At 33.3% G+C, this 72089-nt stretch overlaps 1 protein-coding gene across 2 annotated transcripts; it reads left to right on the top strand.

Annotated features, from left to right (window-relative positions):
* The first annotated feature begins 24402 nt into the window (after positions 1-24402).
* Positions 24403-71645, top strand: LOC114343410 (E3 ubiquitin-protein ligase SHPRH). Of its 2 annotated transcripts, none has more exons than XM_028294229.2 (14): positions 24403-24660; positions 39342-39512; positions 39571-39786; positions 40966-41834; positions 45995-46190; positions 46967-47745; positions 50272-50462; positions 55185-55534; positions 56416-56516; positions 57889-58077; positions 58135-58362; positions 62433-62741; positions 67917-68077; positions 71043-71645. In XM_028294229.2, exons 2-14 carry the CDS (start codon positions 39347-39349, stop codon positions 71209-71211), a joined length of 3924 nt encoding a protein of 1307 aa, XP_028150030.1. In that variant the 5' UTR covers positions 24403-24660; positions 39342-39346; the 3' UTR covers positions 71212-71645. The 2 variants fall into 2 exon arrangements, with proteins under 2 accessions (XP_028150030.1, XP_028150029.1); XM_028294228.2 differs by lacking the exon at positions 24403-24660 and adding an exon at positions 27389-28055.
* The last annotated feature ends 444 nt before the right edge of the window (positions 71646-72089 follow it).

Genomic DNA, 72089 nt, shown 5'->3' with positions numbered 1-72089 from the left:
CCTACGCAGGAAATAGTTACAATTTGTTCTTATAGGTATTACCTGTCGAAAAAACGCTTCAGCACCCTGGCTGTTGAAGTGTCATGAAAAAAACCTTATTACCCTAGACTAATATACGGGAGACGCATACAGTCCGTCCAATATACTTACCGTTGCACGTCATCCGTGTCATAACCCGTGACATCACATGATACCAACACGAAATATTTAGGCGGTAGGTATGTTCCTTTTTAGAATCATTTAGCCGAGTACACGGGAATTACAGTCACTAGACATATTTTATTATATACGCGTAGAAATAACATTGGAAGATTTCTATTAATGTACATTTAAAGAAACTTACCCATAACTTGTTTTATTTAATTTTTAAAGTGGAATATAAAGCGTTTTTGTAAAGCACACTTGTTCGGATTACACTCTAACCTTGTGCCAAAAATTGCTAACATTTATTTGAAAGTTGCGGTGATGACACTTCATATTTGTTTTTAGTCTTTACTATTAGTATTTGTTTTATTATATTTATTGTTTTTATTATTTACTTTAAAGTAAGATAACTTAATTCTTGTTTTCTATTTTTAAAATTTTTATTTATTTACAGTGAATATTAATTTGTTTTGTTATACAGTGAGCACGTAAAGGTTGGAATAAATTCATTTTCTCAAGAATAGCCGATTTTGGAAAAAAATCCCGAAACAGGTCAATTTTTATTTCTAAATTGTGACTTTTTGGCATATATACCATACTAGTGTGGTCACCCATCTGGCCGTGATGACGTCATCGATAATTTTTTAAATGAGAATAGGAGTCGTGTGATAGCTCATTTGAAACGTAATTGAATTCTCTATTCAGTGATATAAACATTAATATAATTATTTATGTAGGGTGTCCAAAAAAATTTTTTTGAATTAGGTTTTTCACCTAAATTGATTAACATAAAAAGAAGAATGTGTATAATTTATTTAATTCAAAATACATTTTACTGCTATCAGAAAACATGAAAACATTTTTATTTGACAAATAAATATTGTTTTTTGCTTAAATTCAATATTAAAGCAGCCACCCAACTTCCTCTTGACAGTTTGAACATTTAATTTAAGAGAAAAGGAATGATTATTTTTCAAATAAACATTTTTTTTCTGTTTTCTGAGAGCAGTAAAATGTATTTTGAATTAAATAAATTACATACATTCTTCTTTTTACGTCAATAAATTTAATTCAAAAAAAATTTTTTGACACCGTGTATAAATAATTATGTTAATGTTTATATTACTGAAGAGAGAATTGAATTATCTTTCAAATGAGCTATCACACGACCCCTATTCTCATTTAAAAAAATCATCGATGACGTCTCACGCCCAGATGGGTGACGTCACTAGTATGATATATATGCCAAAAAGTAGTAATTTAAAAATAAAAATCGACCTGTATCGGGATTTTTCCCAAAATTGTCCATTTACGAGAAAATGAATTTATTCCAACCTTTACGTGCTCACTGTATAATCCACCTCCGCAAAAATTATGTGATATATTTGATTTAAAATTAATTCAAAATTTTTTTGTAATTGGGCAATACTGTCAACTTAGATCTCTGACGTAGATAATGACGTGCAACGGTAAGTATATTGAACGGACTGTATATTCACTTACATCAAAATGTACTTCAGAGCAGGAAACGTTATATTCATTTTTATAAATAATTAATAAAACGAATATTGTAGAGATCGAAACCTCTCGTCGAAGTAAATTAAATGATTGTGAGTACGTCTGTGTTTCTTTACTTCATTTAAAATGAACTCACATACGCAACCTATTTAACATTTAATTAATAAAACGTTTATCTTGTGTGCTTGTTTACTCAATTTTACACTAACAAACTTGTTTACCTCAGAAGTCGGGAAATGCATACAGGGTGATTGATTAGTAGGGTAAAGCTCAATAGATCCGCTATAGTAATAGATAGCAATAAAAGTTAATATCAAAAATTTTAGCCACCTTTGAGCTTCACAGTACAAAATTAGTTAGAATATTACAGGGTGTTCGATAACACAGTGGCAGACCAAACTTATGTTTTTTTAAATGGAACACCCTATATTTTATTTTAAATTCGAAATCCTGTTAACTTCTCTATCACAAAAATAAAAAGGTTTGTTATGTTATACAGGGTATTTACAAAGTTATAACCAATTTTATATGAAAATCGTAACAAGTTCAACTACCTGTATAAATAAAAATAAACAAAACAGCAATGGTTTATTAATGCCATATTTTTTACGTATTGTCAAAATTTTCAAGAATAATTGATATTGCAAATTTTCTTTATATCAAATACAGTAATTTTAAATGGAACACCCTGTATTTTATATCACTATTGAAAAGTACCATTACCGTGCTTTAATTTTTAGATAACATTCCCTATGTCTAAATTTATTAGTTTTCGAGATATTTTAATTTTTCAATTGACAAGTAGCGTGGCCACCCAAATCACCAGAATTTAATAAACTGGACTGATTTTTTTGGAGTTACGTTAATAATGAAGTTTATAAAATACCTCCAACAACAAGGGATGAGATGAAAAATAGAATAAAAAGTGTATTTCGATGTGTTAATTTTCAAATGCTTCGTAGAGTAAGTTTCATTCAATGATCGTTTTTAGGCGTGCATAAATGCGTTAGGAGATAATTTTGAACACCTTTTATTATTTTATTAAATATTTTATTAAAAGTAGCTTCTAATTTTTTTAAACATGTTTTTTTGCAAAATGTATTACTGATAAATTATTTTTCGTTCTTTATTTGTTACATTGTTACATTTACATACAAAAGTAGTGTTTAATTGTCTTCACAAAATGTTGTATTTTGTGTTTGTGTGTTTTTTTGTAAAATTTATTACTAATTTTCTTTCTTTATTTGTTGCATTTACATAAAAAGATAGTTTTTAATTGTTTCAAAAATGTTGCATGTTGTTGTTGTGTTTTTTTTTGTAAAATGTATTAATAATAAATTATTTTTATTTCTTTATTTGCTACATTGTTACATTGATACAGTCGTCAATTGTCAATTCAATCATGGCTTACTTAAAATTTAGATAAATTTAGACACCTAAAATAATTTGCTCTGAAAAATGAAAATATCTCGAAAACTAATAAATTTAGACATAGGGAATGTTATCTAAAAATTAAAGTACGGTAATGATACTTTTCAATAGTGATATAAAATACAGGGTCATTTAAAATTACTGAGAAAATAATGTACTTACGTTTTGACTCACCCTGTATTTGATATAAAGAAAATTAGCAATATCAATCATTCTTGAAAATTTTGACAATACGTAAAAAAATATGGCATTAATAAACTATTGCTGTTTTGTTTATTTTTATTTATACAGGGAGTTAACCTTGTTACGATTTTCATATAAAATTGGTTATAACTTTGTAAATACCCTGTATAACATAACAAACCTTTATATTTTTGTGATGGAGAAGTTAACAGGATTTCGAATGTAAAATAAAATATAGGGTGTTCCATTTAAAAAAAAACATAAGTTTGGTCTGCCACTGTGTTATCGAACACCCTGTAACATTCTAACTAATTTTGTAATGTGAATCTCAAAGTTGGCTACAAGTTTTGTTATTAACTTTTATTGCTATCTATTACTATAGCGGATCTATTGAGCTTTACCGCACTAATCAATCACCCTGTAGATGCGCGTAAGTGTCAAACGGAAGCGCAATGCCCAAAAACCCCCGTATATGAGCCAATAAAACTTTTGCGCGTATATGGCGGATCCCGACGTTAAAGGATTAGGAACACATACTGGAGAACAACCTTAAAACTGAAATTTGTTTGAAACAATTTACTGATGCAAGTAGTTTCACATTTGAGAACCCATATTGGAGAAAAACCTTAGAAGTGTGATGTTTGTTTTAAGCAATTTACTGGGCAACTCATTTGAAAAGACATTTGAGAAAACATATTGGAAAAAAGCCTTACAAGTGTGATATTTGTTTTAAGCAATTTACTCAAGAAAGTAATTTGAAATCACATTATTTAAGAACGTACACTGGAGAAAAACCTCACAACTGTGAAATTTGTTTGAAAAAATTTACTGATGCAAGTACAGTGGAACTCCGATGAGTCGGCCCAGCGGTGTAACCAGGATAATCCTAAGGGGGGTGGAGTTACAACTACTGGATGGTCTCTAGGGGGTATGGAACAGTAATGGTGTTAAGCGTATACCCCCAAAAACCCCGCCCCTGGTTACGCCACTGAGTCGGTCTGCGATAACCCGAAAGTCCGGCTATCCCGGACCGATTTTCATACGGCAAAACAAACATTTTTTCAGTTTGACAGAGTTTTTTACCAAGAAATGAACAATACTGATAGTGCAGTCACTGTAGGTGGATATGAGTTATTACTTCCGATTTCGTTGAACCTCCATCGATTTGCATGAAAATTGGTGAGTGGTTAGAGGATATAACAAGGAACAAAGGTGACATGGTGCCAACTTGCGCTTTTACCCTAGGGGTGGATCCCACCCCTTCTCGGGGGTGAAAATTTTATTAAAATAACCCCATAATTCGATAGAGGGACAAATTCTAAGCAAAATTTGTCATAGTTATTAAAATAAATCAAAACTTTTTGAGTTATTAAAGATCAAAAATTTTAAGTTTTCGTGAGAAAAATGCATGTTTTTAACTGATTTTTCATAAATAACTCAAAAACTATAAGTTTTTACAAAAAAGGTATTACCAAAATTGAAACTAATAAAAAATTAAATAAACTCCTTACTAGAAAAACCTTTTAATGTTAAAAAGTGAGTTATAGGTAATTGAATGTATATTTTTTTCGACGTTTACCCAAATCTAACTATTCAAGCTTAAATAACGGGAAAATGATGTATTTTATAATATAAACTTATTAAACATTTGTTAAAGTACTTAGAAATATCTATCAAATTAGCCTCCGAACAAGTTGATAGCATTAAAATTTATGCTCCAAAAATTTTTCAAAATTTATCTTTTCAAAATTTTTCCAAAAAATGTTTTGTTTTTTTTTAACTCCGTTAACTTTTACGATATCAGGTTCACCTAAAAACCAATTAAAAGTTAATTATAAGGGCTATTAAACCACGTTAAATTTACGCCCGGTTTCATAATCGTTAAAGTGGACTTTAAATTTTAAGTTGGTACCTTTATCAATGGAATTGTTATGGGTAAATGTCAACCTTAAAGTGAACTTTAGTTAATGTTCACTTTAAGTTGATTATGAAACCGGGCGTTAATCTTTTAGACCCGTTACTTTTTTAAAAATAGATGGTTAAATGGCTCCGGTTAAATGGTTCTCGCAGCAAAATTTAAGCTTGAAACGTTTCCGTCTCGGTTATTTTTTACCCTACAGAAATAGTAAAACACGTAAAATATTTGATACAGAAAAAACTAAAATTTGGTTATATACCATTTTTTACGTATATTGAGTATTTTTGGAGTTACTATAAAAATAAAATAAAAATTACGATAATTGTAAAAATTCTGATTTTTTTTAAATTATACCTTTTTTCCAAAAATAGGCATTCTAAACCGGTCAAAATTGTTGAAATCATTACTTATACTAATATAAAACAGAGTTTTGTAAGGATTATTATAAAATTTAATTTTTGTGGAAATGCCGTATGTACCTATGTTTTATTTTTCACTTTTTCCTAAAAAAATGGAAAGGGTTCTCTTATTTTCATCATAAATGGCCTAATTTTAATGCTATTAACTTCTTCTGAAACTCATTTTGTTAGGTATTCCAAAGTACTTTCACAAGTACTTAGCAGGCGTATATTTTATAAAATGCATCGTTTTCCTGTTATGTAAGCGTGAATACTTAGATTTGAGTACTCGTCGAAAAAAATATACATTCAATTACCCATAACTCACTTTTAATTAAAATTAGTTTAGTTCTTTAAGTGAGGAGTGTATTTAATTTTTTATTATCTTCAATTTTGGTAATAATACCTTTTTTTGTAAAAGCTTATAGTTTTTGAGTTATACGTGAAAAACAGCTATAAAACGTGCATTTTTTTACGAAAAAATAATATCTTTGATCTTTAATAACTCAAAAAGTGTTAATTTATATTATTAACTTTATATAACAAATTTGCTTAGAATCTGTCCCTCTATCGATTTATGGTATTATTTTTAATAAAATAATTCTCACCCCCGAGAAGAGGTGGCATCCAACCCCAGGGTAAAAGCGCTAGTTGGCATCATGTCACCTTTGTTCCTTAAGGTATCCTCTAATGGACAGCCTAAGTCTGACGTCACAAAATTGGGAGGAGCTTATATTGACTCCAAACAATTTTGTTTGTAACGTTAAATTGTCACAAGGAATTTTTCATTTATGTGCTTTGTATGGCAAAATAAGACTTCATCTATAGGTATTTCGTTAAAGAAATGTGTTTAAGAGATTTTTATTCGTTTTTGCTCAGGTGGTTTTTATTCCTTAGTGGTTGAAAATAAACATAACCTCAAAACTATTTACATTCTTCTTATCATTGCATTAAATTAACTCATCACCTGGGCAAAAACGAAAAAAAATCTCTTAACTGACACGTTTCTTTAACTAAATACCTAAATGAAAAGTCTTATTTTGTCACACAAACCACGTAAACAGTTAATGAAAAATTCCATATGAGTGTTTAACCTTTATAAACAAAATTTTTTGGAGCCAAATATAAGCTCCTCCCACTTTTGTGACGTCAAGATTTAGGATGACTTAGGATGTCCATTATTCACCAATTTTCATGAAAATCGATGGAGGTCAGTGGCGTACTGAGCATGGTTCCGCAGGTACCGTGGAACCAGGGCCGGGGCCCGCTACTAGCGCCCAAAAACGAAAAATACCTACCAATATCAAAAGCAAAAGGTTTAAAAACAATATTTAGAAACACAGGGACTGAATAAGTCTGGAATTGGATGAACTAACTAATTCTAAGCAACTTTTTTTCACTAAGTCAATACTTTTCGAGGTATTTGCGAGTAAAAATGTTTATTTTTCAACAAAAAAACATGTTGCAGGCGATTTTTCGCAAATCACTCAAAAATTATAAGTGCTTTATCAAAAAAATATTCTTAGCAAAAATATAGCTTATGAAAAAGTGAAAAAAATTGTGTATGTATTACTGTATATCTACTAGGTCTGTAGACCCAGTGGAAGCACAGTTGTAGCTAATGAAAAGTGAGTTCTTACTAGTCAAATTCCAAATCTAATATTTCAACGTGAAATAACCAAAAAATCGAGCACTTTTCGGGGAAAACTCAATTTTTTAAAGCATTTGAAAAAAGCTTTATTTTTGTTTTTTTAAAAAGTTTCTAACATCAAAAGAGTAAGTTACGGTCAAAAGAATGTTGGATCATTTTTTCTGTTGGTAAAAAAAAGTGAAATCACTCTCAATTAGCATCCAAAATTAAATTAATCGTTATACCGCTTCAGAAATTACTTTTTTCAGAAATTAAATTTTAATGTTTATTAAAAACTTTGATATACAAATGTGTGTTTTTATTGGGCGAGCGGGCCCGCATTTCAACTGGAACCGGGCCCGCTGATCTATCAGTACGCCACTGATGGAAGTTCAACGAAATCGGAGGTGAAAACCCTCAGTGACTGCACTATGAATACAACTGTACGTAATTTAGATGTATTCTGCATATATGTATTTCATGTTTTTGTAATTATAATGTGAGTTTATCTGTAAGTATACCGTATTTTATTAATTTTTACCACATTCTCCGGCTAACCCGGATCGGCCGCGGTCCTGATTAATCCGACTTATCGAGGTTCCACTGTAGTTTGAAAAGACATTTGAGAATTCATATTGGAGAAAAACCTTACAAGTGTGAAATTTGTTTGAAGCAGTTTATTGACACAAGTAATTTGAAAAGGCATTTGAGAACACATATAGGTACTAGAGAAAAGCCTTACAAGTGATATTTGCTTTAAAGAGTTTACTGGAAAAAAGCCTTACAAGTGTGATATTTGTTGTAAGCAGTTTACTCAAAAAGGAGAAAATCCTCACTAATAGGGGAGTGCAATTAGAACGAAAACATGCATTGTTTCGGAAAAATTCAAACAAGCTTATATTTTTCTAAAACTTTTTTGTTAGTTTATGTAGGTACTTGTTAAAATAAAAAGTTCTACTCGCAGATTTGGCCGCTAATTGTTTATTAATTGTTTAAACAATAACAATTGTTTTGTATAAATAATTTTAAAAATATCGTTAAATTCATCATTTTTAATATGGCATTGCAATTTGAAAATTCTTACACAGAAGCTCTTATATACAGTATGTCTGCGTAGCTAGGAACCACATGGAAAACTTTTTTATTATCAATTTTATACGAGTTATGTCAAAAATATGAATTTCATTAAAGAGTAAAGTACCTTTATATTCTAGAATATCAAAAAATGTTATAATGAAAAGTTGTTTGAAATTAAAAACTATGTTTAAATATACAATTACATCATTCTAATCGAAAAAAAAAATTCAATTTTTTCTGAAATTACGGATACTCATCATTTTATTACCTTTATGATAACTATTTTATTATCACTTTTACGAAAAAAAGTTATTCTGCATAAAATGCTCTCCCTAGTCTAAAATCTAAGATACAACCATCAGATATCAAATATTTTTAATTTTATACGAGGTATGTAAAAAATATGAATTTTTCTTTTAAGTGCCTTTATTATTCACAATATTTTAATTAGAAGGATGTAATTGAACACTAAATTTTTTAGTTCCAAACAACTTTTTTGAATAACACTTTTCGATATTGTGAAATGTAAAGGTACTTTACTCTTGAGTTAAATTCACATTTTTTGACATACCTCGTATAAAATTAATCAAATTTGATATTTGATCATTGCATCTTAGATTATATACGATGCAGAGTATTTTATAAAGAATAACTTTTTTTCGTAAAACTGATAATAAAAAAGTTATCAATAGGTTCCAAGTTACTCAGACATACTGTATAATAGCTAAAAAAAATTTTTGCTGAACGTTTATTATTGTTGAAGCTTATTATTAAATGTATTTTAGGTAAGTTTTACACAAAAAAGTTTTGATCACTTTGTATAAACTTTTTTTAGCTGGTAATTTTCGGTTTCGTATTATATTTTTGTTATCTTTCTTAATTTTCTCAAAAAGAAATAGTTTATTTAATTTCTAAAGTAAAATAATTTAGTGCATTTTAAAGATTACACCCTAAGCTTTAAAAAAGCACTTATAAAATTGTAATAGATCTGTTCAAACTTGAGTAATACCGTCTTATAAAGTGGTGGTAATTCTATAAAACTACGAAGATTTCAAAAATTACATTTTTTGAGACGTCATATCATTTGAATTAAATTTTTGAGATTTTTTTTGAATGAAATATCATTTAGTAAGATGCTTGAAAGGAAAGTTGTGCAAAATTGAGAGTTAATAAGAAAAATTGTATTAGTTAGATATTTTTAAATAATTTTTAAACAAAATTCATGTAAGGCTCACTTTCCGTCCACACCGTACTTATGCCCATACATTTTATTTCTTTCTATTATAACCATAAGATAGCTTAATTATTCTTCTTTCATGTTCAATTTGTAAAATTTGCGCCAATGTTTGTGAGAAGGGTGACTTTAGCGTTATAAATAAAAAATTATAGAAGATACAGATTTAATTTTAGAAAATTCTTTATATGAGGTTTTTTTTTGTAAAATTTTCTGAGTTTTTCAATGGTCAAGTCAGTTTTTTTCTAAAATTTATATTTTCGGAGTTATTTAAAAAACATCTAATTTCGTAGTTCATTTGTTTAATAAAAAATGAAGCACCCACTTCACGAGTAGAACTTTTTGATATGTTGTTTATTAAACATTTCTTAATGAAATTACAAAAAGTTATATCTTGTTTGATTTTTTCCGAAGTGAAAATCTATATGCACTCCCCTATAATGTGAAATTTGTTCAAAACAGTTTACTGCCGCAAGTAATTTAAAAGCACATATTAGAACACACACTAAAGAAAAACTTTAACAAGTGTGAAATTTGTTTCAAGCAGTTCACTCTAACAAATAGTTTGAAATCACATTTGAAAAGTCAAACTAGAGAAACAGGTTTATAAGTGTGAGCTTTGTTCTGTTTGCTGTGTATCAGGGCCGGTTATCACGCTACGTTTTAATAGGCATGAAAAGAAGTGAGAATTAAGGCGCGAACCTGATGACTGGCAAAATTATTTGCGAATGGACATCTCAGTCTATTGTTAATTGCTAGAGGTGATAACACCCTGATATTGAAATAAGACAACTACATGAGAAAAGCCATTACAACCCATGAAAGCATCCTGCAACAGGACGAAGCCTCAAGGATTTGAATTTCACAACCATAATATCCAAACGAGCGTTGAGCCATGCAACAGCATAATATCCTGAAACTTGTGATGCAATCTACTTGGTTTTAAACCAGAACTTTAAAAGTAAAAGTACATACATAATAATTATTATTAAATGTAGAAAGCCAGAAGGGTTTTACTGAAATGGCCTTTGAAGATGTATTTGTTATAAATGGATAGGAGTTTAAAAACCAATCTTTAATTTGATTACCAAAACGAATATATAAAACGGTTATTCAAAACAGACTTCTGGAGCACCTCAAATATCTTATTCATTGGTGATTCTATCGTAAGCCTTCGTCAATCTCACCTTTTTCAGGCGCAGCGCGAAAACTGCTTTTTTCTTCGATATCTTTCTTTTTCGAAATATTTTTTCAGTCTTACTTCAAATCTTCCTCAACCTTAGAAGTATTACTTGGAGAATTTGAATGAATAATTTAAAGAAAAGATCGCCGCATTCTGAAATATTGGCATTATACATTTTTTATATAAAAATATGCAGTAGATATATATGCAATTTTTTGTAAAAATATGCAATGTAAGGGAAATTTCAGCTATCCCTTATGTACATACGTTTTAGAACCTTCAAAAAGGTTGTCTGCAGTGTGGTTTGGTATATTATTTTTCTTTACACTTTGTACTCTCACCACAGCGTTCCACCACTTAAAAACAACGTTACACCACAGCGTTCCACCACTTAAAAACTTATAGACCCGAAAAAACCGAAATTTAAAAAAGGAGACCATGTGCGCATCAGCAAGCATCGCCACGTTTTCAAAAAAGGTTATACTCCAAATTGGAGTAGGTACTGAAATATTTCAAGTCAAGAAAGTTAAGCTGACTAATCCAACTACTTACATTTTAGAAGATGAAAATAAAGAAGAAATTCGAGGTGGCTTTTACTCTGAAGCAGGGCCGTGCGGTGCTATGATGCGGCGAGGCAGTCGCATCAGGCGGCATCACAAGAGGGGCGGCATCGGCATAATCAGTAAAATAAAAAAAAATTGTCAGATTGTTTAAAAATGTTGTCAGAAACTATAGAAAAAATAAAAAGTTACAGACAATATGACTAATGAATGACTAAAAAAAAAATGTAGTGAAATTGCGCAAAATCTTGTTATAAGTCCCGAATTTCCATCTGAAAATGAAATTCGAGCCAGGAGAAAAAAGCGTTAATTTGATTACGAAAAATCTGTGGACGAGCTGAGCTAGATGAAGCTAAATTTAAAATAATTTTGTTCAACTATATATTTTAGACATTGCCGTTAATTCTTTGATTGGTCAATTTTTGCTTCTAGAAACTTCTTCTTATACTTGATGTAGATCTGTCGATCTGTTAATTCTGACGTTGAAGTATTTCTTGAGAGGTAGACTACCGGCTATCTCTGCATCTTCTTGGTGGTCTCCCCGGTGGACGGTTGCCTGCAGGTTTCCTTCTAGCGCAATTCTTGGTAGTCTCTGCTCCTCCATTCTTTTTGTATGACTGAACCATTCTCTTCGTCTTTGCCTACCACATCTTACTACATCTTGCACCCCACATTGTTCCCTGATGATGTTGTTTCTTATTCTAACCCTTCTTGTCTTCCCTACTATTGCTCTTCGTATCTTCATTTCGGCTGTTCGTAGCATGTTTTTGGTTTTATTGGTGCCTTATATTGATTCAATACCATAGGTCATAACAGTTCTGATGCAAGTTTTATCAATTCTAACTTTGTTATCCATTCTCATATATCGGTTATTCCAGACCACATCTCTCTGATACTTCTAGAAACTCATAATAAAAATTTTAAATTTTTATATATTTTTAAATTAAGGGAAATAGATGATAAAGCACTAAAAAATATTGTATGAATCTTCATTCGATACTCTCAATAGAAAAACAATTTGATATAGAGGCAAATGATCTTATATTATAGAAGAATTGCGTGATACATATTATGTATATATTTATTTATTTATTTATATATATTTACGAGCAAAGCTCATTACAATAAAACATTACAGAAGATATGAAGAACTAACAAAATATTACAAATATACGTAAAATACAATAAGATACAATAAACACTACGACAATAAAGCAAGTCAAAAAGTAAAAATAACAGGTAAAGATATATAATCACAAGTTTAAAATATTCAAGAACATAAAACTAGAGGGTGCAATCCTTTAGCGTTTTTAAAAATCGCGAACTATCCGCAAAGAAATCCACACAATTGGAGCAAGCATTTGCCTGTCTAGAAACCCTCGAGATGAAAGAATTTGCAGTGAAGTTAGTTCTGCTGATGGGAGTATGAAACGTAGATCTTGAACGTGTGATTCTGGAGGGAACATGTAAACCTACTTCCTCCAGGAGCTCAGGGCAGTCGTGAATTGAATTTATAATATTATACAACATGTACATGTCCTTCTTTTTCCGTCTGCTTGATAAGGTGTCAATGTTAAGTTCTAGTTCAAGATCCATATAATTCCAGTATCTACGGTTTGTTTTGAATGCGACGAACCTAAGGAATAGGTGCTGGATCCTTTCAATCTTACAGTTGTATGTCTCATAGGCGGGTGACCAGACGCAAGATGCATATTCCACGATTGGCCTCACCATTGCACAGTACAACAGTTTAAACGATCTCAACTGCTTAAAGTCTTGGGAGCATCTTTTAATAAAACCTAACAGTTGAAGCGATTTTGAGATGATATTGCTTATATGAATATTGAAAGATAGTCCAGAGTCAAGTGTAACTCCAAGATCTTTTATGGATGTGACTGTTGTGATATTTATATCACCTATTTTGTATGTGAAAGAGATAGGACTTTTCGAACGCGTGAATGAAATGTGAAAACATTTGCAGGAGTTGAGAACAATGTCATTGTTGCTGCACCATTCATTCAACCGATTCAAATCGGACTGAAGCCTTAAACAGTCGAGTGGATTCCTAATGTGGCAGTAAAACTTAACATCGTCAGCAAATAAAAGAAATTTCGCATATTGGAAACAGTCTTTTATATCGTTAATAAAAACATTAAACAACAAAGGTCCAAGATGAGATCCCTGCGGTACGCCCGAAGGGACAACTATTTCGTAGGAAAAATAGCTGTAGAGCTTGACGATTTGTTTTCTGTCCAGAAGATATTCCCTAAGCCACAGCAGAAGTGAACCATGTATCCCTAATCGCTGCAATTTTTCTAATAGAATATTGTGATTAACTCTGTCGAAAGCCTTAGAGAAGTCGGTGTACAGGGCGTCCACCTGTAGTCCTTCGTCCAAGGCGTTCAGTAAGAAGTTAGTATATGTCAGCAAATTGAGTTCAGTTGACTTATGGCGCCTGAAACCAAACTGCTGTTCCAAAAGAACACCGTTCAAGGAGGGTGTAAGGAAATCGCAGACAAGTGATTCGAATAGTTTAGGAATAGAGTTTAGGAGACTAATAGGTCTATAGTTGGACACAAGACTTTTGTCACCTGTTTTGTGTAAGGGCAATAGGAAACTGGTCTTCCAAACATTTGGAAAGCTTCCACTAGCTAAAGACTTGTTAAAGATGAGAAATAATGGCCGAGCCAAATTAAATGCACAGTACTTGAGCAAGCTTGATGGGATGCCATCAGGTCCCGGGCCTTTAGAAGGATTGAGGTTACACAATTTAGAGTAAATGTCAGAAATGGATAGTTTACATGATGATAGGTTTAAGGGTGAAGAAGTGATGTCTTCGGGGAAATCAACAACAACAGAGGAGTAAACTGATGAAAAGAAATCAGCAAATAAATTCGCAATATCTTTACCAGATGAACTAGTTTTACCGTTGTGAGATAACTCAGAAGGAATTCCATTTGATTTTCTTTTGTTATTGACAAAAGACCAAAACTTATTCAGACCGCCGGGAAGAGAGTTTTCAGTAGACAATGTAAAGTTTAAATAGTCACGCTTGGCAAGTATCTGGGACTGAGATCGGAGCTCTGAGAACTGTTTGTAAAGGTAACTGGTTTTTGGCAGCTTGGACTCTTTAAGTCTCCTGTGTGCTGTCTTCTTTCTAATAATACACGATTTTAGTTCCGAAGAGTACCAGATAGGAAATTTTCTAGAAGAGAATTTTTTAACAGGAACATAGATGTCAATAGCTGAGTACAGAATATCATATAAAATGTTAACCATTTCATCGACTGAACATCCAATCATTAAAGTATCCCAGTTGACACAATCGAGATAGCCTTTAATTAGAGAACTTGTTCCCAACAACCTAATGATTCACTACAAATAAACCAAACAAATGAACAAACAGCCAGTATTGAAGAACAGCAATGGAATGAGGTTACCGGAAAAAGATTAAGAAGCAGTCCAGAAATGCCTAGAAGTAACAAAAGACAAACAAAACTTGGTGAGTACTGGTTAAGTAAACCTATAACAACACAAAATCAATTTGAAGCACTACCCACATAACAATTTCATGTTCTTAGTAGATTCATAGAACATACTTTTCAGAAAAAGTATATACTTAGAATATGCGTAATTACCATTGCGAATGTGCAGAGCATATACTGAGTATATACTACATTACAGTACTTAAACGTTCTATGTATATACTTAGAATGTACTACCGCACTTCTTTTCAGTATATACCAAGAACATACTTTTTAGAAGATTCTAAGGAGGTGCTATAAACCTTCTATTTATATACTTAGAATGTACTATCGCACATATTTTTAGTATATGGGAAGAATATTCCAAGGAAGTGCTATATACCTTCTAGTTATACACTTAGAATGTACTATCGCACATATTTTTCGTATATGGGAAGAATATTCCAAGGAAGTGCTATATACCTTCTATGTATATACTTAGAATGTACTATCGCACATATTTTTAGTATATGGGAAGAATATTCCAAGGATGTGCTGTATTTCGCAGAAGTATGTTTTCAACATCACCCAATCTCATCCTATAGGTTCTACCAAAGAATACTAAGTATTCTTTGGTTCTACTAATATATTATATTTACATATTCTAATTGCATATGAGAATGTAGTTATTACATTCTACAATATTACGTAAAAAGTAAGTATAAAATATATAAACTTTAGTTAGTTATATAGGTACCTATGTATAATAAATATTATATGGGTAAGTAGCCTATATAAAATATAAGTTATATTTAGTTATTATGTGCACATCAAAATAAAAATGCTGCTTATATAATTATATAATAGCCAAATATATATATAATATGTATGTAAATTACTAAAATTTATAGGTATCTATATACATTATACATACTTTTACTTACTAGGTATTTAGGAAATATTGAAGTACCAATATCAATTTATTATTTTCAAACTGCTTTTTATGTTCTTAAAAATGTTTTAGTCCTTGTAGCTAGAAATACTTGGTCCTACCTTACAGCGTAGACATAAATGCATAACTGTACTGGAAACTATTTTCATATTTTGCTCTTTTGTTACCTACCCCCTTCCCTTGTGCAGGTATAAAATGCACTGCAAGGGTCAGAATGACAATGAATGGCCGTTTCCGGATTCCCGAAAATTATAGGTAAAAATACTTATGGTATAAACTCAAATCAAAATGGTATATTCATTTCAACTGAAAACGAAACGAGAATTTCTCATTTTTCTTCAATAGAATTAAGTTTTAAACTTTTTACCATACAATTAAAACGGTTAAAAAAATGAATTAGATAGTTCACTAGTACCTACCAAAATACATAAATTTGATTAATTATTCTTAACGCGAAGTTGATAATCTATAGGCTAACATTATTCTTCTTCCTATAGGTACATACAGTATATTCTTTTTAAGATATTTTAAAAGTATATACAAGTATGTGTTAAGCATATACTTTTGCATATACTTACGCATATACTAAGAATATTCGATTAAGGTATATTCTAAGAATAAACTTTTACGAACATTCCGAGATACTACGTACCCGAATGTGCTCAGTATATTCGGTGCAAGAATATTCTTTGAGGCACATGCAAAGAACATGAAATGTAGAATGTTTTTTATGGTACATGCTATGCTTGTACTACGCATATACTAAAAAGGATATACTTCGACGAATGTTGGTAGGATATGCTTAGAACATGATGCGAACATCATTGTTATGTGGGTAAGTTCAATAGATGAAAGTGACAATTTGGAAGACACAGTTAAAAATACAGATGCAAAACCAAAACCACCTCCAATATTTGTATCAGGCGTGCAGATCTGCAAGCCTCTTATCGATCTATTGCAACAAGTAGCAGAAAATGATTTTATCACTAAAGCTATCAACAGCGAACAAATAAAAATTCAACCAAAATCAGACAAAGCATACACCGCCATAATAAATGCTCTAAAAACAAAAAACACGGACTTCCACACTTACAAACCTAAAAGTGAAAGACACTACCGAGTGGTTCTTAAAGGCATGCACCCCACGACAAATTTAGAAGAGATAAAAGAAGATCTTAAAACCAAAAACCATAATGTTATAAATATATGGAATATACTACACAACCAAACTAAAAAATCGCTGCCTATGTTCTACATTGATCTAGAAACAAAAGATAATAACAAGGACATCTATAACATTAAACAAGTAATGCATTCCATAGTAGAATTCGAAGCACCGCATGTCAAGAGAATAATTCCGCAATGTAGTAGATGTCAAAAATACAACCACACAAAAAACTTCTGCAATAAACAACCGTGCTGTGTCAAATGCGCAGAACCTCATTACACTAAAGAATGTCCAAGGAAAACCAGAGACAGTAATGTTAAATGTGCTAACTGTGGTGAAAATCACCCCGCAAATTATAGAGGGTGTGAAGTTCACAAACAATTACAAAAACTTAAATTCCCTAACTTGAGACGACACAACGCGAGGACAAACCAAGATAGAACTACAACAGTCAACTATGTGCAACCTGGAATAACATACGCACAAGCAACGCAAGCAGTTAACCAGCAAGCCTCCAACCAAACTACTACACAACATATACCAAATCAAACTAATAACCACACAGACATGTCAGAACTGAAAGACATGTTAAAAAAACTGACGGAACAAATGAGCACTATGCTCAACCTCCTGACCATGATTCTCAACCAGAAATGACTCAGTTACTAAAGCTAGTATTATGGAACGCCAATGGCTTAAGTCAACATGTAGAAGAATTAAAACTATTTATTAACACACAAAAAATTGACATAATGCTGATTACAGAAACTCATTTTACATCCAAAAACCACATCAATATTCCACGATTTACAACTTATCATACGCAACATCCCAACGAAAAAGCACATGGAGGCACTGCAATAATAGTTAGTAATAAACTAAAGCACTACGAAATACAAAAACATGAATGCGACTATCTACAGGCCACCAGCATTGTTGTGGAAGATCAACTAGGCCCACTAACAGTATCAGCTATATACTGTCCGCCAAAGCACAATAACAAAATGGAACAGTTTGAAAATTTCTTTAAAACATTAGGAAATAGATTTATAGCAGGAGGAGATTTTAATTCTAAGCATACTACCTGGGGATCCAGAATTATTACCACAAAAGGCAGAGAACTTCTTAAAGCTATAAATGCGACCAATGCAAATTACCTCACCACAAGGGAACCAACTTACTGGCCTACCGACAATGCAAAAATACCTGATCTACTCGACTTTTATATTGTTAAAGGAATTAATGTTAAATTGGCAAAAGTAGAATCTTGTTACGATCTACCCTCTGACCACTCTAGCGTAATCGCGACATGGTATGCACAAATAACAAACAGTACTAAACAACCATCACTATACAGTAACAAAACAGACTGGAGCATTTTCAAGACTAAACTAGATGAACTAATTGACATAAACATCCCATTGAAAACAGAAAGTGACATCTACGCAGCAGTAGAAAATCTTCAGAAATCTATACAAGAAGCTGCTTGGTATGCTACCCCTGACTGCTACCAAACAGAATTGAAAGAGAATTGCCCAACTGTAATAAAGGAAATGATTGCTAGAAAGAGAAAAATAAAGGAAGAGTGGCGAAGAAAAAGAACACATGAGAACAAGGCGAAATTAAATAAAATCACCAAGGAAATTAAACTACAATTGCATAATATCAAAAATAACAAAATACAAGAATATCTTACAGGTTTATCAGCAAACGCAGATAGTGAATATACCCTTTGGAAGGCCACGAGAAAAATCAAACACCCGAAACAACAAATACCACCAATACGAAACCAAGAGGGAAACTGGTGTAGAAATAATAAGGAAAAAGCCGAAGCATTTGCAAATCACCTCACTAATGTATTCCAGCCACATCCCATGGAAGATGGTGACACAGAGGAAGAAATAAATGACTTCCTGGAATCGCCCTACCAGATGGATTTACCTATACAAAAAATCACCACTAAAGAAGTTAGAAATATGATCCAGCATGAAATCAGTCCAAAAAAAGCTCCAGGGTATGACCTGATCAACGGGAAAGTACTGCAGCAATTGACATGCAAAGGTCTGAAATGATAACGCAAGTATTTAATGCAATATTTAGGCTAGGTTACTACCCGGAACAATGGAAAGTTGCTCAAATTATTCTCATACCTAAGCCAGGGAAAAATAAAACTCAGGTGACTTCATACAGACCAATAAGCCTGCTACCTGTTCTATCAAAAATTTTGGAAAAACTTCTCCTTAAACAATTATCCCCAGTTATAGAAGAAAGGAAACTAATTCCCCAACACCAATTTGGGTTCAGAACACAACACGGAACGATAGAACAGGTACATAGACTGGTAAAACACATCAGAAGTGATCTAGAAAATAAAAGGTATTGTTCTGCTGCATTCCTGGACATTGGTCAGGCCTTCGACAAGGTATGGCATGCTGGTATGCTCTTTAAACTAAAGAAAAACCTTCCTCATCCTTTTTATCAAATCCTAAAAAGCTATATTTCCAACCGACATTTCCTAGTCAAGCAGGATAATGAATACACAAGCCTAAGACCAATAAAAGCCGGAGTACCACAAGGAAGTGTCTTGGGACCGATATTGTACTTGCTCTACACTGCTGACCTACCCACAAGTAACAAAACAACGTGTGCAACTTTTGCTGATGACACTGCTGTACTAGCCTCTCACCATGATCCAAATACAGCATCCAGAACCCTTCAGAAAGACCTTAATAATATACAAATATGGCTTAAAAAATGGAAGATAAAGGCGAATGAGAGTAAATCCATCCATGTAACCTTCACCATGAGAAGACAAACATGTCCATCTGTAACACTAAATGAAACTCAACTCCCACAAACCGATACTGTCAAGTACCTAGGAATCCATCTTGATAGGAGATTAACTTGGCAAAAACACATTTTTACAAAAAGAAAACAACTAGGAATAAAATTTCGAGAAATGTACTGGATCATCGGTCGTAAATCTCAACTATCACTTGAAAACAAACTGCTGATATATAAAACTATATTAAAACCAGTGTGGACCTATGGTATCCAACTTTGGGGGACAGCCAGTCAAACTAACCTAGAAATATTGCAGAGATTCCAGAACAAAGTCCTTAGAACAATGCTGAATGCCCCTTGGTACGTGCCAAACTATGTGATAGAGCAAGACCTCAATGTGCCATCCATAAAAACAGTAATAACGGAATATTACAAAAAATATTCCAAGAGACTAGAATCTCATCCAAATGAGTTAGCCAGCAACCTTACTGATGACCACAATGATGTACGACGCCTGAAGAGATTCAAAGTAGTGGATCTAGCAAGAAGATTCGAATAATCTGTGATAACTAAACTTATTTTAATTTGTTTTAATTTAATTTATGTAAAGAGGGTGATCACTGGATCTCCCTCTACAGGTCAAAATTTTCAATTTTTGTCAAATAATTTACCTATTGTTCTCAGTTGAGGACAGATTGTAAATATTACAACATTAAATAAAAAAAAAAAAAAAAAAATATATTTACGAGCAAAGCTCATTACAATAAAACATTACAGAAGATATGAAGAACTAACAAAATATTACAAATATACGTAAAATACAATAAGATACAATAAACACTACGACAATAAAGCAAGTCAAAAAGTAAAAATAACAGGTAAAGATATATATAATCACAAGTTTAAAATATTCAAGAACATAAAACTAGAGGGTGCAATCCTTTAGCGTTTTTAAAAATCGCGAACTATCCGCAAAGAAATCCACACAATTGGAGCAAGCATTTGCCTGTCTAGAAACCCTCGAGATGAAAGAATTTGCAGTGAAGTTAGTTCTGCTGATGGGAGTATGAAACGTAGATCTTGAACGTGTGATTCTGGAGGGAACATGTAAACCTACTTCCTCCAGGAGCTCAGGGCAGTCGTGAATTGAATTTATAATATTATACAACATGTACATGTCCTTCTTTTTCCGTCTGCTTGATAAGGTGTCAATGTTAAGTTCTAGTTCAAGATCCATATAATTCCAGTATCTACGGTTTGTTTTGAATGCGACGAACCTAAGGAATAGGTGCTGGATCCTTTCAATCTTACAGTTGTATGTCTCATAGGCGGGTGACCAGACGCAAGATGCATATTCCACGATTGGCCTCACCATTGCACAGTACAACAGTTTAAACGATCTCAACTGCTTAAAGTCTTGGGAGCATCTTTTAATAAAACCTAACAGTTGAAGCGATTTTGAGATGATATTGCTTATATGAATATTGAAAGATAGTCCAGAGTCAAGTGTAACTCCAAGATCTTTTATGGATGTGACTGTTGTGATATTTATATCACCTATTTTGTATGTGAAAGAGATAGGACTTTTCGAACGCGTGAATGAAATGTGAAAACATTTGCAGGAGTTGAGAACAATGTCATTGTTGCTGCACCATTCATTCAACCGATTCAAATCGGACTGAAGCCTTAAACAGTCGAGTGGATTCCTAATGTGGCAGTAAAACTTAACATCGTCAGCAAATAAAAGAAATTTCGCATATTGGAAACAGTCTTTTATATCGTTAATAAAAACATTAAACAACAAAGGTCCAAGATGAGATCCCTGCGGTACGCCCGAAGGGACAACTATTTCGTAGGAAAAATAGCTGTAGAGCTTGACGATTTGTTTTCTGTCCAGAAGATATTCCCTAAGCCACAGCAGAAGTGAACCATGTATCCCTAATCGCTGCAATTTTTCTAATAGAATATTGTGATTAACTCTGTCGAAAGCCTTAGAGAAGTCGGTGTACAGGGCGTCCACCTGTAGTCCTTCGTCCAAGGCGTTCAGTAAGAAGTTAGTATATGTCAGCAAATTGAGTTCAGTTGACTTATGGCGCCTGAAACCAAACTGCTGTTCCAAAAGAACACCGTTCAAGGAGGGTGTAAGGAAATCGCAGACAAGTGATTCGAATAGTTTAGGAATAGAGTTTAGGATACTAATAGGTCTATAGTTGGACACAAGACTTTTGTCACCTGTTTTGTGTAAGGGCAATAGGAAACTGGTCTTCCAAACATTTGGAAAGCTTACACTAGCTAAAGACTTGTTAAAGATGAGAAATAATGGCCGAGCCAAATTAAATGCACAGTACTTGAGCAAGCTTGATGGGATGCCATCAGGTCCCGGGCCTTTAGAAGGATTGAGGTTACACAATTTAGAGTAAATGTCAGAAATGGATAGTTTACATGATGATAGGTTTAAGGGTGAAGAAGTGATGTCTTCGGGGAAATCAACAACAACAGAGGAGTAAACTGATGAAAAGAAATCAGCAAATAAATTCGCAATATCTTTACCAGATGAACTAGTTTTACCGTTGTGAGATAACTCAGAAGGAATTCCATTTGATTTTCTTTTGTTATTGACAAAAGACCAAAACTTATTCAGACCGCCGGGAAGAGAGTTTTCAGTAGACAATGTAAAGTTTAAATAGTCACGCTTGGCAAATATCTGGGACTGAGATCGGAGCTCTGAGAACTGTTTGTAAAGGTAACTGGTTTTTGGCAGCTTGGACTCTTTAAGTCTCCTGTGTGCTGTCTTCTTTCTAATAATACACGATTTTAGTTCCGAAGAGTACCAGATAGGAAATTTTCTAGAAGAGAATTTTTTAACAGGAACATAGATGTCAATAGCTGAGTACAGAATATCATATAAAATGTTAACCATTTCATCGACTGAACATCCAATCATTAAAGTATCCCAGTTGACACAATCGAGATAGCCTTTAATTAGAGAAAAGTTTGCTGATTTAAAGTCATGATAGTAACCCTCCGGTAAAAGTCCCTCATTATATCTGGTAGTTATGGGTAGTTCAAACACCAGTGGGGGGTGATATTGGTCAGGAGAGATTAAAATGTCTGTAGGTTCAACAACGGCGATATCTTTATTTTGGACCAGTATCAAATCTAATAAAGAATTAGAGGTATTTGGGCAAACGTTAATCTGGTATAGATTATGCAGACAGGATAGATTTGAGATAATCTCAATGGATGTTCTTTCGTTAGGAGTAGCAAGGTGATTAAATGTGGCTGATGAACTGAAATTGTCATGGGACCACGATGCATTAGGCAGATTAAAGTCACCCAAAAGGCATAGTTGGGATGGATTGAAATTGTTGACTGTGTTGTCAACATTGTCATTGAAGATGGAAAATTTCTCAGAGTCACTTTTTGGGGGAAAATATGCAGTGCCGAGAATAATGGTTTCGTTACCATTGATAATGGCTACAAACAGTTGCTCGATATCAAGTGAAGATGGCAAATGCTTACTATTCAATTGCTTGGATACGGCAATAAGAACGCCTCCTCCTCTAGAATAGGCACTGGTTGAAGATGACCTATCACTTCTGTAGACATTAAAGTCCGCTAGGTTCAGCTCGGCGTCGGTAATTCCCTCAGTTAGCCAGGTCTCCGTAAACACCAAAACATTATAAAAGTATCCTTGAGTATTTTCCAATAACTTGCCAAGCTTTGTCCGAAGGCCACGTACATTTTGGTAATAAACACTGATTTTGTGGTCATTGGGAGGAACAGTATTGAGTTTTAGATTTTTCAGTTTTTTGAAGCTATAGACGGCACTCCATTCAAGTATTTGATCCTTAGATCAGTTTCGCCATTATCGATTCTGGTCTTCAGCTCGTTCTTAATTTTGAGTTCGTGTTCCCTTTGTAGTTATATTATGTATATAACATATATTATGTATATAATATGATATAATATATCCCAAATGATACCTTTAGAGAATTTGAACTACATATTTGTGCCAAAATGAGCTAATTTCTTTATACCCATTAATGTAGTTGTATATCACTAAGAATTAACACTCCCTGTCTCGGTAGCTAGTAGAGAAAGAAGTTATTCAAAATTAAAAATTACTAAAAGTTGTTTAAAAAGCTCCATGAAACAAACAAAACTAAAAAATTTAGCACTCATTTCAATAGAGTTCTCACTAGCTGCTACACCTATCTATCCCCACTAGACTACACCAATCTGATTGACGAGTTTGTCAAAATTATAGAGTCAGAAGGGTACATACTTCATTTAACTTAAAGTATGTTTTGTTTTTAAAATAAAGTTTTCATTCATTTTGTGTAGTTTCATTTAATAAAAATAAAAGTTACCTATGTTTCAATAACATTTAAGGGGCGGCATTTCGAAGACTTGCATCATATTGAAAAGATGTACCGCACGGCTCTGCTCTGAAGAATTACAAAAGGTGAAGTATCCTTATGTTTTCCTGATTGAAAAAGTTCTAAGAAAACGAGGAAATCAGGTTCTAGTTAAGTGGTTAGGAATGAACCATAAGTCTAAGATGAGAAAAACCGTTAGATAAGGAGGAAGTCCGAAAATAAATAAATCGGTAGTATAAGATAAGATTAGAAAAAACCGTTAATTAAGATCGGAAAATAACTTATCAATAACAAGAAATGACAGGATATCTTATCACTGTAAACGTTATTATAAATAAGATTATTACAGCAGTATTTAGTTGTATTCTATACTTTGTCAAGGTGAGGTGTGATCAGTGTCAACAAGACTTTGCTAACAAAAGCAATTTAGTTACACATAAACGAAAAAGTTGTAGAGGATTAGAAAATATATCCAAGAAAAGAAAAATTGATCTGCCCGTTCTAGAAAATCTGGGAGATGGTGTTCAAAAACTGCAACAGGCTTTCCAGTGCCGTATTGCCACTTACAGGTTTCGTGTTAAAAGAGATTGTATAGATAGATCCTTCGCAGTTTATGAATGACGTAAAGCAAAAAGTGAGTAACGTGTTGAGTGATTATATTAGAAATCACCACAGCTTTAAGGTTAGTTTGGAACTTTTTGGACTTTATATTATACCTGCTAAAGAAATATCAGAAATAAAGTCATTTAATACAAAAAATAAAGTAGTAACAACATCCTCTGACCTGAACGAAATTTATGATGACTTTAAAGATGCAATTATGACCAAAGCTTCTGAGTTTGAAGAAGCAAAATCTGGTTGGAGTCTAAAAATGTTATGTTTTTGAATTTGTACATTAACAAAGTACAGTCCACTGATAGCGTCTTCGTATATTAAGCTATATATAAGGATACCGTGCTCAATTGAAAAGAAAGGAGGTACGTTGAATATACAAAACCAAGATAGTGCCTGCTTCGCTTGGAGCATCAACGCGGTGATATTTCCACATGATGGTGATCCTACTAAACCAGAATCATATCCTCATTATAATACACTACTTATTTTTGATGGGATTGAGTTTCCTGTCAAACTAGGAGATATACATAAACTGTACATAAATTCGAGCAGTTAAACAATATATCTGTCAACGTGTTTGGGCTTGAAACATATTTTAAAGATGGAAATGGTCACCGAAGTAGTTGGACCTTTCTACGATACGCCCAGCTGCCAAGCTACTCATGTGAATCTTCTATTGACAACAGATGATATAATGGAAACAGCCACTACTGCCTAATTACAAATTTATCTTACAATTGCTTACAATTTTTCTTTACCCAGCAACACTTAACCAAACACCGCAGAGTATTATCATTGCAGTATATTTCTACTTATAATTTATCTATAGTCTGTATAGATATCATTAGCTTTTTGCCCTCTGAATGTTATTTTGACGGAAAGGAGCAGATATAAGTGGTTAGTGGTTCGGTTCAAGATCAGGAACTTCCGGCGGAAGTCGACTTCCGCCGGAAGTACCTTATCTTGAACCAAACCTCCCCCCACTTATATAGAAGACTTCCGCACTTATATAGAAGACTTTCCGGTTCCCGACTCTCCTAAATAGGATTAAAGATTAATCCCGACTCTGGAAGTCCCGAAAGTAGACTTCCGCTGGAAGTCCCTGATCTTCAACCGAACCTCCCCCCACTATATACATGACTTCCGGTTTAATCCCGACTCTCCTAAATAGGAATAAAGATTAATCCCGACTCTGGAAGTCTAAAAATAAATAATCCGTTAGATAAGAAAAACCGTTAGATAAGCTAGCAGATAAGAAAAAGAAGAAAATCCAAAAATAAATTGGTAAATAAGAAAAACGAAAGTCTAAAAATAAATAAACGGTTAGATAAGCTATCGGATAAAACATAATTACGAAACATGACTACAATATTAAGGCACTCAATCTGTATCACCAGTTAGTTGTAGAAAATTCCTAAATACATACAAGGTTATTTCAAAAATAAGACTAGTATAAACAGGGCCCAAAATAACTAAAATATCCTCATCCAATATTTTTGGTTTTAGATAGATATTTATTTATTAAAGTGAATATAAATAAGAAATTCTTAGTCTTTTTATCACAGTAAACTAAAACTGAAAAGTAACAACAATAGTGCCACCAATATAAAAAAAATCAGTTAAACTAAGTTCCCTACAAGTTATTTGAACATTCAAACCAAGTAGAAAAACTCGAAGTGGCGACCGGTAAAAATCAGCGTAGAGATATTGAGAGCAACAAAAAGGCTTAACGAAAAAAATATTCGTAATAGTGGCGACTGATAGGTTTAGTTAGGCGTTAATTTTAGGAAATGTTGCTGGCTAAATGGGCACAGTTCCCATGTAAAAAATGGTAAACTTTAAAACATTATCGAATTAACCTTCAAACATAAAATTAGAAAAATATTTTTTATAACTAAGCGAAGCATGATAATTGCCTTATCAAGGTACCAAATTTGTATCACCAGACGTGTTGCAGGAAATTCCCAAATACATACAAGGTTATTTCACATACATACATACATGTATTTTTAGAAATATGTAGGTAGGCCTTAATTAGAAATCACCTTAAGATATCTTTTGAAAAAATAGGTGACAGCACAGCGCTTATAACTTTCAGCAGATATAAAGTAGATGGTGGTTCGGTTCAAGATCAGGGACTTCGGCGGAAGTCTACTTATCTGCTCACCTGCCATTATTAAAGTGTAAAACAATTTTTTTACGAATGTTTAAGTTTATTTTAATCTGGTTTATCAAATATTTTTCCACCTACCTCTACCGAAAGTATACTTTTCCGGACCTGATTGTAGGGAGCAAAGTTGTACTTTTCCTCCCTAGGGAGGAAAATATTTTTCCTCCCTAGGGAGGAAAAGTAAAAGTGACGTCATTCATGAAATATAACTTATTGACGCTCTGTACAATATCTATTTTCTATTACGTAGGTAAGTATCTATACATTTTAACGTTTATTTGTAAAACCTCCAGTTTGTAGAATGGTAAAAAACAGTAATGTTTTTACATTAATAATTTGACTTATATTTGACAGTTGACAGTTATATTGTACCTACTTGTTAGTTTAATAAATTTTGTTGGTTAGTTACATAAATAAATTAAGTAAAAATGAAAAATGACTTGTTATTAATTTGAGGAAGGTGGATAAGAACCGTATGTATAACATGGGAGTAAAGTGCCTTTTCCTCATTCTCGGGACTTCATGTCGTGAACTTCATTCTCGGGAGGAAAAGTAGCACTTTCCTCCCTTGTTATACAAATAGCTATTACATAATTATTGCAGTATTTCTTTGCTTGGCGGTTAATGGGTTTGGTTAGGCTAGCCCACGGTACAGTTCTCTGTGTACCGTGGGCCTTAGTCAAGTTAGCTGCAAGTTAGCAAGAAACTAGTTCCGTCAAAATTCACGAGAGGTCGTCATAACGCGACGCGAATATAACATAACACATAACCTATAAAGTTGTTTTCATTTCGGACAAAAACAAACAAAGTTCTTGGTTCTCGTTTGGTTTTAAAAATTGCAATATAATATATATTATTATATTAACAGTATTAATCAAGATTCTTTAAAATGAGTAGAAGAAAAAATACGCCAAAAAAGCACGAAGCCGACAGAATTCAATATTTAGATTACATTCCAGTAATTAAGAAGCGTCGAAGTGTAGTTTCTAGTAATACAGAGAAGTTTATCAAGATAAATCTTTCTACAGATTTGTGCAGACAATGGTATTTAGGAGAAATATTAATTGGCTCTACAAACAACACATTTCCGGACAATTTCAAATCAGTGAAAATGTCTTTCAGGTTGAAAGAAGAGTCTCCTCCTGAGACTGAGGAGGAGGATCAGTTTGACAATATTATTATATTATGTGATTCAGTTTCTGTAATTGTAACAGATTATACCAATAATGCAAGCTTTATTAAAGGTACGTTACATAAAAAATTTATTATGGTTCAATATTCTATTCTATTACTGGACTTACAGGTTTTCCTTTGTAAACATTTTGCATGATATTTTTTTAAAAATCCACAAGGAAAAAGTTTTCCTGTAGTTGGCTGTACACCATGTAATCCAAAAACAATAAAATCCTTTATGAAAGGTAAACAGTGATGAGCACGCTAATGCAAAATAGCTCAAAAGATGGAAAACATAATACATTGCGAAACAAAAAGAGATGAAACTAGTGGAGGTGGAAATTATCATTATAAACATATTAATCAACATTACATTACATAGTTTCCCACCTTTAGATGTCTGTGATAGGAATATTTTAAGTCACAGTGACAGTTGTCATACTCCTCTGATACGTCTAAAGGTGGGAAACTATGTAATGTAATGTTATTTTAGATGTTTATAACGATAATTTCCACCTTCACTAGTTTCATCTCTTTTTGTTTCACAATGTACAGTAGAGCGTCAATTATCCGAACTAATTGGGAGACAAGGCTGTTTGGAAAATCGGTTTGTTCAGATAATCGAACTGTATCGATATTGTGATACATATTTATTCACAGGTGAATGAAAGCCATATTTACGTACCTACATAAAATATGTATATCTGTAATGACAAATAGGATAGAATTAATAAACAAAAAAGTGCATTCTTTTTTTAATTACTAATACTAAAAAAGTATGCCGAAAGAAGCCTACCCGTTTACCATAAGGTCTAAAATTTCGCTATCCTGCTTAATTTGGTGTCGGGATAATCATCGTCGAAATCCATACAGTTGTTCCGCAATTGACTTGTTTTGACATATCTATCATTTCAGAGATATTTTTCTATTTTGCATTTTTTTTTATCAGCAGGCAGTTTTTCTTTTTGTATTTGAAGCTAACGAATGCCATTATAGCGATATGCTTTAATTACTATTTTTGCTAATTTTAATTTTTATTTTTAATAACTTTTTCAAAATGAAATAATACGTTCCATTTAAAATTCACATGCATAGAATAGCCTGTTAGTTTTAAGAAACGAAATATATCAGTTCTCAGCTTTTAAAAAAACCAGATGCTATACGCCCTTGTATGGGAAATTACCTTATCAGACCCTAGGCCCATAAATTAGTTTAAAAACCACAAACTAATGTTTTTAGTTCAGCGGAGTCGTTTTCACCAGTCTCAGTCGATTTCGCATCCCGGCAAGTGGTCTGACACTCTTAAGAGATATATAAGAAAAACACCTTTTTTACCAAAATAAATAAGTATATTATTGACAGTTGTTTGCATTTTAATTAATATTTATTTTATATAATTAATTCCGTCAACACACACCAAACGGAACATTATACCATGTTTCGAATTAAATAGTTTTAACCAGCCTGTGCTTGCTTGAAAATTTGACAGTCCTCAAGCTGGGACATAAAGTTACTTATTGTCGCCTTCTATAAAGTTACTTACCAGCTTACCATATATTTATTCATTGGATGACTTAATTGCAGATTCACCTTCCTCTAACCGTTTGTTAAACTCTTATTTATCTTTCATATAAAGGACAACACGGTTACCTTTAGGCATTTTCAATCGAGTGCTCATTTGACAAATCAGAGTTCGGATAAGCGGTCGTTCAGATGATCGGCGTTTGGATAATTGGCCATCGATAAATGGCCATGAGAGCCAGAGTGGCTAAACTGAGTTTAAAACTACACTTTCCATAATCAAAGAAATTAATCAGAAGCTATCAATGTCCGATAGTTTTAGTAATTGTATGTTGACCAATATTGATTCTGGGTCAACATAAAACTACTAAAACAATCGGACATTGTTAGCTTCTGATCATTTTCTTTGATTATGTAAAGTGTAAAGTAATGTTAAAATCAGTTAGGCCACTCTGGCTCTCATGGCTTCATTTTATCTACTGCTGCTCTGAAGAGTTCTATTGAAATGCATTTAAACCAGTCATTTAAAATTTTCAACCACTCGTCGTCTTCCTATACTCCTTCCTCCTCTTATCTTTCCCTGCATTATTAATCTTCCCATTTCATATCACTGTTCCCTCATTACATGTCCTAAATACAGGGTGATTGATTAGTAGGGTAAAGCTCACTAGCTCCGCTATAGTAATAGATAGCAATAAAAGTTAATAACAAAAATTTTAGCCACCTTTGAGCTTCACATTACAAAATTAGTTAGAATGTTACAGGGTGTTCGATAACACAGTGGCAGACGAAACTTATGTTTTTTTTAATGGAACACCCTATATTTTATGTTAAATTCGAAATCCTGTTAACTTCTCCATCACAAAAATATAAGGTTTGTTATGTTATACAGGGTATTTACAAAGTTATAACCAATTTTATATGAAAATCGTAACAAGTTCAACTCCCTGTATAAATAAAAATAAGCAAAACAACAATGGTTTATTAATGCCATATTTTTTAAAGTATTGTCAAAATTTTCAAGAATGGTCGATATTGCTAATTTTCTTTATATCAAATACAGGGTGAGTCAAAACGCAAGTACATTATTTTCTCAGTAATTTTAAATGGAACACCCTGTATTTTATATCACTATTGAAAAGTACCATTACCGTACTTTAATTTTTAGATAACATTCCCGATGTCTAAATTTATTAGTTTTCGAGATATTTTCATTTTTCAATGGACCAGTAGCGTGGCCACCCAAATCACCAGAATTTAATAAACTGGACTGATTTTTTTGGGGTTACGTTAATAATGAAGTTTATAAAATACCTCCAACAACAAGGGATGAGATGAAAAATAGAATACAAAGTGTATTTCGATGTGTTAATTTACAATTGCTCCGTAGAGTAAGTAGCTCATTCAATGATCGTTTTTAGGCGTACATAAATGTGTTAGAAGATAATTTTGAACACCTTATGTAATTAAATATTAAAAATATTTTATTAAAAGTAGCTTCTAATTTTTTCAAACATGTTTTTTGCAAAATGTATTACTGATAAATTATGTTTCGTTCTTTATTTGTTACATTGTTACATTTACATACAAAAGTAGTGTTTAATTGTCTTCACAAAATATTGTATTTTGTATTTGTGTGTTTTTTTGTAAAATTTATTACTAATTTTCTTTGTTTATTTGTTGCATTTACATAAAAAGACAGTTTTTAATTGTTTCAAAAATGTTGCATGTAGTGGTTGTGTTTTTGTTTGTACAATTTATTACTAATAAATTATTTTTATTTCTTTATTTGCTACAGTGTTACATTGATTACCGGATTGGTAATTGGTAATCTTCAGTTGTCAATTCAGTCATGGCTTACTTAAAATTTAGATAAATTTAAACACCTAAAATAATTTGCTCTGAAAAATGAAAATATCTCGAAAACTAATAAATTTGGGCATAGGGAATGTTATATAAAAATTAAAGTATGTTAATGTTACTTTTCAATAATGATATCCAAGACACCATAACTTACCAAGGAAATACAGATGTTTGTAAAGATTTATTAAAAAGTATATATAGAGGTAAGACTATTGTGCAAACACATTCTTTCAGCAAGTAATCTGGTATTCCATCGGGTCCATTTGAAAGCTTCTTTGGGAGCCTGCTTATAGCATCAAATATATCGTTAATTATAATCTCGCAACAGTTAATATCCCTGCTAGCAACATCTTCCACAACTGGGTCAAATGAAAAAGTTGAATCCTGATTATTAACATAGAGCAGTCCTATTTCCATAAGACAGAGAATTCGGAAGACTGTAATTTGATCTTTTATCGTTAATAAACTTCCAAAACGATTGTGGATTATCCCTCAGCTTCAAATCAAAACACCCAATATAGTTAGAAAAACAAACTTCTGACAGACGCTTGCATTCAGCACGCAAATCTGAGAATTTTTTATAGTTACAATAAGTATGATTATTTACATATATAGAATGTGCCTTTTTTTTCTGAAGGGTTAATTTTCTCAAATCTACTGTAAACCATTTTGGAAATGATGATATTCTATACTTTTTCAAAGGAACAAAGTAAGATATACCTATAGCAAGTATTTCATAAAAAGTATTAGTGGATGAATTTACATTATTTGTGTTAAGAATTACTTGCCAGTCAAAAGAAGCCAAGAAACTATTAAGTTCTCTATAGTTAGCATTTCTAAAATCATAATAATATTCATTATAAACCAGATTACCGCTCTTAGAAGAGCTAATAGGTAAAGAACACTCATATCCAATATGATGAAGACTACTGTCAAAAAGTTTATCTGAAGCCCTTGTAATTACTATATCTCTATTATTACTAAAAGCTAAATGTAAGAAAACATTCCTATCATTAGGTACAGTATTAATCTGAAATAGACTAAGATATCCAAATGTTTGTGCCAGATTTAACGCAGAATCACCTATTGGACACTGGACCACAACTCCAAATTCGTCGTTTGACCATAAGGCATTAGGCAAATTATAATCACCGAAAAGATACAAGTTTACTGACCCACTTTGCTGACAGATGTATTCAACTGTCTCACAATGCCTTGTATATAATTATTGAGGAGATTGTGGAGGGATATACACTCCTCCGATCACAAATTTATTTTTATTCTGGTGGCATAGGATAAATAATTGCTCAACTCGGTCTTCAGTAATAGAGATACAATGAGATTGTAGTTTGTTGCTGACAAAAACTAGAACACCACCACCACTTTTCTTGGCACTGGTCCTCATAGATCTATCACATCTATATACACTAAAACCGTTACATTTAATCTCACTGTTAGTTATGTTTTCGTTCAGGTTACTTTCAATAAAAATGATTATGTCATAGGAACAGCAGGAAACACTTTTTATTACATCAAAAATTTTGGTTCGAAGGCCACCAACGTTCTGATAATATACTGTTAATGGGCACGATACTAGTTTTTTGTTTGGTTTCTATTATTTTAGGGACACCATTGAGATATTTTATACTTAAATTAACTTCACCAGCAGCCTTTCTTTCTTCAAGTTCTCGTTTGGCCACCTTATATGCCTCAAGTTCCATCTTTGTCTGGTCTCTAGAAATGCTGAAACTGGAATCTCTAAGCTTACTACCTGATTTAAGAGCTAGTCTAACAGTGCTATGGTTACAGATTACTTTAACTGGTCTAGCACGATTAGTATTAGTTAATCGATCTTGTGATTTTCCAACTCGAAGAACATGTTCTATGGTGGACTCCTGTTGCTGTAAACCAAGAATACGAAAAACCTCCAAAACCTTATTTTTATCTTGGCTAATACGTTCAGCAAGAATATTGGAATTATGTTCAGGTATATTATATATCATGAGATTTTGAGCTTTATCCATACGCTGTTGGACTTCGTATAAAACAGAATTAGCTGTTGTCTGTGAATTGCTTTTTTCCATTGATGTGATCTTTTCTTTAAGATTGGTGATTTCTTCCTCCAGCTTGGCAAATCTTTGCACAAACATAGGCACACTCTTAAATGCATCACCACAGGTATTGCAAAAGTACATGAGCAGACGTTTCTGCAGGATAATTGCCCGTATCTCGGATGTGGACAATCCAGAACAATCTTCTGCGAGGTGTATTTTTGAACGGCACCTGTCGCAAGCTATTATTTTCTTTTCATCTGTACCGAGATCTTGAGCACAAGCACTACAATAATTATTAGCATGATAATGGATAACCTCAAACTTAAATCTTCAAATATATTAGCAATCCTGGGATTTTTGTGGTGTATTATTTATATAATATAAAAAGCACCAACTGAATTAACTAGCACACACAAAATTATCTTTAATATGCTTTCCAAACTTAAAAAATTATAGGAAAAATAAGGCAGCAAATTGTATTTGTTTCGATTAACCTAACCTCAATCTAAGGTCTTTCATCATCATCATCATTCTCTTTGCCTTATCCCTATGCGGGGTTGGCTTCCCTAATTGCATTTCTCCACACAATTCTATCCTGGGTCGTATCAATATTAACCCCCTTTACCAACATGTCCTGCCTAATCGTCTCCCCCCACGTCTTCTTTGGTCTTCCTCTCCTACTCCTTCCAGGAATCTGCACTTCAGCTACTCTTCGTATTGGATGATTAACGTCTCGACGTTGAACATGACCAAACCATCTCAACCTATGCTCTCTCATTTTGGCATCAATTGGTGGGAGCCAATTGATGCCAAAAGAGCGGTCCATGGGGTCCGGACCCCTCTCAAAACTACCTCGGCTTTTGTACCAAAGCAGCAAGTTTATCCCCAAGTTTTTATTAACATTTTTGAAAAAGTGAATTTATTTTTCAAAAAGTGTAATTATTATTATTTTTACTAGGATTATTTCTGTTTTTATTCAGTGTACTAATCAACTTACATCCAATTTTAAATGCATTTGCCTCTACACTCTACAGAAAAAGCAAAATTGCTAGAAAATTTGGCTGTCTATTACTCCCGCGACACTTCCCTTGCAGCAATAAAAGCTGAATATTATGTGTATGTTATGGTGTAACTAATACAATATACAATATCATCTTTGGAACCAAATAGGTACCTAAGTTCTCCACGTAATGAAACATTGTAATAAAGATCTGTTCTCTAAACATTTACAAATTCCTTACAATTTTGGCAACTATACCTGTCACAACGGCCAGTGTAGAACCTTCGTTCTCAACAATGAAGCGAGCAAAAAAATTTACCCAGAAACAAGATGGGAAACGAAAGACTCAGTTTATTGACTCTTTGTTTCGTTCATTGGAACGTCTAAAGCCAGATATATAGATATCAAATCATCATCGCAGATATCATAGAGCGAATAGCATAGCTGAGGTGGAATTGGGCGGGTCATGTAGCCAGAATGGAGAACGGTGGTTGACCCAAAAAATTACAGTGTGACCACACGAACGGACAGAAGAAGTAGATGTAGACCACCTACACGATGAACAGACAACGTCAAAAGGGTTGCTGGGAATTGGTTGCTGGACGCCCAAGATCGACAGAATTGAAAGAAATTAGGGGAGGCCTATGTTCAACTTTGAATGCAGAAGGCTGAATGATGATCATATATCAAATAACCCAAAATTATTGAGTAGACAGCTGAATAGAAGACCAAGTGTACTTTTTTCTACGGAATTCTATATTTCGTTAGTAGTCACTAACATCATCAGTGAAGCTAAAATGATATTAAAGATACAATGGTGAAATTAGCTATTAAAAACAACTTTCTTTACTAGGGTGAGATTGTCGTCATATAAATGTTATATCTTAGTAAAGTAGTAAACACTTGTTATTGCAATTTTTAAAATATTAAAATAGTTTTTTCAAATTTTGCATATGGATCTAAAATTTATTCTGAATATTTTTTTCAATACCTTACCGTCTAACCTAACAGAATTTGAGTTGTATTTGGACCCCCCTCAAGAACATTTCCTGGCTACGTGCCTGCCTAATATACTCATTTTTAATTGTATCCTTTCTTGTCACTCCACTCATCCATCTAAGCATTCTCATCTCCGCCACATGCATTCGTTGTTCCTCTTTCTTTTTCACTGCCCAACATTCAGTTCCGTACATAATAGCCGGTCTTATGGCTGTTTTATAGAATTTTCCTTTCAGCTTCATTGGAACTTTTCTGTCACACAACACACCACTCGCTTCCTTCCACTTCATCCATCCAGCCCTAATTCTACTGCATGCATCTCCATGTATTTCTGCATTACTCTGTAATACCGATCCCAGGTACTTAAAACTATTGCTTTTTACAATCAGTTCACCATCCAAAGATACCATTTTATTTGTAGTAACTCCATCTTTAAATGAACATTCCAAATACTCTGTCTTTGTCCTACTAAGTTTTAAACCTTTTTCCTCCAGAGCTCGTGTCCACTGTTCCAGTTTTTGTTCTAAGCCTCTTTCACTATTTCCTACTAACACGACATCATCAGCATACATTAAGCACCATGGAATGTTACCCTGTAGTTTCGCTGTTATCTGGTCCAAAACTAATTAGAATAAATACGGACTAAGCACCGAGCCTTGGTGCAATCCTAGTTTCACATGAAATTTATCAGTCTCTCCCACACCTGTCCTAACACTAGTCGTTACTCCCTCATAGATATCCCTCACAATCTTTACATATGCACCAGGGACTCCTTTCTTATTGAGTGCCCACCACAGAATCTCTCGAGGAACTCTATCATATGCTTTCTCAAGATCAATTAATACCATAATATGAGCTTTGTTTCTTTACTCCTGTATTTTTCCATCATTTGCCTTATAATGAACTCTGTTCTAATCTAAGGTCTTTATTGAAAATATTTATTTTCTTTTTTACAATGCATTTCTCGCTATGTCCCTTTTGTCTATGCTTTTTGTCTTTGAACATTGTCCAAAAGAGATAAATGATCGTCTTCGAATTTGGACTAATTTTTCATGTCTCACTTTGTCAAATTTTTTTTTCAATATCAGTGTAACAAACATGACATGTAAAAAACATAACAAGATTTAGTAAGTACATTGTACTAAATCTTGTCCAAGTATACTTTCGCTCCTAGAGCATCGTCAGAGGCATCTGAAATAAGCCAAAAAAAGTCTTTGATGATCTAGAAGCAAAAGGATACTATAATTTACTACTACTAATACTAAATTACTATTTAAAGTAATTTATATTAAAAACATATTCAGAAACTGAAACATATTAATTACATGCATTAATCGATTATTGATTTCTGTCAGGCATTGTCTTATGCGTGGGTTCTTTCATCATCATCAATCAGCCAATCTCATCCACTGCTGGACATAGGCCTTCATCAGTTCTTTCCAGTGATTAATTATTTATATGGGAAATAAGCCACAATTAAAATGAAAAAAATAATTTTATTAACGTAATATTTTGTATTTTGACAACGGCACCCGATTTGGGCGTCGAAACGTTAATAAAATTATTTTTTTCATTTTAATTGTGGCTTATTTCCCATATAAATAATTAATCATAAAAATGCCACAAGGAAATAGCTTCAGAACAACGTTCTTTCCAGTGTTCTCTACACTGGGCGGTTTGTAAACAGTTTCCCTATACTCGTTTTATGTTGTCGGTCCATCTAGTTGGTGGTCATCTTTGGCTTCTTTTACAGTTTCTGGGCCTCCATTCCATGATTCGTCTTGTCCTTCTACTTTCATCTTCTACACCCATCCATGGGTTCCTTAGTTTCTTGTATTGGCTGTGAGTTTCGACGGTAGCGCTCTCTCGCGGTTGGAAACTTGTACTTTTCTGATAAAATTGGTGTATGTGAAATATACAAAACAAGAAAAATAGATATTTATCTAGAAAAACACAAATTATCAACTGAAATATTATTGTAACCTGATTACTGAACGAATACACAGAATTAATAGTAAAAGTAATTATGTTTGTTTATTTTATTCATTATAATTTTAATATTTAATATATAAATTCTTGCGACTGGATTTACGCAAGAGGCCATTGAGAAAAAGAATAAGTTTATGTGAAATTTAGAGGTTACTTCTGTTTTTATTGGCTGTGAGTTTCGTCGGTAGCGCTCTCTCGCGGTTTGAAACTTATACTTTTCTGATAAAATTGTTTAAATTCAATGCACAAAACTGCCACTAACAGCGCTGGCGAAAATTGTCAAATCCCCTCCACTCATCGGCTCACAGCCAATAGATTTGTGCATCTGTTGTTTTTCATTATTTTTATATTGAGCCTAATTTTTTCCACAACTGGGTTGTGATCTGATCCTATGTTGGTACTCGGATATATTTTTTCCGATCTAATCGTGTTCCTGTATCTTTGTCTAACTAATTCATAATCTATTTGGTTTCTTACTTCATAATCTATTTATCCTACGTTAGCCTTTTTATTGTTCTATTCACCGGCCAGGACTCGAACCTCGATCACATATCCACTAGATTTGTCAATCGAACGCCTCAGACCATTTGGCTATCTAACCAACAAAGTAAATACCAATGAAAAAACTGAACTTGACAAACAATGTAGGGGAACAAGGGGCTTGTTGTAACAGGGGTAATTAGTAACACGGCTTTTTCATAGGTTATTTGACCGTTTTTAACTAATTTAGCTGACTCAATCTTATTCTCTTATCGCCCTGCAAATGACATCGTCTAGCCAGCCATCCTCCGATAGTTGCAAATAGTAATTTTGTGCACGTGCTTCATTTGGATGAGGTAATTTAAAATTTGACTCTCATAAAATTTTGGTTATCGCTATTGTTTTAAACGGAAATGAATCTTTCGGTGTTAATTTCTTTTCTAAATTTAGTTATACTTTGATGTTGCTTAACGATTTTACGATTAACAAGATATTTTTACAGTAATTTTAATAAATATACAAAAGTGTGCCAAGGGGTATGTTGTAACAAAACGTTGGGGCTTGTTGTAACATGTTACAAATTGCGCTGAATCTTACTAAATTTATGATCTACAATATAAAAACGTATTATTTAGTTTAGTAATACATAGTCCAGAACGAGACAACATAAAAAAATCAGAAAGGGCAACTCAAAGCCAGGAAGTGAAGTCTACGAGTTAGGTTCAGCGGAAATTTTAGATAATCAATGTAGCATAAAGCAAGCCAGTAAAACAGCACGGACTGTGTCATGTATCTTTATAACGATATAGAAAAAAAAAACAATAAGAGTCTACAAGTGGGCTGTACTAAACCAGGGATAGTTTTTACAGCCGAAGAAGAAAGTAAAATGACTTCGTATATTCTGAAGTGCACCGAAGTATATTTTGGACTAATTCCCATGAAGATGCGAAAACTGCCTTACCAATATGCTGTGAAACTCAGTGCTAAGCAACTTCCTTCTTCTTGGTATCAAAATTATACAGTTGGTCCAGATTGGGTCCAAAATTTTATGCGTAGAAATCTACATTTATATTTAAGAACACCAGAAGCCACCTTATTAAGTCGAGCAACATCTTTCAACAGGACCAACGTTGGTATTTTCTTCGAAATATTCCAAAAATTTCGATTTTTTGTAATGTTACAACCTGCCCCAATAGATGTTACAACTGTCCCCAAGCGCGGGGTAAGTTGTAACAATGCACTTGTTTTGGTAAAATGCTAGTTGATTAAAAAATAACAGTCTTCTTAACTTTTCTTCAGTTCAATTTTATTCAGAAAGAATTAAACTAGCGTTTAGTCTTTAATTAGTGATAATTGGGAAAATAGCTCTCAAGATATATTTGATTTTATGAAAATTGTTACAACTAGCCCCTTGCTCCCCTAATCATATAGTTTATTTTACTTTATTTTAGACGTAATGAGTTTGGCAAAAACATTGTCATTTGATTTTTCGTGTAGAGATGGCAATTTGTACATGAGAATATATTTTACTCAACTACCACTGCCAAAGTTTTACCCAAAGCTAGGAAACTGTCTGAAAGATCTTTTTATACAGCTTTTTGGACAAATTTGTTCCAATATATGTAAGTATAAGTCATTAATATTGTGCTAAAAGATGGAGTAATTTTTTATTAATTCCAGATGAAAATTTTGAAAATACTTCCAAAAAATTCCACTGCAAGTCAGAGATTCAGAAATTGTATGATAAATTAACAGAAAAAAGGAAGACTGATAAATTTAATTATAATATTGAAGAAAATGTGCAGCATCACAATTTAAAACCCCAGTTGAGGCCTTATCAACAAGAGTCAGTGAAATGGATGTTATATCGAGAAAGAATGGAGGACAGTAAAACAGGTACCAATATTATTCTTAACTCATTAAGTTGCGCTAGCATTTCTTTATGGAAAAATATCATTATGATTGTAGTTGCGACATTATGTTTTAGCTTAATAAGTTTAAGAAAATGTACAATTTTTGTTATTCTTTAATATAGTCACTTTTCCAAATTTTTTGTGTATCTTCTCACTAGTAATTTGGCTCAAGCTCCCCAAAATAGTGTGCATTTTCAGCTATGACTTTGTCATCGATTAGAAGATAGTCCTCTGGTCAAATATTTTGGCATGACCATTTGGTAGTGGTGATATCTTTCTTTCCTATTATGAGAGACTTTATACCCTTTCTTGTGTTTTACAAATTATTTATTTATTTATTTATTTACAAAAGTATAACGTTAACCTGCACAAAGCATAAGTTGCAATAAAAAAAAAACAAACCAAAATTAGAAACTTGAGGGGTGATTTTGGTTTTTTTGAGGGTTCGAACGGGTTTCATCCAATTTTTGAATGTCCTCAAAATGAATCAGGTACTTCAAATGATGTATAATCTATAAAAAATCTTGATTTGATCTACATATTTTGAAGTCTATAAAATGAAAAAAATCCCCAAAACCCCCTACAAATAAGTTTTTCTGGTTTTTGAAGGTGGCACACCTTAGGGAAAAATCTGGAAAAAAATTAGTAATACAGTTTTTGATAAAAATATTTAAAATAAAAAAAATGACCTGAAGCCCATCTCTAAAAAAATGCATTTTTTCGAAAAAAAAAATAAAATACATTTTGAAATTATGTACACTCAATCTACGGGTCTATAAAAATTAATACACATGTTCTGTAGAAGCCTCAACTATGCCTGTGAATATTTGAAATTTTTAAATTGATTGGATTTCATCTAAAACAAATAATAATAACGAGAAAATGACGTTTTTTGAGGGAGAGGGGAGTTTAAAATTCCGCTAAGTCCTATTTTTTAATCATATAGAACGTAAAAAATAAAAAAATCTGCGAGTGAGGGCTTTTTGTCTACCTTACGGCGTATCCTTTATAATTTTTTAAGAAGTTCAACTCATATTTTGATTTCTCTACTGAAAGGTAAATTAGCATCTATATGATTTTATTAATGTGTAATTAACCAGCTATTTCTAATATTTTTTACTTAACTTAAACAGGCACACTAATTTAAAAACTTAATTTTTAGATTTCTTGCACCCACTTTATATCCCAATCAAATTACAATCAGACATCGAGATCTATTTTGACAAATACACAGGATTTATATGTAATGAAAAGCCAATAACTACTCTCTCTACTAAAATTGGTATCCTGGCTGATGAAATGGGCCTGGGAAAGACTGTAGAGGTTCTAGCATGTATTTTACTCAATCCTAAAGTTGAATCAGAAGAAATTAAAAATGATCATTCTAGAAAACGTAAAAGCTCTGATGATGAATCGGAAGGTCCCATCATAGAAATTCCAAAAAAGAAATCTAAGAAGTTAAAGGGACCTAAGGAACCACTGTATGTTGAAGAACCAAGCGAGGTACAGGCAATAAAACCAAGGGAGGTACAGGCAACAAAATTAAAGGAGGTAAAAGTCAAGAAAGGGAAAAGCCAAACATTCATAGCATTGAACATGTGGTACAACAACATTTTGGCAGAAACCAGTACCATAAATTCCAAACGATTTGAAGATGTTGATCGAATATCTGTTCAGTGTGTTTGTGGAAGTACTTCAGAGAGAACAGCTATTGGATGCTCAAGTTGTAATATATATCAACACCCCAAATGCTTGGGGTACACAAAATCTTTAGGGGAGTACTTTTGTCCACAATGTTGGATCAACCAGCCACTTGTTGAGTCCAAGGCTACTCTAATAGTAACTCCTATAGCTTTGAAAACTCAGTGGTGTAACGAAATTGCCAAACACATTAAAGGAAACTTGAGAGTTCTGCAGTATCAAGGACATAGTATTAACTCTGTTTACCCCACTGAGTTGAAAGAGTATGACATTGTTTTAACTACATACAGTGTGCTCCAGCACGAACTAAAGCTAACTCATACTGAAGAGGTAAGTTTTTATATATTTTATAATGTAATAATTAGTCAAGCCTCGTAGGCCCATCGGTCCATCCCTTATTGTCCATTGCTTTCATCCTCCAATTTCTGACATTGAGTCTTTTTAGATCTTCTTTCATCTATTTTCCACTTTGTGTTGGGTCCACCTCTTCTCTGACGTTGTTCCACGACCCTGTTCAGTCACATGGTGGCCAAAATACGCCACTTCTTTTCTTAAAAATTCACATTTATCTGGCTGTATTTTTAAATTTGCTTTTCGTAACCTTTTAAGTACTTCTGCCAGTCGTGATATATGATCGTGAATAGTGGGTGAGTAAATAATTATGTCATCCATATATACGAAGCATCTTTCGTTTTGTATTGCTAAGAGGGTACTGTCCATTACTTTTTGGAAAGTAGATGGAGCATTCATTAGTCCGAATAACATGCGGACAAATTCGTAATGTCCATTTTCGACGAAAAAGGCCGTTTTCTGGATGTCTTGTGGCTCAATTTCAATTTTGTGAAATCTAGACGCTAAATCTAGTGTTGTGAAGTATTGGCATCTTCCTAGTTGGTCCAATAGTTCTGATATTTGTGGTATTGTCCTTTTCATGATCATTTTTCAGTGCGTAACAAATGATAGGAAAAAGGGTAAGTCCGTGATAATACACATTTATGACATTTATTCTAACATGACATTTTAGTTAAATCTGACAGTTGTCACATTTTATTTTCAATTTGGAATAAAAACAAATCAAATGTGTTTCTTGCATTTATAAAATGGTATTTTCTTTGATTTGTATAGTCTTATAAATTATACAGATTATATTTGTAATATTATTATCTAATTAAAAAAAAATTATTTTTTATTATGGCGCCATCTATCGACAACTAGAATAACTAGAATAAATGTTATAAAAATGTCACCGACGAAATGTAATCACCGACGTGCCTTTTTTTCTGTCACATACAATTTAATGCGTTAGAAAGAAATCGAAAAACTGTGACGCACTGAAAGATGATCATGAGAAATACTGTAGAGGATATCGGTATTGTACTGTGAGTTCATTAAGCTTGCGTTGATCAATAACAACTCGCCAGTTTTGTTTTCCTGATGCATCTAATTTATTCGGTATAACCCAAACTGGGGACGACCAGGGGCTAGTAGATGGCTGAATTATTCCTTCTTTTAATATTTTATTAATTTGTGTCTTTACTTCTTCCTTATCGTCGTCAACACAAGAAAAACGCGTAACTCCCAGTTTCCTTAATTTTTCAGGAGAGCCTAAACACAGTAACATTAGAAGAACATGTAACTTCAACATGGATTCATAAAATAAAATATGGAAAACCGTGTAACTCCAGTGATAGTTTAAAGCAACAAAAATCCTTTTATTTTTAATAGTCCAGTCACTAAATGTGGATATGAGCTATTACCTCCGATTTTGTTGAACCTGCATGGATTTACATGAAAATTGGTGAGTGGTTAGAGAATATCTCAAGGAACAAAGGTGACATGGTGCCAACTTGCGCTTTTACCCTGGGGGTGGATGCCACCCCTTCTCGGGGGTGAAAATTATTTTATTGAAAATAACCCCATAATTCGATAGAGGCACAAATTTTAAGCAATTTGTTATATAAACTTATTAAAATAAATCAAAACTTTTTGAGTTATTAAAGATCAACGATTTTAATTTTTCTTGAGAAAAATGCATGTTTTTAACCGATTTTTCATCAATAACTCAAAAACTATAAGTTTTTACAAAAAGTTATTACCAAAATTGAAGCTAATAAAAAATTAAATAAACCCCTTACTAGAAGAACCTTTTAATGTTATGAGTTATAGGTAATTGAATGTATATTTTTTTCGGCGAGTAAAAAAATCTAAGTATTCAAGCTTAAATAACGGAAATATGATGCATTTTATAACATAAACTCATTAAACATTTGTTAAAGTACTTAAAAATATCTATCAAATGAGCCCCCCAACATGTTGATAGCATTAAAATTTATGCGCCAAATTTTTTTCAAAATTTATCTTTTAAAAATGTTTCCAAAAAATGTTATTTTTTTTTAAATAACTCCGTTCATTTTTATATCAGGTTCATCTAAAAACCATTTGAAAGGAAATCCCAAAATCTAGTTAACCACGTTCAATTTAATCTTTTAAACCCCTTACTTTTTTAAAAATAAAAGGTTAATGGCCCTAGTTGCATGGTTCTCACAGCAAAATTTAAGATTTAAACGTTTCTATCTCGGTTATTTTTTACCCTATAGAAATAGTGAAACAGGTAAAATATTTGATATAAAAAAACTAAAATTTAGTTATATATAATTTTTTACGTATATTGAGTATTTTTGAAGTTATTATCAAAAGAATATGAAAATGATAATTTTAAAAATTATGATTTTTTTAAATTATATCTTTTTTTCAAAAATATGCATTCTAAACCGGTCAAAATTATTGAAATCATTACATATGCTAATATAAATAAGTTCTTGTAAGGATTACTATAAATTTTAATTTTTGTGGAAATGGCGTATGTTTTGTTTTTAACTTTTTCCTAAAAAATTCGAAAGGGTTCTCTTATTTTCATCATAACTTGCCTGATTTTGACGCTATTAACTTGTTCTGAAGCTCATTTGATAGGTATTCCGAAGTACTTTGACAAGTGTTTAGCAGGTATATTTTATACATTGCATCGTTTCCCCGTTATTTAAGCTTGAATACTTAGATTTGAGTACACGTCGAAAAAAATGTACAATCAATTGCCAATAACTTACTTTGAACTAACATTAGTTTAGTTCTTTCAGTGAGAAATGTATTCAGTTTTTATTATCTTCAATTTCAGTAATAATAACTTCTTTTAAAAGCTTATAGTTTTTGAGGTACATTACAACCTGCCATATCCGGACCTCCCCATATCCGGACGGTTCTGCGCCGTCCGGATATACCGAAATCTACCGAGAAAGGGAGACCTGCTGTTGGGCAACGCTCTAAAAGAAGAACTAAAAGATGGCGAAATAATGTATTATAGAATCTATAAAACGTGTCTATCGACGAAAGTTATTGACGGCGTTGATTACTGGAATGTATGAAGGAGAAAACGTTTCAGAGACTATAAAAGAAGCAGTGGTCGTGATATCCAGATTTTTTCATGTCCGGATCGGTCTGTCGCCACATTGATCCGGATATGGCAGGTTTGACTGTATATGTGAAAAACCGCTTTAAAACATGCATTTTTTTACGACACAAAATAAAATCTTTAGTCTTTAATAACTCAAAAAGTGTTGATTTCTAGTAATAACTTTATATAACAAATTTTGCTTATAATTTGTCACTCTATCGATGTATGGTATTATTAATAAAATAATTTTCACCCCCGAGGAGTGGCATCCACCCCCAGGGTAAAAGCGCAAGTTGGCATCATTTCACCTTTGTTCCTTGAGGTATCCTCTAGTTACTCACCAATTTTTATGAAAATCGATGAAGGTTCAACGAAATCGGAGGTAAAACCTTCAGTGACTGCACTATAAATCGTACTAAAAACATTTACTTACATTTACAAATCAACTTACTTTATCTTACTTCCTTACAGATGTAAAATTAGAACTTAAAAACCTGTATTTCACTCCAAAAAACAAATCAAATCAACGGCAATAATCACTTAACTGACTTAACAGAAAATGCGCGGAAGTTGCGTGTTTTACTAACATAATTTTTTTTACAAGGGAGATACCTGCTTTTCTAGTATACATTTTAAAATTAGAAATCTACTTTAAATGACGTAATACTTATTTGTCGGATGGCTAGAATAGGCGAATGGCTAATGGATGGCAGTAAAATCTCAATTTAAGTAAAATTTGGAGTTACGCGGTTTTCTTGTGTCGACGACGTTATGTATTTGAAGATATCTGTAGGATTTAGTAGAATAGAATAGAATAGAAATATGCTTTATTGCCATGAAAAATTTTACAATTTTATCGACAAAGCTTATAAATAGTCAAAAAAACAGTAAAGATAGGTTTGGCGTTGTTTGTTATTTACTTTCGACTTTGATCCGAAACGGTTCTCTGTCCTAATTCTTAATAAGCCGTAATAATGTTAAAGTCAAAAACTGAAACTAGGAATATCAATTATATCAACTGATGCAATTTCATTGTTTTTAGGCCAAGAATTTAAGACAGGGAAAAAAGTACTTTAAACCTGGTTGTCCATTGACAAGGATCAAATGGTGGAGGCTTTGCCTGGATGAAGCGCAAACTGTCGACACTCCTGACCGTCTGGTGTCTGTGATGGCTAGGAAGATTGAAGCTGTTCATCGCTGGGCGGTGACTGGAACGCCCATTTCAAAGAACATATCAGGTAACATGAAATAGCAGAAGGTATCCGTTTAACCAAAACTTTAAACTTTGTTCTCAAACAAGAAGCAGAAGAAATGCGGTCAAGATCACTTATTACCAACAGAAAGAACATCGAACAATATTTTAGAAGTGTTTAAAAGTGCTAAATATTCTTGATGGAGCTTGTTTGGTTAAATACATTGTAAAAGTATTTAAAAAATGACAAAGTGGCGAAATGACGTTAAAAGCGTGAAAAAGGAAGTGCTAAAATCTTCAAGCTTTTTTGTCGTTTCAACGCTTTTTACAGAGTTTAGTGCTTATTAACGCTTTTACAATATTTTATGCGCTTTTGCTCGGTTAAAACATTGTAAAAGCGGCAAACAGGCATCAATAGCGACGAAACTTCACACTTTCTTCTTCACACTTTTTTGTTAAAAAATTCACACTTTCTCAACGCTTTAGCACTTATTAAAGCTTTTACAATATTTTATGCGCTTATTGTTCGATTAAAACATTGTGAAAGTGTTAAGAAGTGACAAAGTGTCGAAAAGGCGTCAAAAGCGACGCACAAGGGGGTTTTTCGTCGCTTTCCACATTATTTCAACGCTTTCTCGACATTGAACGCTTATTAAGGCTTTTGCAATGTTTTTAGATACTTGACATTCTTATTTTACTGACTAGTGACCTTGACTGTAGTTGTTGCGTTGCTTGTTTCGGAATTCGGACAAGTGTTTAGAATTATTACCTAACAGTACCTACATAAACATTTGCAGTTTACTATATTTCTAATGTTTGTAGATTTATACGGTTTAATAGATTACTTACAAATATCTCCCTATAAGGATCTTACTACATGGCAGAAGATCTTATACCAACCGTATTTAGTGGGCAACGAAGAACCACTGTTAAATTTTTTATCAACGATCCTGTGGAGAACGTCCAAAAAAGATGTAGCGGATCAAGTCGACATACCGAAACAAACCCACTTGCACCACACGCTGGACTTCTGTGCCGTGGAAAAGTATTTTTACAAGAGGGAACACGAAATCAGAGGCCGCTTTTTCGCGGAAAGATGTAATCGCTACGATCCTGCTATATGTCTCGATACTTTGGACAAGCAGGCTTTAAAAAAGATATTAGAACCAGTATTAACGTTGAGACAGATTTGCGTTACTATGACAACGCCTAAAGGTACTTTCTTAGCGTCAAGAAAAGAAGTGAAGTCAATGAAAGATCTGCTGGATGCTCTAATTTTGACCAGCACCAACGATACAGAAGACTGTTTGAGGCTAGTTATTTCGGCATATAACGGTATAGCCGGTATCCATTTGCTCCTTCAAAATCCACAAGAAGCTATAAATACGTACAGAGAAGTGTTACAGCTGGTCGCTAAATTTTCCGAGGAAAATAGTAAAATAAGACTTACCGTGGATAAACCACAAGTTATCCACACGTTGTATAATCTCGCAGAAGTGCTTGATATTTATCCACCGGAGCATCCTACCTTGCGGGACACCAGTTTGCGGAATGATTGCGAGGAAGTGGAGACGAAATATTTGGAGAAATTCATCTCTGAGGTTAGTATAATTTTATATAGGGTAATGTACTAATTTGGTACAGAAATGTACAGAAATTAGAATTTTTTTGTGTAGCATGAACCGTTCTCTCTGAAACAACGCTTGAAGCGACCGGCGATTTTGAATGTCTAGCAATTTTTTGTTATATCTATGCCTATTCTCACAGTTATATCTACACCTCCATATTTCGTTCTCACACACCGCTCCTAATATCTTGCGTAGCACCTTTCTTTCAAAAATCGATAGAGCGTATTCATCTATTTTAGTTAGCGTCCATGCCTGTGATCCATATGTGAAAACAAGAGACTATCAATGTTTTATACAGCCTTATTCGAGTTTTTTGAGACAGACGTTTGTTAGCTAAGTACTTTGATAGACCATGATAACACCTGTTTACAATTATTATTCACCTTTTTATTTCCCCTGATTTGTTATTATTAGGGTTAACCGATGTCCCTAGTTATATGAACTCTTTGACCGCTTCTAAGTTTTGGTCATTGATGATTAGATATGCGTCAACGTTTCTAGCTCTTGTGTTTGTGTTAATCTCCATGAATTTGGCTTTACTTTGATTTATATGTAACCCCATTCGTTCTGCTGCTTCTGCTAGCTCGGTTAGGATTTCAGCAGTTCTCGCCCTGGTTCTTGTTATAATATCCACGTCTCGACTTTTTCTAAGGCTACATTAAAAAGCTGTCACGCCAGCGCATCTCCCTGCCTTAACCGCCTATGTATTTCAAACGGGGTTGACGAGTCGTTTTGAATTTTTACTGCTAATAGCATCTTCGCCATTGTCACTTTTATCATACATACGAGTTTTTTGGAATTCCTAACTCATTCATAGCGTTGATAGTCTTAAGACTTGGTCTTAAGACACTGTCATATGCCGCTTTAAAATCGACAAAAATGTGGTACATATCTATGTTAAAATCTTGCGCTTTTTCGAGGATCTGTCGTAGTGTAAAGATTGGTCGTCCACGCCTGAATCCTGCCTGATAGCCTCCTAGAAACGTTTCGGTATAAGGCTTCAATCTTTCGTGCAAAATGTTTGACAATATCTTGTATGCTGTATTTAGGAGAGTTATTCCGCGGTAATTTTTGCATTCCAGTTGGTTTCCTTTTTTGTGTAACGGGTATATTAAGTCGAAGCTCCATTCTTTGGGCATTTGCTCCTCAGATCAAATTTTACAAACAATTTCTCGCATCACCTTGGTGCTCTGCTCTCCACCGTGCTTAAATAACTCTGCTGGGATGCCATCGCTGCCTGGGGATTCGTGGTACCTTAGTTTTTCTACAGATATTTTCACTTCTTCTACCGAGGGGGGTTCCACGAGTTCCTCATTTTGGTATTCCAGCTCTATGTTGTTAGTAGGTTCCCTTCCAGCAACTCTCGAAAGTGCTCTACCCATCGTAACAGGATAGTTACCTAATCGGAAGTTACCTTCTTTATCATTGCAATAGTTGATTCTCGGTTTGAATTCTTTTCTAATAATATTTATTTGATGATAGAACTTTCTTGTTTCTCCATGACTCATGACTTTCGAGCCGTTCTAATATGTCATTTTCTCCGAGTCTCGTTTCTTTTTTCGGTGTATGCGTTTTTCCTCTCTCCTTAAGTTTTTGTATATATCTATTGTTGTCCTAGTTTTTCGTTGTTGCATGGTCCTAAATGCCTCGTTCTTTTCATCTGTTATTTTCAGTCGTTTCTTTCTTGGTTTCGGGATATTCCTAATGTGCTTTTGGCTGCCAATTTCAGAGCCTCCTTGCAGTTGTTCCACATTTCCGTGCTTGACTGGTCGACTGTCCAGGTGTGTTCTAGGATTTCTTTTCTGGAACTGTTTCTCTATGTTTTCATTATTGAGCATATGTAAATTATATTTTACTTGTCTAGTGTCCCTTTTTTTTCTTGGAATTGGAAATTCTTTCTGGCCTGGCCCCTACCATGAAATGGTCTGAGTCAATATTTGCGCCTCTGTAACTTCTGACGTCCATTAAGTTTGTAAAGTAAAGCAACATGTCTCGCCCATCTTTATTTTTGCCTTGTAACACGTTCCATAATATCTTCCACTCCGGCTCGTCTTCGAACTTCCTTCTTTCTTACTCTACTTCTTAAGCTCTTCTCCATCTTTCGTAGTGTTCTTCTCAATTTTTCAGCTGATGTTTTTGTGATAGTTAAGGTTTCTGTTCCGTATTTGAGCACTGGTTGGACGCATTGGTTAAGAGCTTTTCTTTTTAAAATTCAAAATTTCAAAATGTCCAGAAGTGTTAACCGCAGAAACAGACGAGCCACTCTGCAGCGCTACTGAGTGGAGCCACAAAGTGGCTTAGACAGGCGATTTTGTAGCGCCAATGAATAACGGACGCCACTAGCAGAGAGGATCGGCGATGTCGCTCCTCTGGAATGGCACGTTTAATTTACATAAGGATTTACGGCTAATCATCGGAAGCTACTTTATGGCGCCACAGAGTAGTGCTGCAGAGTGGTTTGTCTGTTTCTGGGTTAATATACGTATAATTTCTTTTCAGTCGCACGCGGCGTTCGTGAATTTTCAGTCGCTTACGTTGGATATGGAAAAGTTGCAAAACCGTTTTTTGCTGAAAGATGGCCAGTGGTATTCAGATGGTTTAGAGTGGATAGTTCTGAATGGTTTTTCTAAAGAATTGCACGCCAAAATAAGTACAGCATGCAGTTCAGTGGGCATTCTAAATGAAGACAGGTATTTAGTACTATTGTCATTGGCCATTGTTATTTGTACAATAGGATGTTCACTAATTTTTAAATATAGTTAAATTCAATAGATTATAAGGTATATAAAACGTAGCAATCATAAAACTGTTTAAAAATGTATATTTTTTAAGGGGTCATATACGTTTCTCGGATTCAAAAAATCGATTTTATTTTTTTTGCTTATTTTAAAAGGTACATTTCTTAGAAACATTTTAAGACCAGAACGAGTTCGATATTCGAATTATTGACGAAGTTCCAGCTGCTTTAAACGGAACTAGTCGGGTCCCTCCGCAGGTCTTGCAAAACTTTAAACACGTTTTTCTCGAAATAGCATTTTTCATAACGGTGGGCATGATAACTGCTTAACCGTTCGTCCGATTAACTTCATTTTTGGCACACATATTCTAAATTAGATTCACTATCGTGCGACGAGAGCTTTTTTGATTAAATTTAACCATTTTCGAATAGCAATAAAAAATAGACAATTCTTTTGGTGAAAATTACGACTTTTTTTAAAATTTCGACCGTTTCCGTAATTAATTTTTTTTCTTAAATTCCTCTCGTCACACGAGAACTATGACTCTAAAAAATGATAACAAATAAACAATTTTTGTTTCAAATAAATATTACGAGCTAATTCATGCCCACCGTTTGACCTGAAAAAAAAACGTTCTACGCCACTGGACGCGGCCGCCATGTTTTTAATTATTTTTTTAACTTTTAACTTGTGCTCCTTAAGAGTCCACCTTTAAAATTTAAAAAAATGAAATCAATTAGCCCAATAGTTTTCGTACAATTTATCATTACATTTAGACTACTTTTTAAGCTCGAGAAACGTATATGACCCCTTAAGATAAATGAGTTCATAATGTTGATTTTCTTGGAGGCTAGAAAAACGGTACCCTGCAGCGAGGCTACGGTCTGTGACGTCAGCAGTTGTATCGTCTTTGACCGAGTACTAGTTTTGTATACTTATTTATTTACGAAGTGTATTTGAATGTGTGCAGTTCTTTACGTATTTAATTAGTAAAAATGAAACCAAATAAGTGGAGTTTTGTTCCTTGGTGTGTAAATATCTCTAAAAACAATTCTGACTAGATTTTTATACAGTTCCAGCTAATTTAAATCGTAAAAAGAAACGTAAAAAAGAAGTATGTATCTATCAATAAAAACCAAGCTTTTCTCTTGCGAAGATAACTTCTTTATTGTAAGTCATGGATCTTTTCTTAAATAAATGAGTTTTTAAATAAGTACATACTCATTTTTACCCAATTCTATATGTTTTAGATTTAGTTAGCTTGGTTATAAAAAAAATAAATTATAAAAATTCTTAATACATACAGCCGAAAACTTCGTATTTAGGACATCTAAATATCTGTTTCTAAATATCCAGGCAACGAAATGGTTAGCAAGAAAAATTTTTACAAAAATAAAAAGTACCCAGTTTATGATCTTTTTGTCTGAAGGTTTAAAAGACGTAACGTAGGTGTCCATAACGTATGGTGTCCATAATGTAGTAATAAAGTACATATTTATTACCGACAGCCCCTATAAACTAGACAGTAATTAAATTAGTAGGGCAAAATTTGGGGCAAATGCTATTTAAATGCATTCATTTTTTCGAATCCTGAGAAAACTAATAAATATTTTTGAACAATTTGAACGCAGAATTAAAGATTACATTATTACTGAGGGCCGAAAGTCCTCCTCATTCCTTTGAATGAAATATTTGAAATTAAAAATCACACTAAATTATCTCTTTTTTTCTCACCCCTGTACCTTATTAAAATAATCATTCCACTACTCTCTGGTTGATTTATTTCTTTACAAGATGACAAGAAATCAGACACCATTCACCATTGTTACATGTACAGTAGGTAGGTTAAGCGAATCAGCTATTTTAAAACCTTTCCTTTTATTTATTTATTTGTACTACCCAAAATATGTCCTTAGGAACAGTCTATCCACTTTAAACTAAACAAATTCACCATAAAACTCCACGTTAGTTCTGATAAAACAATAAGAGAACAACACACCCCATCCTCTTATCTATGGAACAAAATACAAAATAAAATGACCTGACTGAACTAACGTCAAACAGGTACCTAAACACTGTGGATGTGCTGTGGACATGGCATTTCGCGCGCTGGAGTATACGACTAGTGACGTCAGAAGCGTTTTCTTGAAATTTAAAATAAATTTTCTTAATATTTTAGACAATTATTCCTAGGGTGTTTCTTAATCGTTTTACATGTTTAAAATGACTATTAAATTTTTTGTGAACATCCCTATTGCTTGATGCTAAAAGGGCCAATATCAATTTCTTGCGTTTTGTTTTGTTAATATTAAATTAAAAGAATAGCAATACAAAAAAGCCAAAAATTGACATATGCCCTTTTAGAACCAAGCCGCAGATTTAATTTCTACATACTTTCTAGATGTAATATTACACTATTAAAAACAAACAGTAGTGACACTCTCATCGACGCCTTTAAAGTTTTTGAAGTCTCGTTTTGTAGAGGCAGCAATATCTTGTTATCTGTCATCTGAGGCTAAAAGTTACGACCGGACTAGCTCAGTGAGAAATCTTTCTGGCAATCAGATTAACTAAAAGCCCTATAGTAGGGCTTAGGGTTAGAAATATTAGACGAATTAAATAGGTCAAATAAATTATCAAATCTTTGAATGATCTCAGTAGCTTTAAGAGGCAACATATTAAAACGAATGTACAAGGTTAAACCAGCAGCAACTGTGCTACTACGCACTACCTCAGTTGCTAGTCAAACCTTCAAAATTGAAAGTATACAGAAGCGCAGTGAGTTCTGTGACTTTCGCCGCAATCTGTCTGTGCGGAAAAATGCGGGACTTCATCAAGGTCGCAGAGTGTCATTCATCATCATCATCCAGCCTTCTGCATCCAAAGTTGAACGTAGGCTTCCCCTAATTTCTTCCAGTTTTGTCGATCTTGGGCTTCCTGTAACCAATTCCCAGCAATCCTTTTGACGTCGCCGCGTCGTCTGTCCATCGTGTAGGTGGTCTACCTCTACTTCCGTCTGCTCTTGGTCTCCACACTGTAATTTTTTGGGTCCACCTCCCGTCCTTCATTCTGGCTACATGGCCAGCCGAATTCCACCTCAGCCATGCTACTTGCTCTGTGACATCTGTGACGCCTGTTCTTCTTCTGATTTCTTCGTTTCTGACCCTGTCTCTGAGAGTCAGTCCAAGTAGTGACCGTTCCATTCTTCTTTGGGCCACTCGAAGTTTGGTTGCTGTGGCCTGGGTTAATGATAATGTTTCGGCGCAGTAAGTCATGACTGGAAGCACACATTGGTCGAAAGTCTCCTTTTTTAAATAATTTGGCAAGTTGCTCTTAAAGATGTCTGATAGAGCTCCACATGCGACCCATGCTAAGGTGATCCTTCTTTGTAATTCGGAAGTTTGATTGTACCTGGAAATTTAGATTTTATGCCCTAAGTATTTATATTTATGGACCAATGCTATTCCGTTGACGTCTACTTTTGGATTTTCGCTTGGTACCAGGTTTATCATGTATTGTGTTTTTCCAAAATTTATGTTTAAAGCAACTTTCTTACAGGCGGCATCTAACTCAGTAAACATAGTTCTAATCTCTTCTAAGTTGTCTGTTATAAGAACTATGTCGTCTGCGAATCGTAGGTGGGAAAGCCTTTCGCCGTCGACATTTATTCCTTTGACGTCCCACTCCAATTGTTTAAAAGCATGTTCAAGTACTGCCGTAAAGAGTTTGGGAGATAACGTGTCTCTCTGTCTAATTCCTCTTTTGATTTTTATAGATTTGGTATCTTTGTGTAATCAGACGGTCATGGTTGCATTATTGTATATGTTCGCTATCAACGCTCTCATTATGCTGTTAATTTCTATCTTATCAAACGCTTTGCGAAAGTCTACGAGAGTCTAGGACCAATGGTCGGTTGTATTCGATAGATTTTAATTCCTTTTATGCAGTGTAGGTGGTCGTTAGTGTTAAAGTTTTTCCTAAAACCTGCCTGTTCTCTAGGTTGGTAAAAATCTAATTTTGTTTCCAGTCTATTTGTTATTATTCTTGTGAATAACTTGTAGAGGTGATCTAGTAGACTTATGGGCCGGTAATTCTCGAGGTCTGTTGGATCTCCCTTTTTGTGTAATAAGATGGTGAGTGCACTGTGCCATCTTGTAGGTGTTTCACTTTGGTGCAGACATAAGTTGAACAGTTCCTTTATGTTGTTTAAAAGTCTATCTCCTCCATTCTTTACGGCTTCTATAACGATAATGTCTTCCGGAGCTTTATTTCTTTTCATTTTCCTCAATGCGTTCCTGATTTCGTCTGTTGATATATCAGGCATCAATTCCGATCCTTAGTTGACTAATCTTTTTCCTGAATCTTCTAGTGGCTCATCATGGTTTCGTTGGCTGTTGTATAGTTCTGTATAGAAGTCTTCTACTACCCTTAGTAATTCATCTCTCTTGGTGATGATATTTTCATCTCTATCCTTTAATTTCGTTATTTCTTTTATTATATCTTCAACTGTTTGTTGAATTTGTTCGTTTTTATATTTTCAGTTGTCCGTCCTAATCGATTTTTGTATTCTTTTACTTATCTCTAAAAAAAAAGAATAGAGAGTGTCATTACTGTTTGTTATATATACTGGGGTAATATACTCATATATATTTTTTATATTATTTATGTGTTTAGAGACGTCAATGACGGGACTCTTCTTCAACTCCTATACAATTGGGACAATACTCTGTCGATGTTGAGGGAGGAATTGTTCAGCGCCGTTACCAATCTCTACGAGTACAATCCGGACAGCATTCATAAAATTGTCATTGAGAGGTCTTTGGTGACCAAGGCAATGAACTGTCATTTGCGACCGCAGAAAAAACGAGAAAAATCGACGAAGAAGTGTCCGGTTTGTGTCTCTAATAATTGTTTGAAGAGGTATGAGTTAAAATTGTTTAATATGACACAAAGGACGGAGACGTTCGAAGAGATGTCGTTGAAAGGTGACTGGAAGCCGACGTACCCAGAAATCGTCATGCAATGTAAGTAAAGTACATACTTTGACCTAGTGAAAAAAGGGTATTGAAACGTGACAGATACGAAATGTGACATGAGAACCCTTGACTTATGATATATGTCCCGACTGCCTGTCTTCGGTATTTCTGCCCATTTCTTCTTTTTCTTTTTCTTGACTGGCTTTACAACTCGAGGTGAGTCATCACCGCATCCACTATAGCCCAGATCTTCTACGATCTTGCGCTTCCATTTCTCATTGTTGTACCCCAATCCTAGATAAATCGGCTTCCACATCATCGTTCCATCTTTTTCTGGGACGGCCCACTGATCTTCTATCGTCTGGTCTCTCAAAGGTACTGTCTTTAACATTCTGTCTTCCTCTCACCTTACCACATGACCTGCCCATCTTATCCGGTTAGCTTTTATATGTCTGACAATGTTTTAAGTACCATACAGAGTCATCAATTCAGCATTACAGCGCCTTCTCCACTCTCCTCTCACTCATCTCTTTTATGGCCAAATATCAGTCTGAGAACCTTCCATTCAAATACCAGCAGCTTATTTATTTCACGCTGATGTAAAGTCCATGTTTCGCTTCCATATGTAACAACTGGGCGAATAATAATTGACATGTACAGTCTTAATTTAAATTTTCTTTTCAGCAACTTAGATCTTGATAATGATGATAGGGAGTATAATGGTCTATTCCCCGCACCTATCCTTGCTGAGACCTCTTTTTGTGTGGTTGTCTCTGTCATTACCGCCCCCAGATAATTAAACTCTTTTTACCACTTCTAAAGTTGTGGTCATTAATATTTATGTTCTGCCTAACTCTTGGTCTTTTTATGGCATTTTGGCATTTTTATGTCGACAATCAAAGCTTTATATTGCATTCTTTGTATTTTAGCATTACACAACATCCTAAAACTACAAAATGCAAATCAAGAATTCATTAAAGATGGCGGGACACAAATTAATATGATTAACACCATGAAAAAGGAGTTTAAGGTATGTTAGTTGATATATACAGGGTGGGGCTTTAGTGCGATGAAGTCCAATTACTCGTTTGTCGTAAGAGATACCAAAAAAGTTATTTAGGTAAAAGTTGGAGCACAGATCGGACCATAATTTAAAAATATTTTCAAATATACATGGCCACCCGTATTGACAGGGTGACACAAACTTATGTTTTTTTTTTAAATGGAACATCCTGTACAATTTTACATTTTTGGATTCTTTTCGATGTTGTCGTTCTTAAAATATAAGGTTTTGTAATATTATAAAAGTTAATTTAAAAGATAATTACATTTTTCTACTTAACCTGTAGAATTGTAGTGATTTGATATCAAAATTTCTATTTATGTTCAAACGATTTTTAATATAGTCTACTATTGTTAAAAATTATTAATATAGCGAAATGTTTAACTTTAGTATACAGGGTTGGTCGAAACTCGGGAGTGAATATGTTTCCAGTTTTCTTAAATGGAACACCCTGTATGTAGTATTGTATTAAAATGATATTTTATGGTACTTGTTTATTTCTTAAGCATTCTCTATACAGAAGTACCTAATTTGTGAGTTATTCGTGATTCTTTATGAAAAACATTAAATTGCAATAACAACAATTACGGGAAATTTTATTAGGTGGCCGTGAAAATATTCAATCAAAAATTATTTTTCAAAAAAATACATATTTGTACACTGATTATTAATTTAATAATATTGGATGAGATGTCAAAACACCTACGTAAATAAGATTTTTGGTGCGTAAAATATTAATAAAAACATACAATACTCTACCTAGTTAGCTATGACACTAAAATTGCTTAAACATTTGACATTATAATATTTTTATAGTTCCAGTTGCTTTGTTACCATTACTAATATGAATTTTTCTAATGAGGAACTGATAAATATGATTTTTGTGCTAGTAGAGTATAACAAAAATGTGCTTCTAGCAATAAGAATTTTTCATCAGCAATTCCCTGATAGACGACAACCAAGAAGAGAAACTTTTGAATGTATACTAAAACGGTTTCAACAGACTAGACACTTAAATTATAAGAACGGTCCTACTAATATGCAGATCCTCAGTTACGCTAAGGATTACATTTTATTCATTTACAATAGTTTTTATTCCATCAGATTTCTCGTAATCTAAGTGTCTAGTCCGTTGAAACCGTTCTAGAAAACTTTCAAAAGTTTACTAGAACGAATTACTCTAGAAATTGAGTGTATGATCGAAAGAGGAATGTAAGATATAAATTTAGAAGAAGTATAAAAGTTAACTGTTGTTACTTATTCAACAAATTGGTTGGCTAAACGGTCTTAAACGTAAGGCCAAAATAAAATTCTCTTACAATTCATTTCTTATTTGTAGGAACTGCGAAAGTTCTGGACATACTTAGATCAACAGATTTGCGCTATGGATGAATTGGACATCTGCAAAGTGCGGTTGCAGCTCAAGCCTGAGGAAGAAGAAAAAGAAAGAAGTAACAATATTTTAAAAAATTTAACGTATGAATTACAGAATAAACATGAAACCATACATTTACTCAGTGTTCATGAGGTAAGTTTTAGAAACTTAATAAAACAAGCGTTTTTTCACTTGTTGCTATTTCTTCAGCTTGATTATCAGTTGATGTTACTACAAAACGATGTTAGTGATAATACAAGAAAGTTAGAGAAGCTTTTGGGTACTCAGAGTTACTTAGAGACCCTAAGGAAGCAACAGTATGAAGGCCAGAGTCCAGATCCTTGTCCTATTTGCCACAATCAACTGGAAAGACATTGGAGTATCTTATCCTGTGGTCATTGCTACTGTTTGGAGTGTATACATGTGATTTTAGAACAGGTAACAATGAATTATAATATAATTTTTTTCTTCTTCTTCTTATATTAGGTCTCTTGACATGTTCTTAACCGAATTTGAGCTTGTATTCGTAGCTGTGATGTTGACTGCCAGCTATCTTGTCACCTTTTAAAGGGTCTTCTTATTATTGGTCTCTTGCCTGTTGGCTTTGAATTTCTGGCTATACTGGCTATTCTCTCGCTGTCCAACGTTCTCATTTCTGATGTTCTCAGTATCCTCTTTATTTCTGCTGTGTCACATCTTGTTTCTATCGCCTACGTCATGATCGACCTTACACATGATTTGTATATGCGTACTTTCCCTTCCAGCCTCATATCTTTATTTCTCCAGATGACATCACTCAGATATCCTGACACGTAATTGGCTTTATTTGCTTGCTTTCGGACGCTCTCTTTAATATCTTCATAACTACATATTTCGACTCCTAGATATTCGAATCTCGAAACTTGTTCAATTAGTTCGTTGTTAATTACTATTTTGCATCTTATCGGTTCCCTTGACACTATCAGGGATTTGGTCTTAGCTGTTGATATTTTTATGCTGTAGTTCTTCGCCATTGTATTGAAAGTTTGTGCCATTCTCTGTAGATTATCCTCGTTATCGGAGATTAAGATTGCGTCGTCAGCATAACAGAGGATTTTTAAAACGTTTTTATATACTTGGCTTGGTCGTTGTCACTGTCTCCGCAAATTTTGTAATACATTTTAAAAATAGTTCTAGGCTACCTAGGTACCTGAAATTTTCAGAATAGCTCAGATCTAACTAACAATGCAATATTTAACTTTAACTGCTATTATACAGGGTGATTGATTAGTGGGCTAAAGCTCCGTCGATCCGCTATAGTAAAGAATAGCGATAAAAGTTAATAAAAAAAATTGTAGCCAACTTTGAGCTTCACATTACAAAATTAGTTAGAATGTTACAGGGTGTTCAATAACATAGTGGCAGACCAAACTTATGTTTTTTTAAATGGAACATCCTATATTTTATTTTATATTCGAAATGATCTCAACTTCTCCATTACAAAAATATAAAGGTTTGGTATGTTATACAGGGTATTCACAAAGATATAACAAAATTTTTTATGAAAATCGTAACAAGTTCAACTCCCTGTATAAATAAAAATAAGCACAACGGCAATGGTTTATTGATGCCATATTTTTTTATTTATTGTCAAAATTTTCATAAATGATTGATATTTCTAATTTTCTTTATATTGAATACAGGCTGAGTCCAACCGCAAGTACATTATTTCTCAGTAATTTTAAATGAAACACCCTGTATTTTATATAACTATCGAAAAGTACTATTACCTTACTTTAATTTTTATATACCATTCCCTATGTCTAATTGATTAGTTTTTGAGAGCAAATTATTAATTACGGGTCTAAATCTTTCCAAATTTTACGTAAGCCATGACTGAATTGTCCAAAATTGACAATTTACGATTACTGATTATCAATATCTAATCAAAGTTGGCTACAATTTTTGATATTAACTTTTATTGCTATCTATTACTATAACGAATCTAAGGAGCTTTACCCCACTAATCAATCACCCTGTATGGATAAATCGATTTTTTTTTAAATGAATAACCATTTTCAATTTCGTTGCAAAACGAAAATACAGCCGAACCATATTCTAGTCCAATCAGAGAGTGCAGCAAGCACCTCTACCGGTTTTGAAACTTATTAGTCTCTCATCAGGAGGCACATATGCTGCTCTCCCCGATCCAACCAAAACAAACCCCAGCGTGCAGTCCCGGATTGCAACGAACGAAATGGCATAAATGCTCTAGCGGCAACTGCTAGCAAAAAGACTAAGTTTTCACTCTAATGGCATATAAAACAACATAATGCTATTCTACATCCCACCAGAATGAAAACAATGGGAACCTTCTCTGGTTACACCTCCGAGACTTCTACAATTTGCAAGCCATACGGATGCTGAGACTAAGGAAGCTGAGGGAATTCTGCAATTTACAATTCACGTCCCATCTGCTCAGCGCGGTAAAGTTCCAACGAGAATAGTTCCCTTCGTACTCCAATCAGAGTAAATGTAAATCAAAAATGAATAACCATTTTCAATTTCGTTGCAAAACGAAAATACAGCCGAACCATATTCTAGTCCAATCAGAGAGTGCAGCAAGCACCTCTACCGGTTTCGAAACTTATTAGTCTCTCATCAGGAGGCACATATGCTGCTCTCTCTGATCCAACCAAAACAAACCCCAGCATGCAGTCCCGGATTGCAACGAACGAAATGGCATAGATGCCCTAGCGGCAACTGCTAGCAAAAAGACTAAGTTTTCACTCTAATGGCATATAAAACAACATAATGCTATTCTACATCCCACCAGAATGAAAACAATGGGAACCTTCTCTGGTTACACCTCCGAGGCTTCTACAATTTGCAAGCCATACGGATGCTGAGACTAAGGAAGATGAGGGAATTCTACAATTTACAATTTACTCTCTGATTGGACTAGAATATGGTTCGGCTGTATTTTCGTTTTGCAACGAAACTGAAAATGGTTATTCATTTTTGATTTACATTTACTCTGATTGGAGTACGAAGGGAACCATTCTCGTTGGAACTTTACCGCGCTGAGCAGATGGGACGTGAATTGTAAATTGTAGAATTCCCTCATCCTCCTTAGTCTCAGCATCCGTATGGCTTGCAAATTGTAGAAGCCTCGGAGGTGTAACCAGAGAAGGTTCCCATTGTTTTCATTCTGATGGGATGTAGAATAGCATTATGTTGTTTTATATGCCATTAGAGTGAAAACTTAGTCTCTTCGATTTTTTTTAATTTCAAACTATGTATTTTGAAAATGTGACTAATGCAATGTTATTTTAAAGTACGTTAATAAATCAATATAGTAGTTAAATTTTATCTTTTCCCATGTGGCACGATTCATTTTCAAACAAATTAAATCAATACATAAAGTGAAACGTACGCCGATGTGTGTAGTATATAGTATAGGGTATACAAACTGTATGTACACATCGACGTTAGTTTCACTTTATGTTTTGACTTAAATTGTTTGAAAATGAATCGTGACGCATGGGAAAAGTTAGAGTGGACGAACAATATCTACAAATTGATGGTGGGTCAGTGGCATTAGACTGCAGATCGAGAGGTCCCTAGTTCGAACCCGGCTGTTGCGTATCTTTTTTTAATTTATTTAATAAATAATTAAAAGTTGATATACTTAAAATTCCTATTTTATAAGTTAATTATTATATATAAATATTATATATACTATTTTAAACAACCGTGGTATTATAAAAAGTACTTTTTTTATACTAGTGTAATTTTTGGAATTATAATTTTAACAGGTAATACACCTACTAAAAATTCATATTTTATTCTTTCGAAACATGGTGTGTCCTGTATATAACAAAACCGTGTTATTATAAAAGTACTTTTTTATAGTGTAATTTTTGGAGTTTGAAGCATTTTATATCGTCAAATTATTTTATATTCTCTCCTATAAATAATAAAAACGTTTTATTATAAAAAACTTCTTTTTTATTAAAGTGTATTTATTATTTGTTTTTCTGCCATATTATATCATTTTCCTGTACTTTTAATGTTTTCTATGATTTTGTCCATTACTAAATTAAAAAACAATGGGCTCTAGCTATCCCATTGTCTGATTCCTGAGTTGGTTTATACTTCCGATGTTCATTCTCGAGTTTTATTCTGGTTTTATTCTTCGTATTAATGTCTTTAATTATCCTTATCATCTTGTTGGGCTGATTTTTCTCCTTCAGCAATCTTAGCACATCTTCTAATCTTACACAATCGAAAGCTTTAGTCAGATCTATAAAGCACATAAATGCTGGTTTATTATGTTCCAGTGCCTTCTCAGCAATTTGTCTGGCTATGAATATGGCGTCTATTGTGGACCTATTTTTTTTTTTTTTTTTTCGAAAACCTTGTTGTTCCTCACTAATTGTGTATTCTTTATTTATTTTATCGGCAAGTATTTTTGTTAAAAGTAATTTTTTACTAAAGTTTATTAATGTTCGTATACCTTCGTTTAGGTTTCAGAAGACTGTATAACCTGTTCTGTATGCAGAAATAGGCAGTTTTACCACGAAGTCTCATACATTAATGCCGGAGAAACAGTTAAAAACAACTCTGTACAAATAAAGGGTAGTTACTCCACGAAGATAGCACAAATAGTTAAAGTGTTAATGGAATTGAAGAAAGAAGACAAGGACGCCAAAGTGTTGCTTTTTTCGTCATGGAAAAAGGTTTTGGATGCTGTAAAGCAAGCTCTAGATAAGAACGACATTTCATGTGAATTGGCACTGTCTAATAACTTAGACGTCAAAATTACAAGCTTTAAGGTTAGTATTAATGTTAAGGTTAATTATACAGCAACCGCCACGCTATTAGACATACGCGTACATTGAGCTAATACGGTCATGGACCCTTCACTTGTTGCACTGTTTACTTTGATGTCTAGTGACGTCTAGAACGTCAGAAAATGTATCGAAACCAATATAAACATAGGTAGTTGACAGTTCATATAACAGCGTTATTTGAAGTTTATTCGCTCCGTGCATGACTAACGCGACACCTAGCGTAGTCGCCTGAAATTTTTGGCGATCACAATTTGACGTTAAACATATGATACACATGACATATTTGACGTTAATGTAATATTTTATTTACCATGTTTGATACAATTTATTATACAAACAATAAGTTCGAGTGTCATAAAACAATACAATTTATACAAACAATAAATACTTACATCTCAATGCAAGTATGTGGCTGCTACAAGAATTGTTGAAAACAGGTTTAAGTACTCCCCTAGACTTAAATGTACTATTAAGTGAGGATAACATTAAAATTTTTAAACTAATTATGACATTTCTTCAAAAAATTAAATTAAAAGTGTGAATGTAAAACTAATCGTTTGAATGAATAGGTATTTCCTTTGTATTATGTAATGTATGAATGAGATATTTCCTGTAATTAATTATATTATTTTGTAACCTATGTATGTTTGAAAAAAATTATATATTAAAAAAAAGAATAAAAAAAATAATAAAAAAAAATAAAAAAAAAAATAAATAAATCACTAAGAGGTTCTAAATCTCCGCGAGGATGAATCGGATTTAGTTCTTACCGTAGTAAAAAAAAAAACAAAAAAAAACAAAAAAACAAAAAAAAACAAAAATTAATATAGTTGTATTTATTAACATAGTAAGTAGGCATAGTAAGTAGGCATTGTTATTTGTAAGCTGTATTTTTTATTATTCTTTATTTTTAAGTGTATACTGGGCAATTTTATACTTATGAACGAATAATAATTTTATATGTAGTTACGTGGCTAAAGGTTCTGAACCAAGGCCAGAATAAAAAAAAAAAAAAGTTCGAGTGTCAAATGAACGTCAAATTAAAAAGCGGACATTTAAACGTTCTCTAAAGACAATATCAATTTTACGGGATTTTCTTCACTTTTTAGTTATAGTTTAGTTGTCGTTGTTAACATTAATTATGTGTACATCGAAAGCAATTAGGCCGTGTGATTTATTATTGCCAAATTTTAACATTAGCTGGGTCTATTGAACTATTAATTTTGTGGTGTGTATGTAACACAAAATGGAAATAGATGACGATAGGAAGCTACCACCAGATCGGGGAAGGAAAGAAAGTCAGTATGAAAATATAAATATAAATAATAAAAATCAAAACGGCATAAATAAGAAGGTAAGCGTAATATCTATTGAAAATAGTATATTGTACAACAAGAGAGAGAAAATACATATTTCTCACGAGCGGAGAAGTTTGTTGGCACGAGCCGAGGTACGAGGCGAGCGCCGCATCAAGCGAGGGAGAAATATATCGTTTTCTCCCGTGTTGTACACTGTACTTTTCTATGAATGCATGTTTGTCAAGAGTTCAAACTTCAAAATTAAATAATTTAGGTGCTTTTATATAGATTATATGCCAAGATTGAAATAAAATACATATTATACACATATGTATGTAGGTATTTAATATTCTTAATATTTATACAGGGTGTCCAGAAACTCTACCGACAAACGAAGACAGAAGATTCTTCAGATAATTTAAGACAATTTAACCCAATTCACTTAGTCCGAAAATGCTTCCTAAGGGAGCTAGAGCTCTTTGAAGATGGCGTCTTGTAATGAGTTTTTCTTAAATATCTCCAGAATGCTTCTGTTTGGAAAAACAAAAATTTGTACGCGTATTTATCTTCCAGAGATAAATCTATTCCATCCATTACCAATTTTTAGTACCGATCATAGGCGTCCGTTTTGGGGAGGGTAACGGTTATTTTGCCGCATAACTTTTTTGTCTTTAATTTTTAAGAATTTTTGACTCTGAATTATTAAATTGTGAGGTATTCTAGTACTAAAAGGTACTCTTGCTTTAAGTCGATAGGATACACCGTTTTCTAGAAAATTTAAAAAAAAATTTCAAAAAAACCTATTTAGAAAGACGAAAACTGGTACATTTATTTATATTCCAGAGATGAATCGATTTCATTAATTGCGAATTTCTAGTACCGGTCATAGGCGTTCGTTTTGGGTAGGTCAACAGTTATTTTATAGCATAACTTTTTGTCTTTAATTTTTAAGCGTTTTTGAGACTAGATTATTAAATTATGATGTATTCGAGTACTAAAAGTTACTCTTGATTTAAGTTAGTAAAATACATCTTTTTTTTGAAATTTTTTTTCAATTTTTTTTTCAAATTACACAAACGAAAAACTTTCAAATCGATTTTTCTAGAAAACGGTGTATCTTACCGACTTAAGGGGCTATCCTAGTGTGAAAGTACGAAATACATATACTTTTTTTGAGAATTTCTAAAATAAAAAGTACTGTTCCAATTGTTTTGAAAATTTATATGAGCATTTATTATAAAAAGAAGTACATGTAAAACAATTTTTATAAAAAAATATTAAAAATTAAACTATTTATGCGCTATCTACTGGCACCGTGAAAATAAAAACATAGCTCCTCTGCTGCAGTGATTGGAACTAATCGAGATTCTGAAACATAAAATTTTAAAGTGATTATTGAAATATAAGATATTTCCTATACCATCAACTAGGATTTTTGAAAAATATTAAAATTTGGAAAAATGACGCAGTGTTGAAAAAAAAAATTCAAAAGTAGCTAAAACATTTTCAGTTTCAAAAACCGCCAAATTGACATTTTTATCCGATCAAAAAACCCCTAGTTGATGGTATAGAAAAAACATATTTCAATAATAACTTTGAAATTTTATGTTTCAGGATCTGTATTAGTTCCAATCACTGCAGCAGTGGAGCTATGTTTTTATTTTCACGCTGCCAGTAGATGGCGCATAAATCGTTTAATTTTGAATATTTTTTTATGAAAATTATTTTACATGTTACTTTTTATAATAAATTCTCATGCAAATTTTCAAAAAAATTGGCACAGCACTTTTTATTTTAGAAATTCCCAAAGAAGTATATGAATTTCGTACTTTTACACTAGGATAGCCCCTTAAAGCAAGAGTACCTTTTAGTACTAGAATACCTCACAATTTAATAATCCAGTGTCAAAAATGCTTAAAAGTTAAAGACAAAAAAGTTATGCGATAAAATAACCGTTGCCCTACCCAAAACGGGCGCCTATGACCGATAGGTACTAGAAATTCACAATGGATGGAGTCTATTCATTTCTGGAAAGTAAATATGCATACCAATTTTTGTTTTTCTAAATAGAAGCGTTCTGAAGGTATTTAAGAAAAACTAATTACATGACGCCATCTTCAAAGAGCTCTGGCTCTTTTAGGAAGCATTTTCGGACTAGATGAATTGGGTTAAATTGTCTTAAAATTATCTGAGGAATCTCCTGTCTTCGTTTGTCGGCAGAGTTTCTGGACACCCTGTATACTTTTTTTATTTAAAATTATAGTTACCAGTTATATTTGAACAGTTTTGAAAGGTAATTCCTGGTAAGTTTTGATTTGACACATTTTATTTGACAAAAATATTTGTGTTTGTATTGTGCATGTTACTATGGAAAGCACGTTTCTACGTATGGAATCCGTGAGAAAATATATTTCTCACTGCAATGGCTGACTTTTCTCACAGCCTCAGAAATTGTTCGTTTTGAATGTATGTAAGTAGTGAGAGAAGTTGCACATTGTATAGCATCCATAGAAAGAAAATTATTATTCAATCATTATTCGCCAAAGTTGTCATATTTCGCCGCTACGGGCGCTGGCATAGTTTCGTGTATCCCCTCCATGGTCACGCACGGAGCGAATAGTTGTCATTCTGTTAAAGTTGTAAAAGTTATAATGTATTGTAATATTGTTGGTGTTTAAATAAAGTTTTTTAAAGCAGAGTAACAGTACTATTAATTAATGTATTTTTTGTATGGAAAACAATTATATTTAATAGTTTCATGACAGTCATATGGCATGGCAGACGTGAAAGTCACAGGTGAGAAAGGGCCGGAATAGCCCATGCCTAGAAATTAGGTACCCGTATGTCGACTAGCGTGGCGCTTACTGTATAGTAAATTTTATTTTCTGTAAAATTATTGCCGTGACTGTCTGAGGATCATTATGGAAATTTTGGCTCTGCTTACAGCTACTCCAAATATGATTGCGGCCGTCATATCGAACCAAGTTATTAGGTCTTCATAAGTTTTGTCGTTCATAAGTTTTAATAGTTGTGTAGGTGTTAGGTAGTAATAATAAATTGTATATGGCTCAATAAACATCTATTTTAAAAAGAACGTTTTACAAAAACATGTGCATTTTACAAATGGTCCAATAAGACAGAAACTAAGATGGGCTGAACACATTGTCACAATGTTAGACAATGATTGCACGAAGATATTGCTATTTTTAAATACGATGAGCAGAAGAAGTAGAGGTTACTGATTATTTACTTCTTCGGTAACTATGACTCAAAATTCTTCACTTTTGATTAACTGTCCGATCAAGCTTTTGAAAAAACATCTTCACGTCATGTTCTGAGTTTCTAGATGTCTGCGAACATTCATAATGCTTTCATTCAGTCAGTACCATCCAAATATGTTCATATTGGCCAACTGCCTGATATTTGCAGTTACAAAAACTTCCTAAATCCACCCACTTAGCCTGTATAATAAACCACAGTTACATGCCTTTTGGTTATAAATTATCGAACAAAGCAAAAAGTACTAAGTTCAAGACCTGGTAAGGAAAAGTAATAAAACAAATCTACGAAGGAAGAATAGCAGAAGATGAAGGGAGTAGACGAACTAACGAAGAAGGGATCTGAGTACAAAGAATCATTTGGAAGCACTCCTACATAACGTAGACAGAAAGTACTATAACCTGATCGTTGACTGAAAAAGAAACAATAGGAATACCAAGAATAATATCGTCACTAGATCCTTGTACCTTCAGTTGTTGCTGAACTAGTGTTAGGATAAATAACGTAGGACATATTAGCATTTAATAATTGAATGGCATTTGATTGTTGTAACTTTTATACTAAAAGCTGCATATTTTAGGATCCTGCGAAAGATATAATGGTCCTCCTCTTACCAGTGGCGTTGGGATCGAAAGGTCTAAATCTAATTGAAGCTAACCACGTCATGTTCGCCGAACCTTTGTTGAATCCTGCGGACGAACTGCAAGCCATTGGTAGAATTGACCGAATAGGACAAAAAAGGTAATGATATTCAAAATTTAATGACGAATAAAAAAATTAATTTTTACACAAACTACATTAAGGCTGTGGTCTTAATAGTACGTTCTTTAACGGTAAAATATTGCAAAACCTCTAAATTTTAAAGAACCGCTTAGATTGACATGAAATTTAGCATACACATAGCTAACAAGTCAAAGAAAAAAAGTGATATTGTGCCAATGTGTGCTTTTGCCCGGGGGGGGGGGGAGTTTCACCCCGTATTGGAGGTGAAAAAATATATGTTCAAAATAAGTCCGGAAATCGATAAACTGATTAATTCTAAGCAAATTTTGTTCTATAGAGTTTTTTCAACAAAATAATCACGTTTTTAGACGGGTTTTCGGAAATAACTTGAAAAGTAAGTTTTTTGTCGAAAAAAACATTCTCAGAAAAAGTGTAGCCTTTAAAAAAGTGAAAAAAAAATGATGTATATACTAGCTCTCTATGCCTAGTAGAACCAGAGTTACAGCTAATGAAAAATAGTTTCATATTCGTCAAATTCCAAATCGAATATTTTAACGTGACATAATCAAAAAATGAAGCACTTTTTGGGGAACACTCATTACAACTTTCTTAAAGTGTTTAAAAAAAGATTTATTTTTGTTTTATAAAAAACATTTCTAGCATCAAAAGTAAACAAGTTACGGTCAAAATAAAGTTTTTCCCTTTTTTTTGTAAAAAATCGTGAAAACCACCCCCTAATTAGCACCTCAAATAAACTTAATCGTTACCACTTCACAAGTTTCTTTATTCGTGTATGTATTGTTTATATGATCTGTAAGTTTCATCGGTTCAACGTCCTTATTTTTCAAAGGGCTGTAGTTAAAAGAGCTTGAACGATTCTCTAATCAGGAGTGTATGCAAATTGAGAAACACCAAATCTTAAACAATTTTTGTCTTACAGAAAAACAAAAAAATACAAAATATTCAGAAAAGCAAAGCCGACTTTTTTATTGTTTGAGATTTTGGTATCTCTAACAAATTTTAAGTTATTTTTAAAAAAGCATTTTTTCAAAATTAAAAATTTTACTTTAAACACAATTTTTTTCAAAAATAAGTACTTTGAATCGATGAAACTTATAGATCATATAAGCACAACATAATTAAAGCAACTTGTGAAGCGGCAATGATTAATTTCGTTTAAGTGGCTAATTAGGGGTTGATCTTTTTTTTGTGCCAAAACAAAAGGGACCAACTTTATTTTGAGTGTAACTTGCTTATATTTGATGCTAGAAACTTTTTTTTATAAAAACAGAAATAAAGCTTTTTTAGAACACTTTAAAAAAGTTCTAATGAGTATTCTTAGTTATTTTGATATTTCACATTGAAATATTCCATTTGGAATTTGGCGAACATGAACCTATTTTTTATTATCTATAACTCTGGTTTTACTAGATGTAGAGACCTCATGCGTACACCACTTTTTGTAGTTTTTTACAGGCTATATTTTTGCTAAGAATGTTTTTTTCGATAAAGTACCTACTTACTTTTTTAATGGTTTGCGAAAACCTGTCTAAAAACGTGGTTATTTTGTTAAAAAATTAATATATTCACTCGCAAATAACTCAGAGTATTGACTTGGTGAAAAAACTCTATAGAACAAAAGTTGCTTAAAATTTGTTAATTTATCCATTTCAGGACTTATTTTGGACATATATTTTTTTACCCCCAAGAGGGGGCGAAAGTCACCCCCGGGGCAAAAGCACACATCGGCACAATATCACTTTTTTTCGTTACCATGTTAGCTATGAGTATGCTAAATTTCATGTCAATCCAAGCGGTTCTTTAAAATTCACAGCAAAAACCGTGAAAGAATGTACTATAAATAAATGCCGTAGGTTGCGTCTGCATGCTTAATACAATAAATAACAGTTGCGGTGTGTTATCATACTCCGAACGTAGCATAAAACTGCTGTACACGGCTTCACAGGCGGTGGTCACCAATAAACGCCGTATTCTGCCTACACTCTCACGCAGTAGGTTGCGCATGTATGCTTTTTTCGCCGTGTGCAAGTACTTGGAGGGGATACGAGAAACGATCTTGCACGAATAGCGGAGTGCAACTTTCTTAAATAATTCATTGTCAATTGAAATTTTCAAATTGACGTATATTTCATATCTACTGTCAATGAAGAAGAAAAATTATATATTGCTCCACAATATTGATATGATATGCAATTATTATATAAAAGTAAATTTAATTAATTGTATTTGGCTTGTAGTAGTGTATTTTAATAATTAATTTTAGTTACTACATACAATTGTTTACCTTTTAATAACATAACCTTAATATTACTTTTTCTTCTTAAAATTTTTTTGGGCTATGGCCTTGACAATTGTCCAGTAACCAGGACCAATATGATTGGCCAATATAATTAAAAGTGCGAAAAATGTTGCCGAGCTATGAAACCAGGTGTTGCTTTTCCGAACTTGCACGGTCCCAATACAATAAATAATGGATACGAGGATATGCTCTATTGGATGTCGAACGCAGTATCTATCTGCTTTAGTTATTTTCGAGCATTACAACGTACGGCTGGTACAGGTTTTAACCTAGAGAAATGAGTAAAACAAGTAGTAAAAATGAACAAGACGAGTTGCTTATCAACAAGTTAAAATATCACACTTGACTGAAATATCACACGACGAGAATGTTGTTGCCGGCGATCGACAAACGCTGTACCTAACCTACGGCACTTATTGGTGACAATAGCTGACTCTGGTGGCGTCCTATGGTGTTTATTGATAATCATGGCCTATGTTTTGTATTAACTACGTGAAGTTGTCAGTAACTAACAAAGGCTGCATGCAATGTCAGGCTTGATGCTGTACGTAACCTACAGCATCTATTGGAGACCGTAGCGTAAGAGTACATATACCAATTTTTTATTCTCCCCTCATAAAAAACGTTAGCTCCCACCGTTTCATTATTTTGTATCTGTTTCAGAAACACCTTCATACACAAGTTCCTGATGAAAAACACCATAGAGGAAAATATACATCAGGCGACAACTTCAAACGCTCAAAACTGGGAGAAAAATGCTGTGACTATTCAACGAATGCTGGATTTGTTTAAGGTGCCGGAATTGGCTGATCGTCCTGAAGGAGAGACTTAACAGATGAGAAAGAAAGAAGAGGTGATTAACGAGTTTTTCTTCCAAGAGATTCTTAGATGAAAACGAATGTCCAATAAATTCCATTTTACATTAAGTTCAAGGAAGACCTGAACCTATCAGTCTTATCCGTTCTGTTTTCCTTGCTGATTGCCCCTTTTAGCTGCACTTGTTTGTTTTTATGACCTGTATTTTATGTAGGAATATTTTTTTGATTTGCTGAAGGTTGAAGATATCGCTAAAACATTCTGGAAGATTCTTTCAAATTTGTGCACCTTCGTTTACCATTCCAAAGAAATACGACGCTCTTAAATTGTGCGGCTTGACCATCAATATGAAGTTTTAATAAGTGAAGATATAGGTATATCCACCTGTTAGTTTTTACCACGTATTTTGAAGAAAATAAAACGAAACAAAATAAAAATGTTTCCTTTGTTTTTCTGTGTACCAAAATATTTTCTTACAATAATACCCCACGTTGGGCGCTCAAAGTTGTGTTTAAGGTCGACAAATACTCTATTTTGGCAGTGGCGGCTCGTCAGAGGAGGCAAGGGAGGTCAGCCTCCCATAAATTTTTTACACACTCTACACTGTTTTGTTTATCATGAATCGCGAAAACAACAAGTACAACTCTCACTATTATACAACGTGTAAATTCCATATTATCACTAATTATCCATACGTACGGAGCATTAGCATTAGAACGCATGATCGCGTCTCAGTTTTATTACATATTATTGTAGGCAGGACCCTGGGTTATCTCGAGACGCATGAACGGAGCAAGGAGCCGAGAAGCCCAACAGTCTCCGTTGCTAATGCTCCGTGCAGCGCAGCAGGCGTTTAAGGAGACCCGGTCTCCTAACAGTGGCATCTACGGTACC

Source organism: Diabrotica virgifera, chromosome 2, assembly GCF_917563875.1.
Source record: "Diabrotica virgifera virgifera chromosome 2, PGI_DIABVI_V3a".
NCBI lineage: Eukaryota > Metazoa > Arthropoda > Insecta > Coleoptera > Chrysomelidae > Diabrotica > Diabrotica virgifera.
This window is presented reverse-complemented; position numbering and strand designations above follow the sequence as displayed.

Bases quoted from the DNA above. Each gene is read 5' to 3' on its own strand.
- LOC114343410 (XM_028294228.2), top strand. From the start codon at position 27,701: ATGAGTAGAAGAAAAAATACGCCAAAAAAGCACGAAGCCGACAGAATT. The intron at 39,513-39,570 runs GTAAGTATAAGT...TATTAATTCCAG, and splicing joins ACAAATTTGTTCCAATATAT to ATGAAAATTTTGAAAATACT. The intron at 41,835-45,994 runs GTAAGTTTTTAT...CATTGTTTTTAG, and splicing joins AGCTAACTCATACTGAAGAG to GCCAAGAATTTAAGACAGGG.